Source organism: Mixophyes fleayi, chromosome 1, assembly GCF_038048845.1.
Source record: "Mixophyes fleayi isolate aMixFle1 chromosome 1, aMixFle1.hap1, whole genome shotgun sequence".
NCBI lineage: Eukaryota > Metazoa > Chordata > Amphibia > Anura > Limnodynastidae > Mixophyes > Mixophyes fleayi.
The window spans coordinates 453,270,562-453,342,650 of record NC_134402.1 but is presented as its reverse complement, the minus strand read 5'-3'; the positions used below and the strand labels follow the sequence as shown (position 1 = coordinate 453,342,650).

The 72,089-nt window shown below is 44.5% G+C and overlaps 1 protein-coding gene and 4 non-coding genes across 12 annotated transcripts; all 5 read left to right on the top strand.

Moving 5' to 3' along the window:
- The first annotated feature begins 27,135 nt into the window (after positions 1–27,135).
- Positions 27,136–69,316, top strand: UBAP2 (ubiquitin associated protein 2). Of its 8 annotated transcripts, none has more exons than XM_075186460.1 (28): positions 27,136–27,227; positions 37,475–37,608; positions 37,919–37,996; positions 38,838–38,948; positions 39,079–39,232; positions 39,311–39,388; positions 42,346–42,403; positions 42,495–42,598; positions 42,999–43,051; positions 43,537–43,604; positions 44,025–44,199; positions 44,374–44,581; positions 47,421–47,698; positions 48,690–48,862; positions 49,017–49,224; positions 50,337–50,376; positions 59,406–59,595; positions 59,843–59,909; positions 62,129–62,324; positions 62,560–62,651; positions 63,313–63,363; positions 63,512–63,590; positions 63,799–64,013; positions 64,382–64,481; positions 64,556–64,678; positions 67,515–67,582; positions 67,665–67,856; positions 68,556–69,316. In XM_075186460.1, exons 2-28 carry the CDS (start codon positions 37,516–37,518, stop codon positions 68,649–68,651), a joined length of 3,348 nt encoding a protein of 1,115 aa, XP_075042561.1. In that variant the 5' UTR covers positions 27,136–27,227; positions 37,475–37,515; the 3' UTR covers positions 68,652–69,316. The 8 variants fall into 8 exon arrangements, with proteins under 8 accessions (XP_075042561.1, XP_075042595.1, XP_075042576.1 ...); XM_075186494.1 differs by lacking the exon at positions 27,136–27,227 and adding an exon at positions 27,333–27,416 and having other exon boundaries at positions 63,316–63,363; positions 64,571–64,678; XM_075186475.1 differs by lacking the exon at positions 27,136–27,227 and adding an exon at positions 27,333–27,416 and having other exon boundaries at positions 63,316–63,363.
- On the top strand, positions 45,678–45,759 carry LOC142137251 (small nucleolar RNA SNORD121A). The gene has a single exon (XR_012687894.1). It is a non-coding gene; the product is annotated as a small nucleolar RNA SNORD121A (small nucleolar RNA).
- Positions 47,836–47,916, top strand: LOC142137252 (small nucleolar RNA SNORD121A). The gene has a single exon (XR_012687895.1). It is a non-coding gene; the product is annotated as a small nucleolar RNA SNORD121A (small nucleolar RNA).
- Positions 50,531–50,609, top strand: LOC142137254 (small nucleolar RNA SNORD121A). The gene has a single exon (XR_012687897.1). It is a non-coding gene; the product is annotated as a small nucleolar RNA SNORD121A (small nucleolar RNA).
- On the top strand, positions 59,648–59,725 carry LOC142137255 (small nucleolar RNA SNORD121A). Its single transcript, XR_012687898.1, has one exon. It is a non-coding gene; the product is annotated as a small nucleolar RNA SNORD121A (small nucleolar RNA).
- Positions 69,317–72,089: the final 2,773 nt, after the last annotated feature.

Here is a 72,089-nt window from a genome sequence, read left to right as displayed (position 1 = left end):
TATCCCTGGATCCATCTCTGCTCCGCTTCCTTTATCAGTAGGAGACCACAAGGCTCAGTCCTAGGTCATCTGCTATTCTCTATCTACACCACTTCTCTAGGAAAACTAATAAGCTCCTTTGGATTTCAGTATCATCTCTATATGGATGATACACAAATCTATCTATCCCTCTGGGATCTATCATCATTTGTCTTGGCCTGAATCACTGAAGGTATTTCTGTCATTTTATTTTGGATGTCCTCCCGCCACCTGAAATTTTTCAATAACCAAGCTAATAATAATCCCACCCAACAATAGAAGCTTTCTGCTTAACATTTCTATTTCTGTGGACAACCTGACCATACATCCCACCCCGCAAGCTCGCTGCCTGGGTGTAATCATTGACTCACAACTACCCTTTGTTCTCCACATCAACTATATATTTATATCGTGTTACATACATCTAAAAAACAAGTACACATTTTGCAAATATTTTACAAAAAACACTGCACAAACCTTAATTCATGTACTCATCTCCTGCATTGATTATTGTAATTCCCTCCTTACCTGTCTTCCCAAAATCAGACTTGAACCTCTACAATCTATTTTGCACGCAGTGGCTAGATTGATTTTCCTTGCAAACCGTTCTTCCTCTGCTGAGTCACTCTGTCAGTCTCTACATTGGTTGCCTGTTTTTCAACGAATCCAATATAACATTTTTCTAACCTATTCTACTAACCTACAAGGCTGTCAACAAAATTGCACCGACATACATCTCCTCACATGTCTCAAAATATCTCCAACTTGACACCTCCGTTCTGCACAAGATCTGAGTCTGTCTTCCACTCTCATCACTTCCTCCCATTCCCGCGTACAGGAATTCCCTTATTTGCACAATAAGACTTTCTTCTAGTCTACAAACCTTCAAGTGTTCTCTGAAAACCCATCTTATCAGACAAGCTTATAATATTGCTCTACCACCCGCTTAACCTCCCTAGGTTACTTTATCACCATCCTTTTACACAGCTAACACAAGACAACAACCCTCTGACCAACATTGCTGTGTGACTGATCACACAGACCACTCAATCCTTTTTACCTTTGCGTTCTAGCTGGACCAATGGGCAATATGATGTAGCACATGTCCTTTGTGTATCAAACTCCCATTGTCCCATAGATTGTAAGCTTGTGAGCAGGGCCCTCTTACCTCTCTGTATGTATGTATTACCCAGTATTGTTTTATTACTGTTTCATCATCATCAACATTTATATAGCGCCAGCAAATTCCGTAGCGCTTTACAATTGGGAACAAACATTGATAAAACAATACTGGGTAATACATACAGACAGGGAGGTAAGAGAACCCTGCTCGCAAGCTTTACAATCTATAGAACAATGGGAGTTAGAAACACAAGGGCATGTGCTACATCATATTGCACAATCGACCAGCTAGAACGCAAAGGTAAAAGTATTGAGTGGGGGTGTGTGTTGCAGTGTAGGTCAGAGGGTTGTTGTCTTGCATTAGCTGTGTAGAGGATGGTAATAGGGTAATCTAGGAAAATTAAGATGGTGGTTGAGGAATATCATAACCTTGTCTGAAGAGGTGGGTTTTCAGTGAACGCTTGAAGGTTTGAAGACTAGAGGAAAGTCTTACTGTGCGAGGGAGGGAATTCCACAAAGTAGGTGCAGCCCGGAAAAAATCCTGTAACCGAGAATGGGAGGATGTGATGAGAGTGGAGGAGAGACGTAGATTTTGTGCAGAACGGAGGTGTCGAGTAGGGAGATATTTCGAGACCAGTGAGGAAATGTATGTCGGTGCAATTTTGTTGATGGCCTTGTATGTTAGTAGAAGAATTTTATATTGGAATCGTTGAAATACAGACAGCCAATGTAGAGACTGACAGAGTGGCTCAGCAGAGGAAAAACGGTTAGTAAGGAAAATCAATCTAGCCACTGCGTGCAAAATAGATTGTAGGGGTTCCAGTACTGTTTGTGCCCAAATGCATTTTCTGCATTCATTGAATGAATAGCATTCACTTGGGCTGTGTGTCCATCCTGTACTATTCTCATTGGGCTGTCAGTGGAACTGAAGCAGAATAAACCATTTGGGTGAGTGATAATACTGACCCAGATTTTATCTATGATTGTAATGTTGTCACAGTGATTGCAACTCCCAGGAAAGAACCACTTGGTTGGATAGCTATCAGAGAGTCACCTCTTAGTCTGAAGCTGAAGGATTATAGAAGGTAGAAAAGTGATGGATGAAACCAAGTCAAGGGATTGGAGAAGGTAGAATAGACTTGTAAAGTCTAACCAGACAAATCCTTGCTCTTGCGAAGCTCTGGTAGAACCAAGGGACTTCTAAAGGCTTCAAACAGGGGATCTAAATTGTTCTGCTTGCCTTGACCCTGAAGGGCTGATGGCGGAAATTGAGAGAAGATATTTGTAGCAGTCATCTGGAGCTAGTGTTGTGAATCCTCACAAATATCCATCTGAATGAATAAGATTGTTTCAGAATTCAAACAGGTACTGGAGCTCTTTACCATGTTCATATATGACTGTGTTTGCCCAGACTGAGGGGCCCCTGTGCCTGTTCGGGGGAGGGCCACTCTAAGTAACATCCATTCAGAATTGAAGGATTATTAAATTGGCCTGCCAGCACCCGAGAGAGGTTTCTCGAGTCACTACTGATTCAGGTCGGTTTGTTGTCTCACTTGAGGTAGCTGCACACATTAGCAGAACGCAGCTTTCCACAGAACTTGATTTTACGTGTCTGTCATTCCAACAATATTTTCACTGGAGTAATTGGTTTTAGATCTACTCTAGCAATATTTGAGGTTTTGCTGCCCTCTTCCAGCAGCTTCTGAAATTGCAGAAACACTTTTCTCCTGTTCCTTACCACCTAATATTAAGCTTGAATATGATGTAAAAATGGAGTAACCTATTGCATTCTTTACAAAAAAAAAAAAAAATTCTTAGTCCATGTGGCAAAGAAATCCACCAGGAGAGATCTCGCTCGCTATTTAACCAAAAGAAAACTCCATTTGGGACCAAAGCTGGCTAACCTGAATCATCCCATGAACCAACGTAGTGATGATCTTACGCCTCTCGCCCTCAGGGACTTCCTATCCCTCCTTAAAGAGGTGAAAGTAATGTAGATATTCGCACAGACTGAAGACCAAAGAGTTTTACACACTATGAAAGCGGACGACGCAGCAATAGGAGGAAGAAAATATAGATTGAAACGACAACCAGCAATCATTGGAGTAACTTATTCTATCTCCAGAAGCTCTTCATGCAGTTTTCCCACACTATGCTGTAAGATCGTCTCCTGGACCACGTCCACCATGTTTGGACACATCTCTCAGGACCTGTCTCAGCCCCGAGACGATATTCTGAGTATGCCCCAGTTTACAGCAAAAGAGGCCGTCTATGCGAGAGTCCAACTTCCAACGCTCACCTTCAGAAACGCTAAGCCTCTGTGTTTTGCCCTCCCCCCCCCCCCCCCAACATCATCCCCACTCGTGATGAAGATAAATTGTTCTGCTACAAATGGATTGTTTTCTAGATAATATGGGAGTGGTCACATTTCTTGAACTTAATATGTTGGTTTCAAATCAATATTATATTTCAGTTTTGAATGAGTGGGTGTTCATTTCAAATCCTCAGTGTTCTTAGTTTGTAGATGTAGAGCTAAGCACCATATACCACTATATAATGGCTGTGGAAGGAGGTTGTGAGTGTTAGAAGCCCTGCCACTTATCTATTGCTGGGGTGAGAACTGGGAGGTTGCCCGGCTCTCCCGGGAGCGCTGAAGGTCTCCCAGAAATGCGGCTAAAGAAAAGCAGCTAATGAATCTCTAGAGACTGAAGTGTCTTTTACATTTCTGTCTCCATTACTGAAGTCATGTTGTCTTGCGTGTCAGTCTTTGCTTAAATCTTGGTCTCCAAGAAAATGGCCACCTCCATAGGCATCAATACATGGACATAGGACACAATCTCTGAACTGTGTCATCCTGCCACAGTTAGCAAGTATGTGGTTCAATTGCCGAAGAGAAGAGAATAGGAGATACATACCCTTCAAGGGAACTTTTATGTAATACTGGACAAGTGTCACGAGCTGCGGCGGTACTCACAGCGGCCGCAGTCGGCTCCCAGCGCCCTCTAGCGTCCCAGTCGTCAAGGCGCTAGAGGGCGGGTCATTTCCGGATACAGCCCAGCCGTTGTCAAGGCACTGGTTGGACAATAAACTCCTGTAGCGCCACGTCCCGGAAACGGAGGACAGCCGGGCGCGTGCGCAAGTCTAAATAAACAGCCTGTAAGCTAATTTAGTGTAATTAATTAAGCAGGGGGCTGTGAATGGGTTCAGAGCTAGGCTCTGATTTCCGGGCAGTGGTATTTAAGGCAGTGAGGTCTTGAGCCTCACTGCCGGTTGTAGCTTCTCTGTTCCAGTTTTGCTGACTTGCTCCTGGTTCCTTGTCACTGTCCTGTGGATACTTTGTTGGGGATCCCGTGTATGATCCCCTGCTTGGATTTGGACAAGCCTATTTGCTCATGACCCTTTTGGCCTGTACCTTGGACCTTGCTACCTTGCCTGTGACCCCCGACCTCTGGCGTGTTTATCGATTACCTTGCTTGCCTGTGACCCGTGACCTTGGCTATCGTTTTGACTACCCGCTGCTTTCTACCAGTCTCCTGGCCTGCCGCTGTGGTCCTGCATTACCAACCCACAAGACATCTGGAGCGAAGTCCTGGGGGCATCTGAGTACCGGTGAGCGCATCAAGCTCTAAGGGAAAGGCGGCTGCTAAAGGTCAAAACCTCCGTCATCCAGTTCTGTGGGTTGGTGATTGGGGTCAGCAGCCTAACAACAAGTAGTTTTTTCACCTGTAAGCAGGGAAATGGGAGCTACTACTTCAAGCCTTTTTCCTGATCACTGGTTTATAAAGACATATGATTTTCTTTTCATATACATGTGCGTTTGACTCCACGGTTTCCCCACATCAGTGTAACAGCGCATGGTCGTAACTAGGGTTGTATGAGAGGGGCGACTGCTCAGGGAGCAATGCTGAAAGGGACGCAGTTTATACATTTTTTTAGTTAAGTTTGGTTAAAATTGAAGTCTAGGAAGGGCGGCAGTTTTCCTTCTCACCACTGGTGCTAAAATTTTAAGTTACGGCTCTGTGATGGGATCCTGATATCACTTTTCTGTGCTGGTGGGGTACCCTGTTCGTTTCACGGTATAATTCTCAGTCTGTGGCTTCCTGCTTGCCTACAATCCCCCATGGGCAGGGATGGTGCCTAGTGTGTTTTCTAAGAGTACCAGGTGTCTGCATGTGGAAGTGTCAGGCTCCAAGTTATTTAGGGGCATCACAGTTCACCCCACTGGACTTGTGTTTCCCAAATCCAGTCCTCACGCCCCCCCTAACAGTGTATGCCTGAGGGATATTTGTGCTTCGGTTCCGATGACTTAATGATTGACTCATTCGATTTGATTCCAACACAGGCTCAAACATGGATATTCTTTAAATCTGGTCTGTTAGGGTAGCGGGTTTTGAGGACAGAAGTTGGCAACCACGGTTGTGGTGGTGTTTCCACTGGATAACTGGTTAATTAGTAGCAGTGGGAACACAATAATTGTGTAACAGTCTCTACGTGTCATCTAGGTGACAGCACAAGTGATACAGTGTATCTGAAGGACATTACATGGTTCATTGCTCATCATATATTCATCATATATTTGTTACTTTTTCTTTCCCATGTAATAGCCTTTAAAGGGCACCAGCCGCCTACACTCACTGCAGGCGCGTGTGACTGGCTACGTTTTTATGAAAAACTGTTTCACAACATAAAATTATTTTCTCCGCTGTAACAAATAAACTCAAACACTGATTAATGGACATGAACAAGTTGAGTCTGAAAATGTACTGGTCACCCCCACATAAAGCAACATTGATGTATTTAAAATGAAGGCTTTGGGCTGAGCTACAGTACATGTATGTGACAATATCAAATCACCAGGATACAAATGCAACAATTTATCGGCGCTGTAAAACACACAAACACACATTTATTTGGCAGTAGCTAATTAACCTGTCATTATGTTATTATATTGAAGTCTCATATACACATGGGATATTAGTGTCTTCATTGTGTTATTACTAGATCTGAAAGCAGCATGTTCCATATAAAATGTAATTAAATATAAATACAAATTATATGTAAACATCAATTGTTTCTCCCTTTAAAAACCAAATGGAGAACTTCTTTCCTGCAGTAGTCCAAATGGAATCTTCAATTAAGTTACTCGGATAGATGGCTACGACTTAATGTAATATCCCCACTGTCAACGGGAGGGGTCATAGCGCAATCAGCCAGTCAGAAGCGGCTATACATAGTGCTCCTTGTAGCCAGGCAAAAAAGCCTGAAAGGCGTATCAGTGGAGGCGTACATGGATAATTGTGTTGCAGGTAAGTGAGCACGCCTTTTATGTACTCGAACTTTGCTTGCCCGCCTCTGCCTGCCCTCGTTCCACCTCTTCAAGTGTAGGCAGACACATGTCAATGATGCCAAACATACAGCACACTGGCCCAGTCTCCCGAAATGTCTGGGAGACTCTCGAATTGCAGGGAGGTCTCCCAGATAGAGGGCCATTCTCCAGCATGCTGCCCACTCCGCAGTGAAGTGGGCTGGACCAGGGCTTCGATAACGCGTTTTGTGGTGAACTTCAGCATTTTGGCTCCTTCTCTGTAATGAAATAACATAATCACATCAATTTATAAAACGCGACTTGATGCGATTCATTGGTCTCTGGCCCCTCAGTCCTCGAAATTCACCTCTATCTAGGAGATCCCAGAGGGAAAAATTATCAAGTCAACAACAGGGCCGTCAGAACGTGATGAGCCCTGTAAGTGCGGCAGGACGACAGTCCCCTCTCTTGGAGCAAGTGCAGGGGTAGAGAGAATAGACAGATACACAAAGTCAGGGCAGGGTGGTGTTGGAGGGTCCAGCATCGGTACTGGTCGGCAAGTGTTTCATACAGACGAACGTGTATCGCTTTTGGTGCATAATAAGTCGTTTTTAGCTAAAAAGCAGAGGTACATCCATGCTTATGATGTCAGGTCCTTCAGTGAAATAATTTCAGGTGACTTGCTGGAGTCCGTTATACAAATCCCTCTGCCTAAAAAGCACTTTGTGAACTCTTAATGTAAATTAACATTTATGTGTAAATTTAGACTTAATATAAACATGATATTAGTAGAACTGCCCTTTATGCTGAAATAACAATTGATCATCATCATTTACTTATATAGCGCAACACATTCCGTAGCGCTTTACAATTGGGGACAAACACAGTAAACTAATAAACAAACTAGGTAAAACAGACAAAGAGGTGAGCCACCGTGCTATTTATTATTCATATAAATAATAATATTTATCTTTTTAAATAATCGTTTCTTGATATGTGGATACCTGCCCACCCCCCCAGTAAGTGTCAGGCTCTGAAATACAGAGTTATTAAGGGGCGTCTTGGTTTTTTGCAGTTTATTAGTCTGGACCTCAGTACTTTGTGTTTTTCGCTCAGTTTTTGCTGTTTATTCTGAGCCTGATTCATTACAAACACAAGATGAACGTAATGTGCGTTTGTTTTTTTTTTTACAAACATGTGCATCGGATACACACAAGTCCGTATTAAACAAGGAGCGGATGTGATGATACGTCTGGTGATGAATACGGATCTAGGTCCACTCTGCTCTAACAGACAATACACTGCAGGATACGTCCAGTACATATGTGGAATATGAAGTCACAAAAGATAGTACAGGAAAGAATAAAAACTATTCAATAAATGTCACCTGTTAATAATATAGTAATTGATAACAAAACATTAAAAAAAAAAAAAGTTATTGTTTATCCCTCCCCCCCATAAAGTACAGTTATTAGGATGTAATTAATGTCTACTCTGCATAAAATGCATTTTTACAGTTGCTCCTGATTGCAAACACATGTTATAGCTGTATACACAGCCGTCATCACTAGAAATCGGCAGATAGTCAGACCACTCAACCGCAGGTAAATCACTTTTGGGACTGGGTTGCACACAGGATATTTCAAGCAAAGCAGAGTTTTCAGTGACATTATCTTTGAACAATATTATTTTAACTACAAGGCGCTAACACATTTTGCAAAGCTGTACAAATGTGTCTCACAGAATATATATTTACATTTATCAAGTAGCCCAGAAGATAGGACCCAATCTACAAGGATTTACTATCATAACAGCTATGCAAAACAGAAGACATAAAGGCGAGTATAATATTGCTTGTGAAGGCTTCATATGGTAAATGTCCTTAAGGTCACATCATATGATGGATTCTATATATTAACCCATAATTGCCATAAAACCCCGTTCTCTGCCCACTCTCCAAGGTAACTGATCTGGGCGACACTTGGAGAGCGTATGAAACCTCATTATGATTATAAAGTGAAGCACAGTCCTTTCTATGCTTTGTGTGAGGCCTTACACAGGGTTAGTGTGTTCCCTGAGGACGAGAGAAGCTTTATGGCCATAACAATAACATGTTACCAAGCAATAAGGAACCCATAAGTCTTCATTTAAATCCTGTTGCCTAGCAACCAACCGAGCCCTTTCCATTGTGCCAAATTATTAAATAAGACATCTAGGTTTTGCTTGATAAATATTTTAATGCCGATGTACTGAGCCCTATATCACTGCAGATGAAAGGGAACAGGGACTACACCAGAGCGTCTAATCTTCAGCGGCTTTTAGAAGACATCCAGTGAATAGAGGAGGCCCCAATTTGTGGGCTGACCAGATAATCAACCTGTTACTTTTCTAGTGATATCACTGACCATTACTGGAATGCAGAGACATTCTGATGATCAATATACAATGCAGAGAGAGATCTAAGGATCCCTGTATAAGACAGAAATCTTGCTAGGGACCAGTGTAGGTCATTTTGGAGACCTATATACAATGTAGACCACAATGTGACCATTATACAATGTACAACTGGCTATATTAAGTTGCCAGACCAGATCATGTGTCAAACTAACTTGTGTCCCAAGAGGGAGACCGAGAATTTGGAGAGGAGCAGGATCGAGCAGATTCGAGCAGTTCAACACTTACTCCCGCAATTACTATGAATTAGATAAACTGCCAGATACTTGTTACACTGAACGCTAGATGCATACATTAAAGGGGTTGTTTACACATTGCAGGAAGTGTATACAGTTCAAGCACAATGGGTGACCACCAGTATGGCACGCCAACGTCACAATGGGCCACACCGTCGTAAACGTCATATATTTGGGCAGCACGGTGGCTAAGTGGTTAGCACTTCTGAGTTCAATTCCCGACCATGGCCTTATCTGTGAGGAGTGGGTTTCCTCCGGGTGCTCCGGTTTCCTCCCACACTCCAAAAACATACTAGCAGGTTAATTGGTTGCTATCAAAATTGACCCTAGTCTCTCTCTATGTCTGTGTGTATGTTAGGGAATTTAGACTGTAAGCTCCAATGGGGCAGGGACTGATGTGAATGAGTTCTCTGTACAGCGCTGCGGAATCAGTGGCGCTATATAAATAAATGGTGATATATTGCTAGTTAGGGAGTTACACTGTCGGAGGCTGAGACAAGAGATCATTTTAATAATGAATCATATTAAGAGTAGTACAATTAATTTCATTAGTGACTGTAACACCTATGCTAATTGATTATATTTAAAATAATAATTTTAAACCCCCAATTGTTTTCATTTAATCGTATTGCACAGGATTGTTCATGTTTTACCCTATTACCTTCCAAATCCATTCCTACATCACTCCTTCACTTCGTCCTTTGCCATCATCAAACGATACCACATTGTCCGCAGTTTACATATTTGTGTCTGATGAGTTAAGCCAGGTTTCTGCACCAGGTGGGTGAGGTCTTCATCCGTCACCTGCTGTGAGCCTAGAGATAGATCCGGGTGGAGGCACTCACTTGGTGATTGAAGCTACCATTCATATTTCACACCCTTGTCCAGGGGTTATTATACTAAGCTAGTTGAAAGAAAGTCTCCTTCCTGTTCTTTCAGTTGACTTCTTGTACAATGCTCTGTCTGGCACATCTATCAATCATAGCCTACCATGCTTCCCATATACAGCTGAACTGCACATCAAAGCTTTATGGCCAACAGTGAACCAAATGTGTGTTCCCTACAGAACGGGCTGCACCTCAAAACTTCAATTATAACACTGATCTTCCTACACAGTTGGGCTGCTCCGCGGCCTTCCGGTGCCAACACTGAACTTCCTGCTGGTTAGCACATGAAGCCTTCAATGCCAACGAGTCCCATCCAACCAAACTGCATCTTCTCCCTTCAGGCTAATACTGAACCTCATCAAAGAGCCGTTGTACATTGACTAGTACCTAAATACCAATGTCAATGGGGAAGAGCCCTGTTACTTGGGTACTCGTGGGCTTTCAATAACAGGGGACCAGTGACACAATGTCCTCCCAAATACCCCAGGATGGATTTACCCATCAGTAGCCAGTATCAAGGGAGGAGATTTATTATCTTAAATAGCCAAATACCCAGGGACAACTTCTGGATTTTGATAGGGCAGATTGCTTAAAACAATTACGCCATGTCTTTTGTATGTCCATCTTCTCTTTCTATGACTTGTTGTGAACCTGACAGACGCTGCAGAGATTTCTGGCACATTATAAATAAACAATGAGGACAGTCTATGAATATATATAGTCTATAAATATGATATATAGTAAAAATGGCAGACATTATATATACCCTGTTCTAGAAAAAGTATACAACTCCCACTGGCCTGCAGAAATGAGTGTGTACAAGTGATTGTGCAGCTCTATAAATGGCAGTGCAACAGTAAGAACCTCATATATTGTTAGATATATGTGTGGGGTGTAAAAATATGCATTGTGCCGCATGCGTACAAAAAGGCATCCGGTTTAGATTTAAGTGTATCTTGCTTTTAAGAAAGCAGGACGAGTGTCAAGCTAGGATGTTTCACCTGAGAGTCAGAACAGGAGCCAGTATATACTAAGTGCATGCCCCATGGAGACGTTAACTAATGAATCTTGAATGCATCTCTGGATACACTTCTTAGGAGGTGTATCTTCTATAGGTTGTGAAGGCCATGTGAGGATACACGATGATGAAGATGACACTAGCAGCACTGGTTAGCAACTGATCGCCAGCTGACACTACTATATCATGTCAAATTACATCTGTCTATTGGGATTTCTTATTTGTCATTTTCATTTGGAATACTGCAGGAAAGGTTTCCCATTGGATTTACAAATTGAAAAATATCGGATGAGGGGTGTCATGAGCCACGGCAGTACTTACAGCCGCCGCGGCCCACTTCCTGTTTTGCCCTGTGTCCCTTCTGGGTCAGAAGGCAACGGTCAGATGCTTCTGCCTCAGCGCTGCGTCCTGGCAATGAGAAGAAGCCGGGCGCATGCGCAAAACCCCCTCTAGCTAGCCTGCGGGCTAATTAGCAATTATTTAGAAGTAGCTTATGGGCGGTGATTGTATCAGAGCTGGGCTCTGATTGGCCACATGAAGTACTTAAGGCAGAGAGGGCTTAGCCTCCCTGCCGGTTATAGTGTCTGTGTAGTGCTCTAGTGCTGACCTGCTCACTGTTTCTGCTGGATTGCTGTTTTGACTATTTGCCTGCTTACTGGATTTTGCCTTCTTGCCTGTGTCCCTGATCTTTTGGCCTGTACTTCAGATTCTGCTGACCTGCTCGTGACCCTGACCCTTTGGCGTGTTTTTGACTATTCTTCTCTGCAAGTGACCCCTTACCTTGGCTCGTTTACCGGATTCGCTGTCTGTCATTACTCCTCATTTCTGGATTCTCCGCAGCCAGTACCCATCTCACGACCCTCCGTTTGTCTGCAGCCAAGTCTGTCCCCACCACTAGGGGCAACAGTGAAAACCAGACCTTCGGAGCAGACTCCGGGTTTTGTGGTATTGGCTGCTGGAGTTCCTAACAAGGGGTTTGTATTTTAGATAACTAAAATGATATGCTACATTTGTATTTATTAATAACGATGTCAAAACACTATTCTCCATGTGTATTACAATTCAATATATTATATTACATACTAATAGGCAGTGGTTGAAGTGGGAATGTAGAAGTGGCGGTATGTAAAATGTAACAGTAATGCAAGTGAATGGAATGTGATAATGATAGAAAGAAAGCGGGAGCAGAAGGAGACTCTCTCATGGGGCTGTTTTTCAGGGTTTGAGCTAGGCCCCTTATCTACAGTGAAGGGCAAACTTAATGCTTCAGCATACAGAGTCATTTTGGACAATGTTATGCTTTCAACTTTGTGGCAACAGTGTAGGGAAGGCTCTTTTCTATTCCAACATGACTGTGCCCCAGTGCACAAAGCAAGGACTACAAAGACATGGTTTGATAAGTTCGGTGTGGAAGAACTTGACTGGCCCACACAGAGCCCTGACCTCAACCCCATCGAACACCTTTGGGATGAATTAGAACGGAGATTGTGAGGAAGGCCTTCTCATCCAACATCAGGGTCTGACCTCATAAATGCTCTACAGAATGAATGGGCACAAATTCCCACAGAAACACTTCAACATCTTGTGGAAAGTCTTCCAAGAAGAGTGGAAGCTGTTATCACTGCAAAGTGGCGGTATGACATGCCACTGTATACCCCCCACTTCCACCACTGTGTGTGTGTGTGTGTGTGTGTGTATATATATATATATATATATATATATATATATATATATATATATATATATATATATATGTATGTATATATATTTGCATACACTGTATATATAATGTAAGTCACTGGAGTGTGTTAGTGTTACAATGAAGGCAACAGGAGCAATCAAATTCAGGGTGAATATGTGTCACACTCTAAATCAGGCCCTATGTGTGCCCTACTAAGTGGATTCTGGGCACCTGGTTTTGCCCATGCTTGTAGATGGTTTGTCCCTGGTTAGACTATTGCTGAAAGATAAGCAACCCGATAGGATAGGTTAGTGGGTTTTTCATGCAAGGAGTCTTCATACATGGAAGCATAAGCTGTGAATGTTGTCATGGAGACACAGAACTTGTCAGTTCACGGAGACCTCACATAATGCACTGACTCGGGGTCTATAGTTATTTATATAAATGTTTCAACAGGAACAAATCCATTGAGGTCACTGTTATGTTCAAAATGCCTTGGATAAGCAATACAATATAACAATAACAATGAATTATGCTTTATAAAATATAATATACTAGCCAGAGTGACTTGTAGGGTTGTCTTTTAGAACATGTAAGTAAGGATTAGGTGTGTAGTGGGTGGGTATAGATTGTATCACTAAGTAAAATGGTAGAATACCATCTAAAGTCATTATAACGTATGGAGGTGTAGGAGCCAAAAAGAAGAAACAGAACTGGTATAGTCAAGTGGACAGTAAGGACGTTTACGTGCAGCCACGTCAGACTCGGGCGCACACAGAAGTACGCTGGTTTTCTGCGGTATCGGTTGCACCAGCTCGAGGTCTAGTCCTGAGTCCTAGTTATGTCAGTATCGAGTGCATGCTATAACATGTGTTTGCAATCAGGAGCAACTGTAAAAATGTCTGTTGTGTACAGTAGACTTTAAGTGCACCCTAATTAATGTTTTTTAAAAAAAAACAAAACATTTTTAATTTTCATTCCATGCATACATGTAACATTAATTGAATATATATGCATACATCAAAGTCTACATGAGCGCCATACTGAAAGTTTTAAATCTGTCTTATGATGAGTTTCTACAAATTTCTCAAAATCCATTTATCTTTAGTAAAGATGCCCATCATATTTAGCAGAGTACTGTTTGTAATGTTTGCCACCAGGGTCATAATAAACCTTTAGGTGTTAGGAACCCCTCTAGCCGGTACAGCACAACCTGGAGTCTGCTCTGCCAGTCAGGTGTTCACTGGAGCCCCTAGTGGTGGGGACAGACTTGGCCGTAGACTAGCAGAGGGTCGTGAAGTGCGTACGTAGGGAGAACCCAGGAAAGCGGAGTAAAGTCCAGGCAGGGGTCGAGGGCCGGGATCAAGGGTCACAGGCACGGTAGCTAGGTCCAGTTCAGGCAAGAAGGTCAGGGTCACGAGAAACACGAGCAAGGTCCAAATCCAGGCAAGGGGTCATACACGAGCAATCCAACACGATATCCAAAGGACAGAACAAGGCAGGGAGCAGGTCAGCACACTGGCAACAGAAACTATAACCGGCAGTGAGGCTGCAGACTTGACTGCCTTAAATATACACATGGACCAATCAGAGCCTAGCTCTGCAAGCACACCCAGGGGCTGGCTAATTAACATAACTAGCTTAATAGCCATCAGGCTATTAAAGACCTCCACGCACGCGCCCGGCTGTCCCCTTGTTGCCGGGACGCGGCGCTGCCTTGCAAAGCGTCCGGCCATTGCCTTGGCAACAGCCGAGGGTTAGAAGGAAGTGACGACCGGGGCACACAGGAAGCGAGCCGCGGCGGCCGTGAGTTCCGCCGCGGCTCGTGACAATAGGTGAGATCTTTGCTTATAGCAGCCCCTATTTACCTTAAATCGGTACGTGCTTACCGGTACTCAGTTGTCCCCCAGTACTTGTGTGCAATAGTTTAGGGTTATACAGGGATGGATGCAGACAGAGGATATATGACACACCACAAGAATATACATGATTGTAATCACATAAACCTACAAGGAGTAGGAACAAGCACATAATTGGGGATCAATAAAGAGATAGAATAGAAAATCAGAGCAGGTGGCTAACAGAATCGTGATAGTCACAAGCCAAGGTCTGAGCGAAACAGAAGACAAGGATAAATGGTACCACGCAGAGGTCAGTAAGGGCAGCAGACAAAATAACCGGTAACAAGCTAAGGTTGAGGTAGGTAGCAGACAAGAATGATTAAAAATGTGCAGGTCGATAACAGGCAGACAAATATGCCCTGCAGAGCATGAATAGATAGGCAAGCTAACGCTATTACAGGCAACAAGTGAATGGCAGGGCATCAGTTCAGCCCATACAAACCTGGCACTGTTAAACAGAGGGGCATCATCTGTAGGGTCTCAAGGTGTGGTACTACTTCTTTTCTTTAACTATCTAAAGTCTTTAATGTTCCAGCTCTTCTTCTTCAGTGAACACTTGAACGGAGATGCCATCAAATGATTCTCAAATGATACTGGCTCTTCTGAAAGGGAAGGCAGCACCCCCTTTGGAAACATAAGCAACTTGGGACCCTCTGTTGAGACAAACAATGGATCCTGGAGAGAAAGGCACCTGAGACCATCTAGTCAGACAGAACCTCTGAAGAAACAGACCACTCAGGAACCTTTGGTGAGACAATGGACCCTCTAGAGAGACTGGCAGCGATGGATCAGGGTCAGACACTAAAACAAAGATCAGCAGAACTGGATGGCTGCCCAAACATGAACACAATTGTGACAGTGTGCTCAAGCCTCGAAACCAGGGCAGAAGATTTGTCCTCAGTACCAGAGGCCAGGACAACAGAACTGTCCTTAGGCCCGGAGTCCAGGGCAGATTTGTCTTCAAGCAAGGAGGCCAGGGCATTAGAACTGTCCTCAGCAGGACAGGTGTGAACCCCTTGGGATCAGATGAGGAAGAGGGATCCTCCTCCAGCAGAACAGACGGGACCTCTTTAGGATCACATGAGGACGCCAGAACCTCACCAACATGACAGCTAGCATCCAGACTATGTCTGGTGATCACGATCCATTGTAGGCCAGGATGCTTCAGCAGTATTGTTTATACTGATGGGCATGGGTCATGCATGGCATGAATCAGGCTGGTTGGATGACTCCTCTGCAAATATAGCAATGTCTCCATAAAAGTAGTTTCAGGGTCCATACTAACTCAGTCCTTGTCTAAAGGTTCCCCAAAGACCCTACCAGGTGTCTCATAAGCCATTAAAGCCGCTTTAAATGCACCCAGAGGCCACAGGTTGAAGTCCAATATTTTGACAAAATGGCGAAATCACTTTTCTGCATCAGACGCCGGGTTTCTCATGCCACCTAACACCGTCAATGCTCAGAAGGAATCTGGTGCTGAGGGACTCAAACTTCAAAATCTGGGTTGCTGCAGTGCAGCCTCTATACGATCGGCTTTCTGAGAACCACACATGGCCAGTTTATTGAGTTAGTCTCTGTGAACCAGCTTCTCTGAACCTGTGCTCCTGACTCCATTAGAATGTCACCTGTGTTTGACCTTTGGCTTTGTGCGGCTATCATTTAGGCTCAACCCTTTTGGCTGTGGACGACTACCCTGCTGGCTCTTATTTGCTGGTGATCCTCAGGATGCTTCTATGAACGGAGCTCCACTCTCCTATATGGAGATAACATCTTGCTCACTAAAAGGCTGTGTCCGGTTACTGGAATCCACTAGGTAAACTCTACAAAACCTTAAAAGGTCGGGTGCTGGATTTAGAATCTCTGCAGTGTGGGAGACTGTATAACTGCAAACCTGGAAGGACCTCAAGAGTCTATCATATAAACTTAGATCTCCGTGGGAGGGAGATCTTCTTCCTTCTCTTGGTACGAGAAGGCCTGGGTGTTCTAAAGTAAGAATTAGCAGCAAATCTATGATGCTGGTGTGCTCGTGGACAGGCAAAACTCAATGAGCACCAAAACAGAGGCCAAGAAATTATACCACATTGTGTACCTTGAGAAAAACCCAGTGTTAGCCCACCTGTCAGCTTTGCTACATAGGTGGAAATTTACATTTAGAGACAGAGAGATACTATAGATTACCATCAGTATCGCTGGTAACTTGGAACACCAGGTTAATGGGCCTAATGGACGGAGCCCGCCCTCACTCTCCATCCATAACCCCAGGACACTTTTACGGCTTTTCAACAGGCCTATAGCCCTTCAGCAGCTTACACAAAATAACATTTCCCTTGGTGTTTAAAACAAATAGGCTAGGAACCTAGGTGAAATATACCTGCTATCAAAAACTAATCCAGTGACTGTCACAATATATATATATATATATATATATATATATATATATATATACTACAGGGTGATTCAAAAGTCGCAGTACACCCATTTATTTCAAAAACTACAGGAATTGGGCCGATTGGCCGATTTCAAGATGGCGCCCATGTTTGGTACATACCATAAAAGATAGACCACGTCACCCATACCTTACTGGAGTATTCAGGTTTCCCAATTTCCTGTAGAGTTTTTGAAATAAAAGGGTGTACTGCGACATTTGAATCACCCTGTATATACTATATGGACAAAAGTAATCGGACGCTTGACCATTACATCAACAGGGACTGTAATGACATTGTATTAAAATATATAGTTTAATGTTGCGTAGGTCCCCCTTTTGCAGCGATAACAGCTTCCACTGTTCTTGGAAGACTTCCACAAGATGTTGGAGTGTTTCTGTGGGAATTTGTGCCCATTCATTCTGTAAACCATTTATGAGGTCAGGCACTGATGTTGGACGAGAAGGGCTGGCTTGCAGTCTCCATTCCAGTTCATCCCAAAGGTGTCCAATGGGGTTGAGGTCAGGACTTTGTGCGGGCCAGTCAAGTTCTTCCACACTGAACTCATCAAACCATGTCTTTGTAGTCCTTGCTTTGTGCACTGGGCCACAGTCATGTTTGAATACAAAAGGGCCTTCTGCAAACTGTTGCCACAAAGTTGGAACCATAACATTGTCCAAAATGACTTGGTATGCTGAAGATTGCCCTTCACTGTAAATAAGGGGCCTAGCCCAAACCCTGAACAGCCCCATGAGAGAGTCTCCCTCTCCCGCTTTCATTCTATCACTATCACATTCCATTCACTTGTATTACTGTTACATTTTTCATACCGCCACTTCTACATTTCCACTTCGACCACTGCCTATTAGTACGTAATATAATATATTGAAGTGTAATACACATGGAGAATAGTGTCTTGACATCGTTATCAATAAATACAAACGTAGCATATCATTTGAAATATCTAAAATACTTGCCCTTCACTGGAGTTAAGGGGCCTAGCCCAAACACTGGAAAACAGCCCCATGCCAGTATCCCTCCTCCACCAAACTTCACAGTTGGCATAAAGCAGTCAGGCAGGTAACATTCTCCCGGCATCCACCAAACTCAAGACTCGCCCATCTGACTGCCAAACAGAGAAGTGTGATTCGTCACTCCACAGATAACGTTTCCACTGCTCCACAGTCCAGTGTCGGTGTGCTTTACACCACTCCATTCGACGCTTGGCATTGGTCTTGGTGATATGAGGCTTACATGCAGCTGCTCGGCCATGGAAACCCATTCCATTAAGCTCCCACCGCACAGTTTTTGTGCTTACATTAATGCCAGTGGAAATTCAGAACTCTTCAGCTATTTTTAGGCCCCTTGCATCTTAGCAGTCATTGACCCTGCTCTGTGATTTTACGTGGTAATCCGCTTCGTGGCTGAGTTGCTGTTGTTCCTAAATGCTTCCACTTTATAATAATATCACTTACAGTTGACCGTGGAATATCCAGCAGGGATGAAATTTCACAAACCGTCTTATTACAAAGGTGGCATCCTATCACAGTACCACGCTGGAAGTCACTGAGCTCTTCAGAACGTCCCATTGTGTATCACAAATGTTTGCAAATGGAGACTGCATGGCTAGGTGCTTGATTTTATACACCTCTGGCATTGGGTCTGATTGAAACACCTCAATTTAATAATTAGCAGGTGTGGCCAAATACTTGTCCATATAGTGTATAATACATATTTTACAAGTGCACATGCAACCAGATCCTGCAGGACTCATCTGACAGCAAAAAGGACCTAATATAAAATCTTTAAAATAATAATAAAAGCAGATGTCTTATCTGCACACATTTAGACTGAACCAACATTGGGCCACATACGCACATTTTAAATAAAGAATAAAACTTCAGATAGGTAATTCATCCAATGGGATGCCCAGATCTACCCCAAGCAGCTGCAGATCCCCATGACTGCCTCTCCAAACAGTGATGCAAAAGATAGAAAAAGACAAGATGCTCAATCAATGTATATTTAATAAAAGATTGACCCCAAGGGATGTATTACCTTGTTTCAGGGCTGGGAATTCTCCTGGTAAGTTTTGCTTTCAAAATAAAATTTTCTAAATGCAAATTGTGAACAATAGTAAAAGCCACTAATGTAAAACGTGGGTTTGACCTTTTTACACTATAATGTGCCCTTCTACTTCACATTCTGCATTCTTTAAATTTTTTATGCTATCTGTCAATACAGTGAAGTACTCGTCGATCCATTTACTTGCATTTCATTGCATCCTGAACGAGGAGAAAATGCTTGAAAATAATTTGTCTTAACGTGCCCCTAGTTCTTCATATTATTTACTAAGGCCAAGTGACAAGCGTCACTTAGCGCTATCTCTTCTCTGATTTTGACAGGTGAAGGGGAAGAGATGTAAGCTCACATAGGTCCTGAATCATGTTTGGACGTACATCCATTTGCATATTTTGCGTGAAATATCTGCGCGTACTCAGAAGTGGACAGTGAACGCAACTGCACGCAATTCATGTCTGAACACAAATGACACTTACAACTGCCTACGTCTAGAGAGGAACAGAAGAGGGAAGGGACGGACTAACGTAGGCCTTATACAGGGAGGGCGATCAGACGCAGATGCGGCCGATTCAAGCCCTTTGTTTGTCATAAGTACGCTTGTTTTCACCAGTATTATTTGCACCAGCTACAGGGCAGGTGTAAGTGCCGATTGACACGGCAAAGTCTTTTAATTAACAAGTACACATGGATGGGAAAATTAGAGTGATGCTGGGCTCGAGGGTGACCGCGTGCTTGTGAGGGACTCCTAGAGGCGCTATATTATCATTGTGGAACTCACATTTTGCCACGTGCTTGAGCTCTTGTCAGTTCTTGTTTTCCAGACCTTGGCCTGTTAGCTGGGTTCGCTTCTGGTTTGCGCTTGATTTCTGACATTCACTCCTGATACCGACCTAGCTCTGCCCAACTACGCTTCTGACTTCTATTCCAGCTTTCAGCCGTGGGAATCCTCTCCTGATCACGTTTATTCTAATCCCTGACAAAATCATCAGACCACCAATGGACTCTGCTCAGCTGGAGCTACCACAGCACCACTAGACCCATCGCTTCTGCAGTGTATCTGAGATACCCAGTCCCAGCTGTAGCAATATAGGCTCATATTGACACTTTACAATATACTTGTTCCAGAACTAGTAACTTCTCAACACTCCGTACCATCATGACTCTCCCCCAACCTTCAAACGCTCACTCAAAACTCACCTTTTCAAGTTTGCCTATCCTACCACCTTCTGACCATCTTATCCATCATTTCTTCTTCCTTCACCACCCAACATCTCCATTTTCTCCCAGTTGGTCTCTACGGTCTCTCCACCCATACCTCTAGAATGTAAGCTCTCTACCTATTGTCTCACATGTCTGTCTGACTCCCTTCTATGTCCTGACTCTGTGTGAGTCCCCATAGTATTACTCACACTCATCTGTACCACTTATGTGTATTACCTCATCTGTTACTGGCTTCTGTATCCGGCACTACAGAGTTTTTGGCACCATATAAATAATAATGGGTATTCATTTGCAATCGGAGCCCAAGATTCAAGTTTCAGTACCAAAAAAGCCGAGTCTAACCCTGCCAAAAGGAAATGGTTTAGCCTGAGCACCCCAATACTAGAGATGGACAATAACATCCTAATTTCATTGTACCAATATTTCTACGCCTATCTGCCACCTTCGATGACCTTCACAGATGAACTACAGCTTAAGCCGCCGTCTAACCTGCGTCAGGGTCAGCGATTAATTTATTGAACTTCACTGATGGGGTGACGCCATCAGTTTAGAAAAGGATAACACTAAAGATGAGTTGGCCCAAATTGATCCCACCTGAAGATTTAAAGCAGTGGTCAGGGAACAGGGGTAAATTACCCCAAATGGGGTAAAAATGAAATTCTTGGGGGTAATGCTACCGATTCACATGCTGTCAGTTGGATTGTAGACCCCTTTAAATGTGGAATTGCTGTTGTACCAGAAGAGCCTCAAGGGTTGGCAGAGGCATTTCTTGAGCTTCGATGCAATAATGAAGCACATATTACATTTGAAAACAAAGCAGATCTGTCATATTTATGTCAACAGCTGTAAAGGCATCAAAATTGCACACTAGAAGGCAGTCAAAAAGTTGCTGCCTTTTGCAACAACCTACCTTTGCGAACAAGAATTTTCCACTCTAACGAACATAAAAACAAAGCAGAGAAAACGATTGGACGCTAAAGACTGTATCCAAATTGCTCTGACATCAAATTGCCCGAATATAGATGCTCTCGTATCAACTATGAAGCAACATCATTTCTCCAAAACCTGAAGTTTTGAAGTTGAAGCTTTCAAAGAACTTTTCAATAGATTCAATAAAATTTTGAATTCCAATACTTAAAAATATATGATTTCCTTCCTTTCAAATCAAGGGGGTAACGACGGCGTATCTAAATATATTTTGGGGTAAAAGGTAAAAAAGTTCACTGACCCCTGATCTAAAGCATTTATAGCTATTATCATCTAATGGAACGGTGACAGGATAAGCAAAGGGATCAGAGGCTTAGGGGTATATTTACTAAACTTCGGGTTTGATAAAGTGGAGATGTTGCCTATAGCCACCAATCAGATTCTAGTTATCATTTATTTAGTACAGTTTACAAAATGATAGATAGAATCTGATTGGTTGCAATGGGCAACATCTCCACTTTTTCAAACCAGTTTAGTAAATATACCCCTTAGTCCTTAAACATCTGTCAACTCCTTTAATGCCAGAATTCCTTAAAAAGAGACAATATCCGAGGAGGACTCCGAACCCATGCAGATAGGAAGTGTCCGGGGTCTATTAACTGCTCAGGAATGCAACCAGAGAAAAGACTAACAACCTATGTCCCTTAAGGAGAACAAGAATTAAATTAAATGCTATAACACAGAGACTTTAAAGGGGATGTGTCTGCTCTTTCTTAATGCAATCTGCATGTGTATCATTCTGCTGGTGTGGGGAAGTTATGCTTGCAAAGGTGCATCAGACATACTGTCACGGACACTAGGAGCTCTGCCCAGGATTTCACCAGATGACTTTGCTTACCAGAGGGGCGGAGTTTGCACAGCGGTCCTCTGGCAGGAGGGTGAATAGTGGAACGTATATAACAGCAGATGGAGTGAGGATGCCAATGAAGCAGATGAATAGTCAGTGACTTGCAGCGATATAGATGAGTCAGCGACTTGCAGCTATATAGGTAGAAGAGTCAGCGACTTGCAGCTATAGTGGAAAGGCAGGTTTAACCACGGAGACCAGAGGGGACGTGCACAGGTGAAGGAAGGTAGCGGGTAGTCAGTGGTCTGCGTATAGCAAGTTGTACCACTGCTGTGATGAGAAGACTTGTCCAGGTGCAGGTAGGTAGCGGGAAGTCAGTGGTCTGCATATAGCAAGTTGTACCACTGCTGAGGTGAGAAGACTTGTCCAGGTGCAGGTAGGTAGCGGGTAGTCAGTGGTCTGCGTATAGCAAGTTGTACCACTGCTGAGGTGAGACTTGTCCAGGTGCAGGTAGGTAGCGGGAGAGTCAGTGGTCTGCGTACAGCAAGTTGTACCACTGCTGAGGTGAGAAGACTTGTCCAGGTGCAGGTAGGTAGCGGGTAGTCAGTGGTCTGCGTATAGCAAGTTGTACCACTGCTGAGGTGGGACTTGTCCAGGTGCAGGTAGGTAGCGGGAGAGTCAGTGGTCTGCGTACAGCAAGTTGTACCACTGCTGTGATGAGAAGACTTGTCCAGGTGCAGGTAGGTAGCGGGAGAGTCGGTGGTCTGCGTATAGCAAGTTGTACCACTGCTGAGGTGAGAAGACTTGTCCAGGTGCAGGTAGGTAGCGGGTAGTCAGTGGTCTGCGTACAGCAAGTTGTACCACTGCTAGTAAGTGAGGACTTGTACTGGTGCTGATAAGTGAATACAGGGAAAGAGTCAAATAACTGAATGAGGACAATGAGAGCACAGAGGAACTTCTCCAAATGGGTAGGCAGCGTTATCGCTAATAGTCTATGGTGATATGTATACCACTGCTCAGTAGAGAGGCTTGTATCAAGCGGATAGGCAGAGTATCAGCCAAAAGTCTATAGCGGGTATGGATACCGCTGTTGAGAAGAGGAGCTTGTCCTAAGCGGATATGCAAAGTAACAGTGGATAGTCAATAACGAGTGAGCATACCGCTGATGAGTAGAGAAGCTTGTCCACGAGACTATGAAGACACAGCAGGAGCGTTGAACGGCTGTAGCGGGTATGGGAGCTGCAGGCGAGCAGAGCAGGTGATCCAGCAGACAACTGAGGACACGAGCAGGATACAGGAGTAGGTAGCGGGTATGGGAGCTGCAGGCGAGCAGAGCAGGTGATCCAGCAGACAACTGAGGACACGAGCAGGATACAGGAGTAGGTAGCGGGTAAGGGATCCACCGATGAGTAGAGCAGGTAATCAGCAGGAAGCTGGAGACACGAGCAGGACACAGGAGTAATAGCAAGTATGGAAACCACCGATGAGTAGAGCAGGTAATCAGCAGGAAACTGAAGACACTAGCAGAACACAGGAGACACCTTCAGAGACTCACAGGGAATGAGACTCAAGATCAGGCAACGATGTAATGAGCACAGGTGCCTTAAATAGGGAGAGGTGCCTGATCCACCAATTAGATTAAAAGCAAAAGGTCATAAGTTCTTGGATGCTGCGCATGCGCAGTCCATCAAGATGGCGGACGGCCGCGGCTCAGGACAGGCGCCGGCAGGAAGGCTAGAGAACCACGCACCAGCACAGAGGCACTCATGGTCCGGTGAGTGACACATACATTGAAGATGATCTGAGTACCCCAATTGTCTGTACTTCACACAGAGGTGCATGCATCCTGGCACACCGCCCTCCCCCCCCCCCCCAAATACAGTATATGTGCACCACTATATGCGGATAGGTGGAAAAGTCTAAACTTTACATGGAAGTCCAACCTTCTGGTTGCACCCCTAGCAATGCAATACAGAGTGTCACATATAATAAAGAAAGTCCTGACGTCCCTTCACTCTTATTCATCCGTAAATGAGGCCAAACCGAATTATTATAGGAGAAAAAAATGATTACGTGATATTTACACTTTTTCTCAGTTCACCTCCTTAAATTTTTTGCCTCTGCAGATCAAGGTGTACTTTTAGTTTGCGGAGGCTGCTCCCAAGTGCAGAGTTGAAGCATCCAACTGTCCACTAAACACATCTCTCCGCTGCCACCCTCATCAGTTAAAGAAGCTGTCAAGGTCACCGTGAGGGCCTCACAAGAGCTGGTGACACGGGCGGAAGACTTGGCACAGCAGCGCCAAGTGCTGGGTATACGGATCGCGTGGGGACCTGAGTCTTTAAAGACTCGTGTTTTCCACGTCCTCTGGGAAATACTCATCTTGTTGGGACCCTGGACAGGAGAGTAGGAGGTCCAGGGTGTTTTCGGGAGCGGGTTTGCAGCAGAGCCGCGTGGGCTATAATAATAGTGTGGGACAGAGAGTCCAAATCAGGAGAGTCCATATTAAGAAGCCCAGGCGAGGGGATGGGGGTCAGATGCTGCAGGACCACAATATGTGAAGTTCCTGAATAGGTCAGAGACAGAGGGGGATCCCCACTATCAGGGGTACCCCAAAAGAGGGACACCAGGAGCACAACTATTGTCGAGAGGGAAGTGTCCCTAAGGAGATGCCACCTAAAAGAGGTCAGTACATGGCAGCTGCCAAGGGAGTAAACCGAGAAGTAAAGGGGTGAAGAGAGTCCTAATAAGAGGAGCATGTGGTGGGAGAGCCACGGGAAGTGAAGTAAATATCTCCAGGAAAAGAGTCCCCACAAGTGAACACTCAGCTTATCTGGAATGTTTTAAGCCAAGAGCAATCTGGAAGTGTTCTCTGAGGAATAGTTGTCATCACCAGAAGGATTATGATGGAAGGTCCCTGGCTCTTTGGGATTACTGTACAGCAGCAGTAGGAGAGTCCCCTTGGAAAGTACCAGCACCATGAGGGGGATGGGAGGTTGTTGCATAAAGAGATCGTGACTCGTTGTAAAGGAGGGTCCCTGGTGTAGAGAATGGTGTGTATGAGAGGATAGTGGCTGGATAGTTGGCTTCTGGACCTTGCATTCTGTCTGCTTGTATTCATGAGTAACTTTGACTGTTTGCTGTGTAACAACCGCAGCTACAACACTGGTATGTGAACTGGCAGCATTGCCCTATTTCTACTAAGTCTATGCAGAAGGAGTCTAAGTAGCAGATAACATCTGCTAAAGGACTGTGCTGGAAGAGTTTGGTGTTTAAGAGTGACTACATCATTGACACCATTATGATTATTGTGTTAGACTCTAATAGAGGAAGAGGAGTTAAATAAAGTTTTATTCTTGGACTGTAGTGGCCTAGCGTAAAAAATTCCTTTTAACTACACTGCACCGTGACTAGAGTGCACTCCACAATACACCAGCGATTTAACTTCTGAGTATTCAGGGAACCCTCTGGTCCGATATACCACATCTATCGCATAGCCAGAGCAAAAGAGTAGGGAGACAGCAAATGGGCTATCACGTGACAACAGGACACACCAAGTAAGTGACTGCATAAAGCAAGACCAACAAGGGGTTCACACACGCAAAACTGGGACTGTCCTACCTTAATTGGGGTGGAGGCGCACTGATGTGAAATCAGGGTATTTTGCAGTGCATCTCCATATATGCCATTGTTACTGCCACACTGCACCCAGCCAGGCTCTCAGCCCCCCCTGTCACTTACTGGGGTCCTGCTATGTATCACACTGCACCCAGCCAGGCTCTCAGCCCCCTGTCACTTACTGGGGTCCTGCTATGTATCACACTGCACCCAGCCAGGCTCTCAGCCCCCTGTCACTTACTGGGGTCCTGCTATGTATCACACTGCACCCAGCCAGGCTCTCTGCCCCCCCTGTCACTTACTGGGGTCCTGCTATGTATCACACTGCACCCAGCCAGGCTCTCAGCCCCCTGTCACTTACTGGGGTCCTGCTATGTATCACACTGCACCCAGCCAGGCTCTCAGTCCCCTGTCACTTACTGGGGTCCTGCTATGTATCACACTGCACCCAGCCAGGCTCTCAGCCCCCTGTCACTTACTGGGGTCCTGCTATGTGTCACACTGCACCCAGCCAGGCTCTCAGCCCCCCCTGTCACTTACTGGGGTCCTGCTATGTATCACACTGCACCCAGCCAGGCTCTCTGCCCCCCCTGTCACTTACTGGGGTCCAGCTATGTATCACACTGCACCCAGCCAGGCTCTCAGCCCCCCTGTCACTTACTGGGGTCCTGCTATGTGTCACACTGCACCCAGCCAGGCTCTCAGCCCCCCTGTCACTTACTGGGGTCCTGCTATGTATCACACTGCACCCAGCCAGGCTCTCAGCCCCTCCCCCCATCACTTACTGGGGTCCAGCTATGTGTCACACTGCACCCAGCCAGGCTCTCAGCCCCCCCTGTCACTTACTGGGGTCCTGCTATGTATCACACTGCACCTAGCCAGGCTCTCAGCCCCCCCCCTGTCACTTACTGGGGTCCTGCTATGTATCACCCTGCACCCAGCCAGGCTCTCAGCCCCCCCCCCCCCCCGTCACTTACTGGGGTCCTGCTATGTATCACACTGCACCCAGCCAGGCTCTCAGCCCCCTGTCACTTACTGGGGTCCTGCTATGTATCACACTGCACCCAGCCAGGCTCTCTGCCCCCCCTGTCACTTACTGGGGTCCTGCTATGTGTCACACTGCACCCAGCCAGGCTCTCAGCCCCCCCCTGTCACTTACTGGGGTCCTGCTATGTATCACACTGCACCCAGCCAGGCTCTCTGCCCCCTGTCACTTACTGGGGTCCTGCTATGTACCACACTGCACCCAGCCAGGCTCTCAGCCCCCTGTCACTTACTGGGGTCCAGCTATGTATCACACTGCACCCAGCCACCCTCTCCCTGGTGGAGTACTACAAGTCTCAGCATGGCCTGCCCCTCTGGCAGGTGGGCTGTCAGTGTCACCCATAGCAACCAGCACAGCCGGTGACGTCAGTAGGACGCGCCGCCCCCTCACAGGCACAGAGGCAGCCGGAGAGGAGGACGCGGGACACGGTCAGTCCCAGGTTACTGATGATGATGAAGAGGAGGAGGAGGTGGGGGCCGGGGATGCGGGGGTTGGGGGTGGGGGGGGGGCTGCGAGCGCGGGCCTGTGACGTCACCCGGGTGATGTCCGCGCAGCCGGGTGACGGGTGAGGGCGGAGTCACGTGACGGCGCCCGCTGCTGCTGCTTTGTGAGGCGCATTGTGCTGCAGGTAAGAGGAGGAGGCGGCGGCCGGGGCCCAGCACGGAGAGCGGACCGGGGGCGTCGTGTGTGTGTGTGAGTGCGGGGGGGCTGTGACTCCGCCCACCCTCACCCGGCGGAGGGGTCACACCGGGCGGCGGGGAGGGGGGTGGTCTGCGGCCTAGTGATGCCTGCCCCCGGGCAGTGGACAAAGGAGAGCCCGGCTGGAGGAGGGCATGGGGGGGGCCGCATTGTGCCGCAGTCCTACCCCGCTGGGCCCCTCATCGCCTGTGTACACAGGGGCCGTCATCTGCTGTGTACACAGGGGCCCCTCATCGCCTGTGTACACAGGGGCCGTCATCTGCTGCCCTATTACATAGGTTTCTACATATATGTGGCCCCTAGGCTGCTCTATACGAGGGCCACCTTTTCATATAGTTACTGTATACTTGTGGCCCCTAGGCTGCTCTATAGGAGGGCCTTCTGTCCATAGAGTTGCTGTATACAAGTGGCCCCTCGTTTGCTCTATGTGAGGGCCCTCTTTCCGTAGATAGTTACTGTATACAAATTGCCCCTAATCTGCTCTATGCATGGCTCCCCTGTTCTTCGGGATTTACTGTTTACTTGTGGTTCCTAATCTACTTTATACAAGGGCCCCCTTATTACTAGGGAGCTACTGTATACATGTGGCTCCTAATCTGCTCTATGCAAGGGGCCCCCTCATCCACAGTGTAGACAGGTACCCCTTTCCCCTCATCTGCTTTATATATGGAGCTTCCTATCCATGGGAATAATTGTATACTTGGGGGGGGGCCTCCCTTGTCTGTCCTGTATATATGTTGTGTTCCCCCCCCCCCCCCCCCATTACAGCAAATTACTGCACACAAGGGCTTCCCTATCTACAAAAGTGATTTAACAAATGGGGTCCACTTATGTACTCAGGACCCCCTGTCTACAGGAGATTACTGTACTCAGGACTATCTTCACTATGAAAATAGTGTGAGCCCCATCTGCAGAATATCACTGTATACATTCACCTCCCCCCCCATCTGCAGGACATCACTGTATACATTCACCCCCCCCCCCCCCTGCAGGACATCACTGTATACATTCACCTCCCCCCCCCCCATCTGCAGGACATCACTGTATTCATTCAACCCCCCCCCCCCCCCCCCACCTGCAGGACATCACTGTATACATTCACCTCCCCCCCCCCCATCTGCAGGACATCACTGTATTCATTCAACCCCCCCCCCCCCCCCACCTGCAGGACATCACTGTATACATTCACCACCCCCCCCCCCCTTGCAGGACATCACTGTATTCATTCAACCCCCCCCCCCTTGCAGGACATCACTGTATACATTCACCCCCCCCCCCCCCTTGCAGGACATCACTGTATACATTCAACCCCCCCCCCCTTGCAGGACATCACTGTATACATTCACCCCCCCCCCCCTTTGCAGGACATCACTGTATACATTTACCCCCCCCATCTGCAGAACATCACTGTATACATTCACCCCCTCATCTGCAGAACATCACTGTATACATTCACCCCCCCCCATCTGCAGAACATCACTGTATACATTCACCCGCCCCCCCCCCCCCCTTGCAGGACATCACTGTATACATTCACCCGCCCCCCCCCTTGCAGGACATCACTGTATACATTTACCCCCCCATCTGCAGAACATCACTGTATACATTCACCCCCTCATCTGCAGAACATCACTGTATACATTCACCCCCCCCATCTGCTTTGCCTACAGAATGCCCATAGCTACAGGGTATAGACGTACCCATTTTAAAGGTTCCCCTCCTGTACCAGTTGCCTTTCTGATCTGCCCTATACATATGAAGCTCCTCATCATATTTACAGGGGGAATGTTCTACACCTGGCATCCTCCATTTATACCAGCATGGTATTGTACACACTTGGGCACCACTTATCTATGGGGTGGATAATTATACATGTGGGATAATATTGCACACATAGGATGCCTCTGTGCATGGTGATTGTTCTACACAGTACACACAGGTCTGTCCCTTCTCTACAGGAAGATTACTGTATGTATTGGACAGTCTTTAACCTGGGTTGCACTCTTGTCCTTACTTTGTCTTGTAGTATTTATTTCTCCCTTTAGTCTAGAGTGGTGTATACAGACTCCCCCCTCATTATGTACCATTTTATATTAATACACCTCCCCTTTCTGTCTGTTTAGGGGTTTAAATAGCTACGTAATTCCCTATTGCACATTTTCCCTTAACCAGCAAAGTGTTGTTTTCTCGAAGTGCAGACAGTATCTTTTTTTTCTTTCATCTAATGTTCATCCCTTGATATTTTAAAAGGCAGCGAAACCTAAATATAAGTTGATATCCTATTTAAAGGCATCTCTTAGAATTTGCAAATGTCCCTATAGTTTTGTTGAGAGATGCCATTAAATTTAACTTTTATCTACTTCAGTTCAAGCATTTCTCCACTGTCTGCAGTTTTAGGTTGGGAGAGGTTTCTTATCAGTGGGACTGCTGATTGTTTTCCAAAATAGTGTTCGATCCTAAACATTTTTCAGCTTTCAACACACACTGTCATATCGGGCAGTTGGTCAGATATCAGTGTCGACCCCAAAACAACCGCTCTATTCTAATCTGATAAACATCGATTGGTTCCTTATTGGAAATGTTGATATACTAAATATGACCGATATCAGGCCTGTGTGTACAGTCATCATCTATTCATGGTGAAACCAGAACAAATCTGTCTGCTTGGCTTGTGCCAAAGATATTTTGTCCAGTTTGGCCACCTACACTTGTGCTTAATTGGAATTCTTTTCACTCGTCGTCCAGGCCAAGCATCTGAATTGTCCTTTGGGTGCCCACACACTATCTTATGTGTATGCATGGTATATAAAACAACTTGCCTTTCTTTAGGTTTAGTGATTTAACACTGACTCATCCTCATTTCCTCTTCACGACTGCCCCTGTGAGATAAGCACCAGTATATTGTACAAGAAAGTAGCAGTCGGCCACAACATTGTTCTAAAAATTAGATTACTCAGTATAAAAGATGTTAATGTTCATGATGTTTGAGTCTTGCGTTGTTCTCTGGTTTTGACATGTTTTAAAGTTTGTTTTGTTACTCAGCTGTTAATGTTGTAAAGTGGCTTTTAATGGGATCATATACAATGTGCACACAAGCACATGGGTCTGTGCCTGAATTCTTAACATTTGTTTTTAAAGTCTTTGACACTACTGCAGTCTATATATTGGATCCATGTATCTGTAAATCTTGGTGTTTCTAGGTGAGTGTATATAGAGCCATGGGTTATGCCTATAGTTGTGTGACCGGCCTTTGTGTAAAGACTGAGCTGGTCCTATGAAGATGTTGGATTTACACAGTTTTCACTCAAATTCCTCATATTGTTTGTCACTTTGAGAATGCGGTTATTGTGGGTCTTACCTCTGACAATAATTTGATAAAGACCAGCGGAATATGCAATTGGTCGATGACCACACAATAAACATGAGTGCAGTCATTAGCCAACTGCATTAATTGAGTCCTCTGTCATCACATTGTTCAAGTTGACTAAAAAGAATCTGCCAAATTGGTCACCCACCTGCATGACCAGGTTGTACAAAGATCGGTCTGCGTGTGTAAGGGTGACTTTAATGATTGGCAATTCAAGCTGCTATTTAATGCATAAAAAGGTACATATTCTGTGCTATGTATTTGGGGTTTTTTTTTTGCTCTGGTGATAAAAATGAGCTTTTGTGAGATAATACATTTGGATAATTCTGAACCCATTTAATTCTTCTCTGTAACCAGATAATTGGTGTTTATGAGCTGTTTCTAGATGTTTATGTGCAAAAGGCCAGCTGTATGATTCTAAGGGGGGTATTCAATTGACAGCGGGATCGAAAAATATTACCGTTAATACGGTAATTTACTCGCTAAAATCCAGCAAGATATTACCGTATTAACGGTAATATTTTTGGAGCGCGGGATTTTCGGCGATCCCGCCGTCAATTGAATATGCACCTCGGGGGCATAATCAATTGTTGGCGTTATAGTCAAATCTTGTGGCGTGCGCACTATTACCATCATTACGGTAATAGTGTGTGTAAATATCTGTATTACGGTACTTATCTCGCTGGATTTCGCCTAAAAGCTGAAATCCAGCTTATTATTACCGTAATACCTGTAATAGTTTTAACGCCGCCGGGAAACTAAACAATTGAATATGCCCCTAAAACTATTATTTACACACTTAATACCTCCTATATGATGTTTGGAAGACTTGTATGTACCCATTATTTATATAGGCTGCAGAAAAACAGTTGACATTGGTGAGTATTTACGTTACGTGCTAACACAGACATCGTGGGTAAAGCTATAGATATTATAAATTCTACATACATAGAGCGATTCCTGGAACTAGGGGTCTCCAGACCCCTTCAATCTGTTTCTCGCCCTTGTTACTTGTAATGAAATAATCTGCAGTTTGTGATTTATCTTGTGTGCTAGTTATACAAGGTTCTGCCAAGGCAGTGGCGGGTGGGGGGTAGTTGTTTGGGATTGAGGTCAGGCTGGGTGGGGAGGCAGCTGCTCCTTTTTAGAGGAGAAATTCGAGCTGAGCGGAGTGAGAAGGACTTTTTCCGTTTAAACATATGTGACCAGTCGCTTACGAAACGTGCTCATATTTCGGGCATACGAGGAGGGATGGCTTCTTGACTATTTGAGGAGCTGCACAATTCCCTAGTGAAATGTATTCTTACCCCAGCAACACCAAGCACCGCTGATGTACTGTGTATATTTTCCTTGCAGAGGAAATTAGTGAGTGCGGTCCTCTTTGCAGGGCAGAGGTTAAAGGGAGGCGCATGAATGATCTTCTAATAATTTGTTGTTTTTTTTAGGAGATAAGGCCGGTCCTTTTTTGATTGTGAAAGAAACTTTGCATTCTAAAGTAACCGAGCTGCTGAAAAATATACTACTTGAAGATTTAAACTGATTGTTTTCAGTCCTGTAGAACTCGATTGAGTTTCTTTAGCTTTGTGTTTTTTTGCACCCTTTTTTTTTTTTTGCTTTGAATTATTTTTACTCTGCTCTGTGTAATGACAGCTATGCTCAGCCAACACACATTGTCCTGTCTGATCCAGTGGTTTGATCTCTGCACTATACAGCCGGATCCATTAGACTTGGCTGCGCCCATGTATCTACGGGACAGATCTAGCTGTCTGTTGGAAAGGACAGATCAGTCAGTTGATGGCCAGTTAGGTCGGTGAGAGAACGCAGCGCACATGGTCACAAGGTGGATTGAACAAAATTGTGTTCCTTCCTCAGAATGCCGCAGCGTTGTACAGAGAACTCACTCACATCAGTCCCTGCCACATTGAAGCTTACAGTCTAAATTCCCTAGCATACACACAGACTAGGGCCAATTTGTTAGCAGCCAATTAACCTACCAGTATGTTTCTGTAGTGTGGAAGGAAACCGGAGCACCCGGAGGAAACCCACGCAAACACGGGGAGACCATACAAACTCCTCACAGACAAGGCCACGGTCGGGAATTGAACTCATGACCCCAGTACTGTAAGGCAGACGTGCTAACCACTACACGATAAATATAAATAATATTTATTTATTTTATTTTTTCCCAAAAAATAAACTTACATTTTAGGTTTAATTGGCGTAATATATATCCAGCACTTGTTTGTTTTTATTGCAACCAGCAGTCCCAGTATGCAGGCAGGATCCATTATATATTAGGATGTGTGTTGCTTGACAGTTGACTATAACACTGTTTTCTGTAAGCCTTGTGTTTACATTGTGTCTCTGTGCTAAGTGCAATGTTACTGCCTAGGTAACAATACACAAATGAGTGCTTGTGGTTTTGTAAATCATTAGTGTGAAATGTAACAATTTCACATATTAAGTAGACTTTGTTAGCAACATTTTACTTATTTTCTTACATGTTACTTTCTCTTGACAAACGACATGTTTTATATATTCTGATGGCAGCCATGCGAGGATTGGACAGTGACCTGTATTTGTGAAATAAAACTTTAAGTTAGAAATGGTTTGTTGGATAAAATGAGGAATCTAGGTGTCTTAAAGAGGCTACAGTGTGATTTTCTTCTTTGGCCAGTTTTTATACCTTCCTGTAATGTCACGTCACACTTTCCTTATATTTCAGGCCCAGGAAATGACACACATGCAAGTGTACCCAGATACATATCTTTAACTTCTCAGAATATTTACTAAACAATATTTAAGTGTATTGCATCTTTTAACTGCTGAATGAATTCGGAGTTTACTCTTCTTTGTTTTTATGTTATGTTTTATCATTGTTTTTATAGTTTCTCTTATGTGCCAGAAACTGAATTCAATATTATTTTCTTTATAAATCCTTTTAACGAGGTCGGCTGGAATTCTGTCAACCTGTTTTGGGTGGGTGTCCCATTGTTTTTGGACTTAAATGGTTTGCACTGGTAGAGTAAAATAAAACTTATTGTGCTTTAGAGTCTGGAGGACTGTAAGACTATCCTTATTTTAAGTCCTTGATTGCTAATGGGTGCAGTTTCACATTACATATGGTCTTCATTTAACATGTGTCACTCTAATTAGGTGCATTGTGCCATTGTTACTGAGGGCTAGATAAGATCTACAGACCAATAAAAGATTTTGTTTCTGCAACTTGGAAGGAACTCTAGATGTTCCTTCTACGCTGCAGATGAGTGTCAGGTACTATTATACAAAGCATTACAGACAAAGGACATTCGTGATGTCCGTGTTTTGTCTGTTTAGTTGTTGAAATTTTAGAACCTACTTTGGTCATTTCAGGATGCATTTTTCGTTGCACTCAGCCTGAAATAAACTCCAGGTCCAAACAAGATCTGATTTAGATTGGACGTGATTTTGATTGGTCGTACAATAAATAATTTTGCCGATTTGGCCAGATTCTGTTTAGCTGGAGTACTTGAAAGCAAATGTGTTTTTGGTATGGGTTACAGCACCTACTTGTTGTGTATCAGATGTCATCGTTCCCTCTCAGTCCATTCGACTGAATCCGTATCTATAAGAGTGTTAAACTGCTGTGTAACTGACCTGTATCTGTAATGCATGCACACACAGTTTTAATCCATTGAGATATGGTTTACATCAACCACCCTGTGGCACTACAAGTTCCATAATGCCATCCTGGCCTTTAGCCGCCAGTTACTTAATGTTTAGTCTGTGTCCTGCTGCAGTACATGGCTTTATAATGAAGGTGGGCTTCCTGGCAACGCCGAGTGTTTAACTGTGTAGTGAAAGTGTCTGTTGTGGGAATCCATTGGACTGGTTATTTTTAGGATGTGCGTCACTTATGTAACACTGTTCCAGGATATTCATTTCCTGCTGCTTCCATGCTTGGCACAGTCAGACCCTCCCCCCCCCCCCTCCCCCCCCCTGCAGTGGACAAACTTATTGGTTTGGTTTGGAATGTTCCTTCGCCTTTGAGGCGAAAAAATGAATGTATGTATATATAATAGATATATTATTTTTGTTATTGTTTAGCCTTGTGCATATCCTGCAGATCTACTTGTAGGCGTGACAGAATCTGCTATCCCATCTTTATTTTGTGGCAGAATAATTTGCTGAATTCTTGATGTTTCAGTGGGCATTCCCAATGACTTCTTGTCCATCCCACTTAGCCGCTTCGCTTGTGTATCTTCCTGTGCAATGTATGGAATTTTTCACCTTCTCTTCCGATCTGTCAGTTGCGACCTGTTACTGACCCCTGTCGCTATAACTGATTACATTATGCCTGAGCAGTAAACATGAGCCATGATCCAAGTAATCATTGTGCACGCAGGGTTCTTGCCTAATAGACCCGTCGTCTGTATTTCTATTAAAAAAAAAAAGCAGATACACTTTGCATAACCGTAGTTTACATAGTGTGATGCTATAAGAGCCGTAGTGACTGGCATCTGGAGAGACTATCCCATACAGGTCTTAAAATACTTGCAGAGGGGTGGTTAGGGGGGATGTGTGTGAGGATCTAGCTTCCCTGACATGTGAATCAGGCCAGGCTACCGGTTGTTACTTGAAAAGATCTTTGCTTGTTATAATAATGTGGGGAGGGCCGTCCACTCATTACCTGCAGGCAGAGATTGCTGTTAGTGGTGCTGGTATTACCAGCAGCATAGATAAGTACTTTTATTTTGTTTTATAATGCCCCCATATTGACCAGTGAATTTTCAGGATTTCTAATTGTGGCTGTACTCTGTTCCTTCATTAACTTTATTTCGTAAATATCATTTATTGTCTCTTCAACAACCCCCGGTTGGAGAAAGTGCCTGATCATCTCATAAGTTTTTAAAATAAGAAAATATAGTTGATCAGTTATTGATAACTGCATATTTTATTAGGGGAGACCTCCGTACAGCTAAGGTGATCTGTAACCTAATCCATAGACATCACTCCAACAATGTCCTCGGTGCTCAGTATAGTCTAAAAAATGTGCTCTGCCCTGAAAGCGGGCACATTATTGTCTGTTTAACAAACACATATTTAACTATTCCGTGAAGCTTTGTGTTGGCGTACCTGTAACCTCATGACTATTTCCTAGTGCAGTGTTGGCTAACCTGTGACACTCCAGGTATTGTGAAACTGCAAGTCCCAGCATACCCTTCCAGCAATAAACTCCTATATATTGGCAAAGCATGCTGGGACTTGTAGTTTCACAAACCCCTGGAGTGTCGCAGGTTAGCCAACACTCTCCTAGGGAATTGATTGACTGCATTGTAATGAGCGGTGAGGTGGACTCTATTGTGTACGTGACACGTTAAGACTCATTCATTTTCAGACAACTCACATCCTCACCAGGGGATCATGGCTCTGGAACTTAGTTTTAGTGTGTCTGTTGCTGCTTCCCGATTTGTGGGGGTTATAAACACCTGCTGGGCTGGTGGTGGAGCCGGCTGCCACAAGTCATTGCTGTTGCAGGAGATCTACAAAGATGCACAACTTACATCAACCAGATGTCCAATATAATATCAAGTTTTAAGAAGCCTTTATTAATCCAGCCTAATACACTTTATTTGGTAGATGCTCCGGCTGCTGTTCGACACAGTGAAACGCGATCAGTGTGTTTAACGTCGCTCACCTGGTGCCTTGTCCCTGTCCGATGCTGAGTGCAGCTTATATTTTTGAGGTCACTGGGATTTTAGGCTCAAATACTTTGTGCAGGAGAGTCTGGTCGTTTTATAACAGGAGTTTATAGTAAATGGACAAAGCATGGAAACAAATTCACCCTGAAATACAATAAGTGTGGAAGTATAGGATGTTGTGCGTTTCTTAATTCATGTATTTTTAGACATCACACCTAATTCTGCTTAAAAGTGGGGATGGTGACTTGTTGTAGGTAGCGTATAGTTGTATTGGCTCAATTGCCAAAGGTTGCTTACTCCAAGTAGTCATATTGCTGGGAAAGTTTGTCCCACATCTTTAGTCACAGACTAATAAACTGACACATTTTAAAAATGTCCATGAAAACATGGCAGTTTCCAGCCAGTATGAATATCAGTTTCAGATGTCATTGAACACCCAATGGGAAAGGCATCTGTAGAAGTGTTTTTAGTTTTGGGGGTTTAGTTTGACTTAAATATGAACTCTGGACAAGGCAATCTTTACCAAGTAGGACACAGAGTGGAGGGAATGGACCCAGGAGAGAAGCTTTAGGTTGATTGACTTTCAAAAATCTACATACTTAGACCAGTGGCCCACAGGCAGTAAAAGCCTTACATTACACTAGTGAAAGCATGTAACCGGAAATGTGGTTGGAGCCTATGGGTTCTAATGGCCCCCTATGTGCTTCTACTTGCGGTCAATAGCAGAATTTTTTGTTCTAACTACTTTATTCACCCAAGTTGAAGCAAGAGGGTAAATCGTGTCTCCTCCATTAACGTCCGACACACGTATTACCTACCTCGTGGTAGTGATTGCGTGTGGTTTCTTCACCTTGGAGACTTGTCAGGTTACTGTGTCGATGTGGGGACAGGCTTATAAGCACCAGTCGTTAACCTATTAATGTTTCCTCTCTCTTGCAGATTTTCTATTTTGTACATACATTGTTTTGTATATACTGTATATGATGACTTCGGTGGGAAATGAACGTACCCGGGGCACTCGGGAAAAAACACAGATCTCAACTCCACAGACTCAACCACAGAAACAGGTACAGGTAGGTATCTCAACTGCTGTACATATCTGGAATAGGAACAATATTCTGGGACATAATAGAAGGAATGGGGCAGCTATGATATAGTATAATCCTAATTTTGTCATATGGATTCATGTTGCATTTTGAATACCAAGTTATAAATTGGGTTGGATTACTTTAAAAAGAAACATTCCCCAATGTCCGCAGACTTTCTACCTTTCTTGAAAATCATAAACCGATTTAATCGCCATTTTTATACAGTGCTGTGGCCACTTGGCCATTGTTATACCTATTGGCTTAATTGTCATTCGTAACTTTCTTTACATTCTAGGCAACAGCTGAGCAGATCCGCCTCGCACAGATGATCTATGATAAAAATGATGCAGACTTTGAGGACAAAGTGAAACAAGTGAGTTGTGTTTCATAAATTTTATCCCAGTATCTTGGGGGGGGTTAGGGGGACTTGTGTTTTGGTTCTTCTGCTCCCCGGATCAGTGGGACATACAGACATTACGACAGATGGTCAGATGGCACTGAGCATGTGTGTGGGGCGGACAGCTGCAATGACTCCCGCAGTGACAGTGTGCAGTGCATGCCCTGTGAAACGGGAATTAATGTCCGCTCTTGGATACATGGGTGACAGTAGCAGTTTCTCAGCTGTCTTTAAAGACAGACATGGAAAATGACACTTCTGTTTGTGTGAAATGCAGATTTGAACATGCACACGGTGGATGTTTGAACAGAGCTGCTGCTCATCATAAGACTTAGTATAAAAGCCAACAGAACATTCTATCTGATGTCTCATCTTAATGCTCGTAGGGAGAGCGCAGTTCTATCCATTGTGTATTTAGCTGAAACGGATATCGTAGTGGTTTTTGTACACTTTATTTTTTATTATCTTTTCCAATTTTTTTTTTTCTATAGATAACAATAAATGATAGAAAAAAAATTAAATCGCGGATTGAGACCTCGTAGGGGCGTATTCAACTATCTTGGCGGTCCACGATTACGTGCCGCTGCGCAAATCCTGTTACCACCGCAAAATCACGGATTTCCGTGCCCACCCCACAGGGTTGCAAAGGAAAATCCGGAATGTTGCTGTAACGTATTCTCACTTTACACGCACAGGCGCGCGTAGTCGCTGACCGCAAAGCATAATTGAATATGCCCCATATATTCAATGTTAAATTGCAGCAAAAGAGCGCAGTTGATGTGTCGTCGTTAATCTTCTGTGATTCCATTGTTTGCAGCTAATGGAGGTGACGGGGAAGAACCAGGACGAGTGCATAGTGGCGCTTCATGACTGCAATGGAGATGTGAACAGGGCCATTAATATACTACTGGAAGGCAACTCTGACACGGTGAGCCTGGCGGTTGTATTTACTTGGTGCAGACACCCTGTTTGGTGCATCGGGTCTCTATATTAGGCTTGATGGTGATCTTGTAGAGGATCTAACCACTGGCTTTATGTTGCTGCTTCTCTACGTGTAGACTTCCTGGGAGACTGTTGGCGGCAAAAAGAAAAGCATCGGCAAAGAGAGCTCTGAAAACAAAGAAAACCGGGAGAAGAGAGGAGACCGGGAAATGAGCCGTGGCCGCGGGACTTCCAGCAGGCGTGGACGTGGCGGGAGCCGTGGCAGAGAGTGTATGCTGCCTGTTTTACCCATTTAAAAAAAAAAAACCTATAACTGTGTAGTTGTCTAATAGTGTTTATTTCATGCAGTTAGACCAGAAGAAAATGGAGTGGACAGTGGCCCCGGTGAGAGACCTGCTGACCGCGGGAGGCGAGGCCGTGGACGAGGTACAATGTTAAAACCAACATTGACGTTACCATTAAATGCAATGGTCTCTCTTTCTTCCTTCTGCAGTGGGTGGTAACAGATAACTGGTTATGTGCCCTGTATAGGAGGTAGACATAGAGCCTCAGGAACCTGTTTATTCTGGGGTGAGGAGAACCGTTTTTTACTGTGGCCCCCTGCTCCTTCATGGTTGTCACGGATAGCTAAATGCTGCACCTACCCCCATCTCCATGTGTTGCTGTTTCGGGAACAGCACGGATCCAACCAAGGAAGGGGAGTGATCTAATGCCGGGTTAAAAGGGGATGGACACCACGGAGTGTCCTGTCTTTATTTTGCAGGATCAGTCCACTTCTGCACATATGACTTGCACTAAGCAATCTGCAACAGGGATCCATGGAAGGCCCTTTGGCTTGTGAAACTTGTCCTATCAAGGGATTGGTTTAAACGACCTGCAGCCAGTCTTCAGCAGTCCATCCTGTCCGAAAGACACGATTGTACCGGCCAGCAGATTCTGACTTCTCTCTTGAACCGTAGGACCACCTCTATTTCAGGGGAGTGCCCCATATTTTATTTTTTTTCATGACTGCTTGCACTTTCTCAGTAGCCTAGGGCATTGAGGAGGTTATCAAGCTTTATTTCTTAATATAGGGCTGCAGAGAAGTTCTCAGATCCTGCTACTTTTTTCAGAGAACCCTCTCCACCACTTGATACTGCATGTGCTGGGCACCGTGATCTCTAATCTGCAGGATGTCCCTTATGGGCAGTTGCACATACGCCCTATCCAAACAGTGCTCAGTTACATGAGCTTTTTGTGCATCTTGCTATTCCCATCCAATGTCTAAGAGGTTTATTCTGGCCAACCTAGCAACCTACATCCCAGTGATGAACAGTTGGGTGGCAGACTTCCCACGTTTTTGTGACCCCCTCCCCCATCCCAGAAATAGGCTTGCAAGCATCACAACTAAATCCTAAGCTTCCCTTTATGGCCCCAGGACTTGGGGGCATACCTCATGACCATTCTATTTAGAGGATTCAGGGCAAATCAGACGACTAACTCCTCAGTTCATGTGAAACTAGCTTTGTTACTCTTGTGTCTACCTCTGCAAGCAGACCTCTTGTCTCAGGACCCAGTTTTTGGTGGAGCTGTCTTTAATGTTATGGCTCTTTAAACCCTAAGCTTGAAATTTGCAGATATGATTGTTCAGGTATCTCGCTGAGTATTGATTGAGACTATGCTGTGGATGCAGAAGTTTTCTTCCCCCTGCGTCTGTCTCCGTGTATGAAGATTGTCATCCGTCTGGTGCAACGAGATGTAGTTTTCCGCTAAATGTTTTTTCTTTTGTGTGTAAATAAAGCTTGGCCTTGATTTATTTTAAGGTGCAGGTTTCTGGTTTCTTCAAGCACCACCCTGCTTCCAGACTTTAACATTTTACTGCAGGGAGTGGTCAACATTCGTTTGCCTTTTGGGTCAATGCTTCATCTTCACCTTTTAGCTGCTTCTGAATTCCTTATAGGGTATCTCTGAGCCTCTTAGTTCGGTTTCCCTCTGCTTCATCATTTATAAGATAACCTTTCTCCTGTCATCGCCTATGTCAGTAGTGTCTCTGATCTGGCAGCCTCTTATCACTAGTCGCCTGTACTTTTTCCTAAACGCAAGTCAGTCCTTCACACGGTAGTCTTTACAGCCAACAGTAATCTCCGATTTTCCAGTTAACTAAGGATTGGTCGTGCAATCTTTTGGAACCCAAAAGAGGCGGACGTTCACTCAATGGCACAAGTATGAGCCCAATATAGCTTGATGCCTATAGATGTTCTTGTAATTGGATGAGCTGTTTCTTTCGTTGGGAATAAGAAGGGATACAGTGCCTCCTGGTTCCATCTTCTTTTGGATTTGGAGAGAAATTCAGTGGGCCTATTCTGTGATGGGAAGCCTGTTGCTTCTTGGATAACTGTGCCGTTTACCAGCGTTTTTGGTCCCTCTTGGAAATGCATCTTGGGGTTTTAGCAGATCTGGGGGTAAATGTATCAAGCTGAGAGTTTTCCGGCAGGTTTGAAAAGCGGAGATGTTGCCTATAGCAACCAATCAGATTCTAGCTATCAGTTTGTAGAATGTTCTAAATAAATGATAGCTAGAATCTGGGGTTTTTTTCAATCCCGCCGGAAAACTCTCCGCTTGATACATTTACCCCCTGGTCACCTATTCCTACAAGCTGTGAACGTTGCTGCCGCTGCTGGAAGATGACTTTCTTCTGACCATTACGTTGCTTAGACTGGTCTCTGAGCTCGCAGGTCTGTGCCAGTAGCCCCTGTACTTTGTATTTCTCAAGGATAAAGGTGGTCCTTCATACAGTCCATCCTTCTGAAAGTAGTCCTGGGTATTAATATCAAGACTGGTTTGGATGTGCCGCCCTTCTGTCCCTGTTTCCAAGTCCCTTCACTTCTGGACCTTGGTGCTACTCTTCTCATTGGTCTTGTATCCATACTGAGCTTGTGGTAAACTGAGGATGAGCAGAGAGGGACGTCCTCACCCCTCCATCCCACTACCATGTCTCCTAGGTGGAACATAACTTTGTCTCTGTTTTACAGCATCGAAAAAAGATCTACAAAAATAAATCTCCTTTTGCCTTGTATTTCTTGTGATGTGGAACTCTCTTGATTCCCCCCTTGTTCGTTTGAAGTCCCTGGCGGGCCGTATAGTAGTATGAGCATAGCTGGGTGTATTGGCGCCGCTAACTTGGATACCAGCAGTGACAAGGCTGAGGGTGATGAAGATGGTACAACTGTGGTGCAGAACCTTTCAGTGATTGTTACCTGCCTGCAAAAATGTGTGGGGCTTCCAGGAAGGCTTGTTACCAAATATGTCAGCATTTGTGCAGCTTGGCGGGCATTTAAAAAGAAAAATAACATGCAAAAACTACCATGTGCCAAGAATCACTGATACACTTTATTCTCTTCAAGGATTTGGAGGACGTGGACGAGGCAGGGGAGCTGGGAGATTTTCTGCGCAAGGCATGGGGTATGTCATTAATCCACTTCTTTCTCAGGTTTCCTTTTTAAATGTAAAAAACATTATGTGCTAAAAATGTTCTGTCTTTATTTTGTTCCAGGACATTCAATCCTGCAGACTACACAGAACCCAGCGCCAACGATGGCTTTGGAGGAAAAGCAGAGGCTTGGGAGACGGGTCAGAGTGATGGAGATGATGGCACTGGTAAGATGTGTTCTGATACCTTGGAACGTGCCCCATTTCCTGTTCCGCCGTTTGTCTCTCACTCGTATAGATGTTTGGTCTGTAGTGTGGTGAAAGGACGTCTAAAATACTTTGTGTTCATACTGTACTAAATCTGCCCAGTGCAATGTCTGCTGATTCCTGTACTCGTTGCTGCTGATTAATGTTCTGTATGGTTGTAACTGCACTATAGACGAGGAGTAGCAGTGCACAGGGGATTAAACTGATGTATATGCGTCATTAGCTTTGCAGTCTTCTAGGTAACGACAACCCTTTTAACATAGGGACTTGGGCAGTGATACAGAAAGATTTCCTCTTTTACTGTTTTTGAGCATAAATATGTGAGGTGAAATGTATAATTTAATTTTGTTTCTTATTAAAGGTGCGTGGAGAAATTCTATTGAAGAATGGACTGCAGAGGACTGGAATGAAGATGTGAGTTGTTAGGCAGATGCTGGCTATAGAAATGGTCATAGTCTCCTCATAGAAACATTAAAATATTGGTCCATCTATTCTACCTCCTGGTTCAGTCCCCAGATTTGTTGGTCATGTGTGATGACCCATGCCGGGTATAGTTCATGAAATAAACTCTACAAGACTCTGCTACTTTCTGCTACCCACATTCGTGTGCTTATTTCTTTTACTATCAATTTCTTGCATTTAATGCCTTCTGGATTTCATTTTAAATGCCCACATTTGTTGGCCTAGCATAGCTAATTTTACCAGTTTGCCTCGAGTTCAAGTCATTTCTAGTTGGGAATTGTGGCAAAGTTCAAATTCTTGAATCAGATGTCAGCAATTCTCTGTGCTTTAAGTCAGCGAGTGTTGTAAATCTATCATCGCAGAGCTATTAAGACATCCAAGGATCTCTATCTGTAACCTACAGTTCAGTCACGTGTATTTATTTTGCTCTCCTACAGCTTTCTGAAACAAAGGTTTTCACCGCGTCTTCTGTTCCCTCAGAAAACCACATTACTCCAGGACAAAGGTAAGTTGGGGGCTCGTTTCTTATCTTGGCTACCGTCCCTTTTAATTAACCCCCTCCCTAATGTCACTAGCGTTCTTTGTCGCACACGTGAGCCAGATTCGGCAGACGTTAAAGTCTACCAACAAAGGTCATTGTAGCCTTGGGAATTAAGATGATTACAAACATTTTCTCTGGCACACAGACAGCTTAGAAAGTATTTAATGTTACAGTGACTTCACTGTTGTGTAATGGGGTCCACTATGATATGCAATAGAGATTGTTTCGTTTATCAAAGCACCTTGGGCTTTGCAGAACAGAATAATAAAATACAAACCCTCTAACGGGCCTCCTCTATAATCCCAGAACATTTCTTGTACCGTCGATCACTTGACGGTTGGAGAGCCGTTGTTTTAATATCATGTGATTTTGGGTTTTTTTCAGCATTGATCTGGTAGCTTTACTCCAGAAACCCCAGTCAGGCAACGAAACGGATTCGGTCAGTTACGAGTCCTCTCAGCAGCAGAATTTTGGACAGGCCCTGGTGTTCACAAACTCTCAGATCACACCCGCAGCCAGCAGCTCCACTGCGGTCAGCAGCTACACTCCTCAGAGCTTGGTAAATACACAGATGTCTTCGCCTCACATTATTGGTAACGCAGATTGTGCATTTTTAGCTGAGGCCCCTTTGTGGTTTTTGTGACAGTAGAACTTGCAGGAGCTTCAGGAATATTGCTGTTCACACTTCGGGCTTGTATATGAAGTAGTTGTCCTTTGTTTTCCTGTTGTATAGTCGTCTGTCCTTGGGTCTGGCTTCGGCGAACTTGGGTCTTCAAAACTGACAAATTCTGCTGGGTCCCAGATACTGGAGCAGCTGAAGAGTCCGGGATTAGGTCAATTCACGTCCCAAAATTCTCAGCAGACTGGCAGTAACGCCACCCCCTCCTCTTCCTGGGATATAAAACCTTCTGTGCCACAGTCGTCGGTCCTCGCTCAGTTTGGTAAGGACATTAATTGTTTCTCAACAGCTCTGCGTTTTATGCAAGACTGCTTCATATAGTTCAAGAAAAGTGTTGTAACGTTAGCAGATCAACATGGCAGTAATTGTATATCTTGACTTTTAAATTCCTTGACCTTTTTAAAGGTGCAAACTCCACTGAAGGATTGTTTCTAATTAACATAATTGTGCTTGATACTACATCTTACTGCTGCCTGAAATCACCTATTGATTGTTCAGCACTCACTGTTGTCCCTTAACAAGTTGTGAACAATTGACCACCTATTAGCAAGAACTGTAACCATGGAACCAGAGCAGTTCATGTCCATGGTTACTGTTCTGCCTAATTGAGGTCCGTTATTTACAACCTATCTGTCCAACGGCAGCTACAGTGTTGTTTTGAGTTACCAGCAGGCAATTTCAGGCAGAAGTCATATATTGAGCATTCAAGTAAGTTTTACCCAGCAAATATGGTTTTCATTACCCTCGTGTTTTCTTTTTCAACCCTAGAATTTGTGATGTAGATGTGGAGGGTGATAATGGCATCCACCACTAGAGGGCAGAATTGTGACAAAGCCGTCACCTGCTTCCCCAGTCTTCTAATAGAACGTGTTAGATGTGTTTACAGCTTCTAGATTTTGAGAGAGGCGGTTGTTTTATGGTTGTCACTCACAAAAGATAGGACAGGACTGAGCGCATTTCATGTGTGGAGTTATCCTAACCGTCTGTTCAGAGTTCTCTCCACCTTCTCCAAGTTGTTTACTGTCTCCTTACCTGTCTGTATTGTGACAGCACTTTGTGTGGCCAAGTCTTTTATCCTAAGGATCTCTGCGTTTACACCCTTTGTCTGCACATAATAGGTAGTCTAAACACTGGCGCTCGAGCACCAAGCTTTACAAACTGCTTCTCGAAGGTCAGCGATCCCTTCTTATTGTCAATGTCCAGATCATTGAATCAGTCTTTTTCTTTTTTCTTTTTAATTTTAAATCTAAATTATTCTCATCGCTGTATCTGACAGTGGGTGCAGTTTGTGTACTTGTCTGTGATCTGTGGCATCTAGATCAGAGTCCCTGCAGCAGGATGCTAAGATATCATGGGCTGTTCAGACCACAGTGATGTTTAACTTTCCAAGCACATATCTGAATCTGTGTGTGGAGAACAACCAGTCTGAGTGATCTGGACATGTCTTGTTATCTCAGCAGAGACAGAGACTCTGTGCCACAGTGTTGTCTTATTCCTCCGCTAAAATGTAAAAATAAGTGTGTTTTTTTTTTTAAATGGAGTTGGCTTTTAAGTGTTATTTTACATAGGACAAAAGACATCCAGTTATTTTCAAGGTTTTGTGACAACAGGATAAACGCTACGTGTTAAGCTGGGTACACACTACAGAAATTTTCTCCTGATGTATAGAACGATTTTACCAACTACTGAGTCCAAAAAAAAACTCCTGATCAGCAGCTGATTCATGTGTACACGTTTTATACGATTTACCGTCAGATCTGTGCTCTTCATCTGTCATAACCATCAGCTGAAAATATCCTGACTCTGCACACTCCATAGAGATCTATGGACACGGCCGGTCCTGAGTACATACACACTGCAGAATAGGAATGACATCGTTCCAGCGATGGATGTGATTTTTAGTCTGGTTTAAAAATCTCGTTCAATGACACTATGTTCTTGGGAATGATAATTGTTCATTGTTGCTGCGTACACACTAATGTGATATCTGGCTAACCGGTGTAATGTGTACCCAGCCTTAGGCAGTTTAAGCACTAAGGTCCTGGCCCTCGTCTAGCGGATCAGGAGGCCCGGCTAGTTTACACTACTATGTGCAGGTAATGAATGCAGATTTCCTGAATGATGCTCGACTAACTCTGCAGCGCCTCATTTGTGTGCGGAGATCTGCATTCCATAAAGCAGATGAAGTGGTTTTCTGCAAAGTTTATTCATCCCATACATTGCAGACTGTAATGCAAAGAACATACGACCCTAGAACTCTAAAGATCCTTTTCCTTATAAAATATGTATAATCCATGTTCTCCCAGCACCTATTTCCCGGGTACTCCTCCTGGCTGTCTTTACTTGTCACCCGGCTCTTGGAGCCCAACAGAGTCTGATTATAATACAATAAACCATTGTTTCTCCTATTACAACAGGCACTATGTGAGCACTACAGCCAGCAGTGTGTGTTACACCACTGACCACCGTCTGACCAGTCCTGGAAGCTGTGGGCAGTAACCTCCAAAATGTTTCAATATTATTGCATAGTATTACACTGCCCCCACCCGGTTGCTTCTTAATGCCGCCCGGCTGGCAAAATTTTCTGGGCAGAACACTGGTATATGGTAATAAGCCCCAGCTTACGCACCATAGTTGCTACTATTACACATAATCAGTTCTTCAGAGTAGCCCTGTCATGCACCAAGTAGTTAAACTTAAACCTCATTTATTTTAAAGCGGATGTTTTGTACATTTCCTCTTACTGCATAACACAACTGCTTGTGCTTATCCTAAATCAGATTATCTATTCCTAAAGTGGTTTGTATTAGGGGCGCTGTTCCTTGCGGTCTGTATTTATTCTCAGTGCATCTAAGGAAGAGGTCACAGCTCTCCCTCCTGGACATAGGCAGATAGATCTGAGCAGAGTGATTTGTGTTTTGTATGTTTCCAAGAATAAGAAACTGATCCCCCGATGACCAGGAATCCGATCCCGCCTCCCCCTTGGCTGTGTGTGCGATGCCTGCAGCACCTGAGTTGGTGGTCACAGGGTCATTTTTGTTTGTAGTTTTTATTTTTAATTTTTTTTCTATTTTGTCATATTTTTTTCTTTCCCATTTCAGATTTCAAATCCCAACCGGAGCCCTCGCCCGTCCTGAGTCAGCTCGCTCAGCGGCAGCAGCATCCAATGCAGTCTGTCCCGGTGCCACCTCCCGGCCTGGAGTCCTTCTCCCCCCAGGCCAAGCTGCGGGAAACGTCTCCGGTGGACGGCTCCACCCACTCTGGTAAAATGCTGCCGCTCCCCAGCCTGTCTCTGGACTCCCAGACGATGTCTGCCCAGCAAACCCAGCAGCAGAAACACCTCAAACCCCAGAAACGGAGGATACCGCCCACTTCAAAGGTCAGCAATCCTTTTTATTCTCCGAGATGCAGATCAGTGTATATTCTGTCTGTTTTGTCTCGCTTAACATGAACGATAAAAGTTATTTCACATTGTACGTGAGCGCTATAAAGTTCTGGGGTGTTATATTATGGACTATTCAGGACACAGTGATGTGTAACTTTCCAAGCACATATCTGAGTTCTGTGTGGAGAGCAGCAGTTCTGAGTGCCCTGGATATGTCTTGTTATCTGAACATGAATTTGTACTTATTGCCCCAGTTGGTGGTTTTGTTGTGTTAGACAGGATGCCTGGTCTTTGGCAACACACCAGGGGGTAAATGTATCAAGCTGAGAGTTTTCCAGCGTCTTTGAAAAACCAATCAGATTCCAGCTATCATTTATTTAGTACATTCTACAAAATGATAGCTAGAGTCTGATTGGTTGCTATAGGCAACATCTCCACTTTTCAAAACCGCCAGAAAACTCTCAGCTTGATACATTTACCCCCAGGTGTTTATTCTGTTCCTTAGATTTGACTGATAAGTGTGTACACAGTCTGTAGAATCTCAGCACGTTGGCCATAGCTGTCCAGTCGTTCTGCGTAGTCGGCTGGACTGAGCTTGTCCGTTCAGCTGGACCAGTTATTTGTGCACACTAATGTTATTTCTGTGTACAGTTTCTCCTCTTGGATTTATAATTCCCCTGCCATTCTTGATCAATGGAATATTAATACTGTTTTATTGGACAACCACTGCCGGCTCTGAATCCTTCCACAATCTTTCACACAATCCCAGTGTTCAGACGTCCACGACCTGTCGTTTAGCTCCTATATGGCTAGTTTGTGGTGATTAATATATAATACAAAGGGAGTTAGTAGGGAACATCAGATGGCCATTTTAAGTAATCCAACCTACAGGAGAATTGAACATATTTTTCGGCCACAATAAACAGTTTTTAACACCTTGTTCTATACTCTCGTTCAGTATAATGTATGTAATATATCTTTTCAGATTCCCGCGTCGGCAGTAGAAATGCCGGGGTCGGCTGATGTCACAGGGTTAAATGTGCAGTTTGGCGCTCTAGAGTTCGGTTCAGAACCCTCCCTGCCAGAGTTTGGCACGAACACAAGTCCCGATAATGGGAATCAGGCTGTGCCCAATAACTTGTATTCAAAAACCATAAGGTGAGTGAGTAGAATATTTTTGCCAGTGTACTGGGGAACACTGGGGTCATGAAAGGTGGGATGAAGACAACATTCTGAGAACCTGAGCAGACAGTCACATACACACATGGAATATATAGGGGATTCTTTATAAACGTTTCCTGTCTCTTTACAGCGACGCCCTGAATACCTCTCTGCCAATATCCAGTACGGTGCAGGAGCCAAGCTACACCTCATCCGTAATCGCCACTTCCAGCCTCAGCAGCTCCTCGCAGAGCACCAGTCCAGTGACCATCTCCTCCTCCTCCTACGACCAGACGTCTGTGCACAGCAGAATAGGATACCAAAGCTCCATGCCAGCCGCAGAGGTGGTGCCCGTCACTGTAAGAAGAACCCGCTTTTCACATTTGTTTTACAAATAACTATATTCTAAATAGACTAGTTTAGCACCACTAAACTTTATCCAGTCGTGTGCCACACACTGTACCTGTTACCTTTCTTCTACTTGGTGCTCCTCCGTCCTCTGCCCTGACTGCTAGATCAGTGGTAGTTTGTTAATGGGATACGATGTGTTCTCCAACCAGGATACAGTTATAGAACGATCTGTGCTGGTATATGGTAATCTGAGGCAGGAACAGAGAACAGGTGCCAGAAGATGCCCCCGTGTGAACATTATCAGGGGCTCCCACAGGCTTGGGAACAATGTTCTGTGTTTATGGTAACCAGGTTTATCAAACTGCTGACCATATATAGAAAGCGTAGTAGAAATGGGTGGTATATTTTACGTATTTTGGAGCTTTTTAGGCAACAGAAGCATTTTATGCTTAAGATGCTATTTAGACTCTGGTTCCCGGTGATGTCCCACCGGGAAGTGTGAACTTAACTTACACGACGATCATCATCAGTTATCTATACAGCGCCACGGATTCCACAGCACTGTACAGAGAACTCACGCAACCCTAATGTACACATACATACAGACACAGACTAGGGTCAATGTGATAGCAGCCAGTTAATCTACCAGTATGTTTTTGGAGTGTGGGAGGAAACCGGAGCATCCGGAGGAAACCCACGCAAACATGGGGAGAACATACAAACTCCACACAGATAAGGCCATGGTCTGGAATTGAACTCATGACCCCAGTGCTGTGAGACAGAAGTGCTAACCACTGAGCCAATGTCTTCTCTTCTGAATATTTTACCTATTTATCTGAGATTGTAAGGCAATGAAAGGCAGCCGACATTTGGGGTTTTACCAGCATTCTAATGCATCCATCTACTATGGACAGCAGCCGAGACCTATACATTACAGATTGCTGTATACAGCACTTCTACCATAGTATTAAACAGGTTGTACAGCAACACCTTGATGACCCCTGCACTGTTTAATAGCCAGTGGTTATACTGGGATATAATTACTTCCGTGTCCCAGCCATGCACATAGCTTGGTACATACGGACTTGTCGTGATACCAGTGTTTTTTGTATTGTTACAGAATGGACACAATGGAATTCGGGCCCAAGTGTCTCTGAACAGTAAGTACATAAACTGTGACCATTACACGTCTTCCTGTATGTGCTAGTAATGTATGTCCGTCTGCTTCACTTGTGTGTACACGTTATACCCGTGACCGTGCCCTGTCTCCTTTGTGTGCCTCACGTGTGTGAGCCTGCTGAGGAGGATCCTGTACACAACAAGACAATGATGCATTAATCCAAGCACATATCCTAATTATTGTGCGGAAAACCACTTACTGAGTCTTGTTGTCCTACGTCAGTGGCTTCTAATCCTTTGTAACCCGCCTATAACTTTTAATATATGGTGCAGAACAAAGCTATCTAGTTTCTATTGTCTGTACCATTCTTAGTCTAGTTTGTGTAATCCTGATCCAAATGTATAAACTCTTTACTGAAACAAAACTGTAATCAAACATTGTTACCTGAAATGTGGCAGTGAAGCTGTGTTCTATACAATGTTATATTGTTACATACATAACATGTTATGTATACTCACAGACTTGTTAGCTCACCAGTGCTGTGCGACTAACACTGTACGATTCTCTAAAGCAGAATTATTTTCACTTGTATTTTATAATCTGATTTCTGGCATCACAGACTACTGCTTCTGTTACTCTTTTCTGGTTTTGTTCCCTATAAGCATACATTTTTATTTTGTGTCTTCTGCATACAGTGGTCTTTGTATCATTGTTTTATAGAAAACAATTTATAAAACCAACAAGTAATAATGGAATATCTGACTGCTCTAATTATTGTGACGGATGTGATCGTCCAACGTTGCCCTTGGAGTATTTGTTTTAGATGTCCTGTATCTGCCTTCCTTATGTCTCTGTTCCCTCTTATCCATGTCTGTCATGCGGTTACATGTACACAGGCCGTTACCGTAGCACATATTCCCTCTATTTGTGTCCCACAAGAGCACAGGGAAAGGCAGGTTAGATTTGGGCCGCTTTAGAGGGTTATTTTTTAATTTCCAAACGGGATGTTTTTTAGGGGATTTGTTTCAGGAAAAAGGTTCGCTAACCCTATGTTTTTATTATCCCTTTGTTTGTCTAATGTAAATATTACAGTTGACTGTCTAAAAATATTATTGGTCAATTACAAGTACAATAAATTCTCTTTTGGCGACCTCGTCCCCTCCTTCAGCCTCTACGCAGACCTCACCCTATGTCCTATTCCACATGTCCAACTGACTCCGCCATCTCCACCAGGATGACCCAAAGCTTCCAAATTGGAGCTTATTATCTTTCCCCCTGTTAATGTCGCCATCCCTCCCCATATCTCCCGTGGCAACATCACACTCTGGTGTTCCCAACGCTCACTGCCTCAGGGTAATCGTCCTCACACCCAGTCCCTGCTGTTTCCACCTCCGCAACATTGCGAGAATACGCCTCTTCCTCACTCAGGAAATGATTAAAACTAGGGATGAGCGCACTCGGATTTCTGAAATCCGAGCCCACCCGAACGTTGCGGATCCGAGTCGGATCCGAGACAGATCCGGGTATTGGCGCCAAATTCAAAAGTGAAACTGAGGCTCTGACTCATAATCCCGTTGTCGGATCTCGCGATACTCGGATCCTATAAATTCCCCGCTAGTCGCCGCCATCTTCACTCGGGCATTGATCAGGGTAGAGGGAGGGTGTGTTAGGTGGTCCTCTGTGCTGTTTAGTTCTGTGCTGTTTAGTTCTGTGCTGTTTAGTTCTGTGCTGTTTAGTTCTGTGCTGTTTAGTTCTGTGCTGTTTAGTTCTGTGCTGTTTAGTTCTGTGCTGTTTAGTTCTGTGCTGTTTAGTTCTGTGCTGTTTAGTTCTGTGCTGTTTAGTTCTGTGCTGTTTAGTTCTGTGCTGTTTAGTTCTGTGCTGTTTAGTTCTGTGCTGTTTAGTTCTGTGCTGTTTAGTTCTGTGCTGTTTAGTTCTGTGCTGTTTAGTTCTGTGCTGTTTAGTTCTGTGCTGTTTAGTTCTGTGCTGTGCTGTTCAGTGCTGTGCTGTTCAGTGCTGTGCTGTTCAGTGCTGTGCTGTTCAGTGCTGTGCTGTTCAGTGCTGTGCTGTTTAGTGCTGTGCTGTTTAGTGCTGTGCTGTTTAGTGCTGTGCTGTTTAGTGCTGTGCTGTTTAGTGCTGTGCTGTTTAGTGCTGTGCTGTTTAGTGCTGTGCTGTTTAGTGCTGTGCTGTTTAGTGCTGTGCTGTTTAGTGCTGTGCTGTTTAGTGCTGTGCTGTGTTCTGCAGTATCAGTCCAGTGGTGCTGTGTGCTGTGCTCTGTCCTTCTGAGGTCAGTGGTGCTGCTGGGTCCTGTGCTCTGTCCTTCTGAGGTCAGTGGTGCTGCTGGGTCCTGTGCTCTGTCCTGTTCAGTCCAGTGGTGCTGTGTCCTGTGCTCTGTGCTTCTAAGGGCATAGTTATTTCCCCAATATTCCCCTGTGTTTAAAAAAATAAAAAAAAGTTTTTTTAAAAAATACCAAAAACTACTTTAATATTTTTTAATTACCACAAAATTTTCACAACCAATCCTGCAGTATAAGCCCATTGGTACTGCAATATTACCAAGTTCACACATTCAGCAGTAAAAGTCCAGTGGTACTGCAATATTACAAAGTTTACACATTCTGCAGTATCAGTCCAGTGGTGCTGTGTCCTGTGCTCTGTCCTGCTGAGTTCCGTAGTGCTGCTGGGTCCTGTGCCGTGTCCTGTTCAGTCCAGTGGTGCTGTGTCCTGTGCTCTGTGCTTCTAAGGGCATAGTTATTTCCCCATTATTCCCAAGTTTTTAAAAAATAAAAAAAAAGTAAAAAAAAATAAAAAATTTTAAAAAAAAAAATATATATAATAATTATAACCAAATTTGCAAAACCAATCCAGCATTATAAGTCCATTGGTACTGCAATATTACCAAGTTCACACATTCTGCAGTATCAGTCCAGTGGTGCTGTGTCCTGTGCTCTGTCCTGCTGAGTTCCGTAGTGCTGCTGGGTCCTGTGCCGTGTCCTGTTCAGTCCAGTGGTGCTGTGTCCTGTGCTTCTAAGGGCATAGTTATTTCCCCACTATTCCCAAGTTTTTTAAAAATAAGAAAAAAGTAAAAAAAAATAAAAAATTTAAAAAAAAAATAAAAAATAATAATTATAACCAAATTTGCAAAACCAATCCAGCAGTATAAGTCCATTGGTACTGCAATATTACCAAGTTCACACATTCTGCAGTATCTTGTGCTACATATAATGGAGACCAAAAATTTGGAGGATAAAGTAGGGAAAGATCAAGACCCACTTCCTCCTAATGCTGAAGCTGCTGCCACTAGTCATGACATAGACGATGAAATGCCATCAACGTCGTCTTCCAAGCCCGATGCCCAATCTCGTAGTACCGGGCATGTAAAATCCAAAAAGCCCAAGTTAAGAAAAAGTAGCAAAAAGAGAAACTTAAAATCATCTGAGGAGAAACGTAAAGTTGCCAATATGCCATTTACGACACGGAGTGGCAAGGAACGGCTTAGGCCCTGGCCCGTGTTCATGACTAGTGGTTCAGCTTCACCCACGGATCTTAGCCCTCCTCCTCCTCCCCCCCCCTACAAAAAATTGAAGAGAGTTATGCTGTCAGCAACAAAACAGCAAACAACTCTGCCTTCTAAAGAGAAATTATCACAAATCCCCAAGGCGAGTCCAAGGGTGTTGGTGGTTGTCAAGCCTGACCTTCCCATCACTGTACGGGAAGAGGTGGCTCGGGAGGAGGCTATTGATGATGTAGCTGGCGCTGTGGAGGAACTTGATGATGAGGATGGTGATGTGGTTATTGTAAATGAGGCACCAGGGGGGGAAACAGCTGATGTCCATGGGATGAAAAAGCCCATCGTCATGCCTGGTCAGAAGACCAAAAAATGCACCTCTTCGGTCTGGAGTTATTTTTATCCAAATCCAGACAACCAATGTATGGCAATATGTAGCTTATGTAAAGCTCAAATAAGCAGGGGTAAGGATCTTGCCCACCTAGGAACATCCTCCCTTATACGTCACCTGAATAACCTTCATAGTTCAGTGGTTAGTTCAGGAACTGGGGCTAGGACCCTCATCGGTACAGGGACACCTAAATCCCGTGGTCCAGTTGGATACACACCAGCAACACCCTCCTCGTCAACTTCCTCCACAATCTCCATCAGATTCAGTCCTGCAGCCCAAGTCAGCAGCCAGACTGAGTCCTCCTCAATACGGGATTCATCCGAGGAATCCTGCAGCGGTACGCCTACTACTGCCACTGCTGCTGTTGCTGCTGTTAGTCGGTCATCTTCCCAGAGGGGAAGTCGTAAGACCGCTAAGTCTTTCACCAAACAATTGACCGTCCAACAGTCGTTTGCCATGACCACAAAATACGATAGTAGTCACCCTATTGCAAAGCGTATAACTGCGGCTGTAACTGCAATGTTGGTGTTAGACGTGCGCCCGGTGTCCGCCATCAGTGGAGTGGGATTTAGAGGGTTGATGGAGGTATTGTGTCCCCGGTACCAAATCCCCTCGAGATTCCACTTCACTAGGCAGGCGATACCAAAAATGTACAGAGAAGTACGATCAAGTGTCCTCAGTGCTCTTAAAAATGCGGTTGTACCCACTGTCCACTTAACCACGGACATGTGGACAAGTGGTTCTGGGCAAACGAAGGACTATATGACTGTGACAGCCCACTGGGTAGATGCATCCCCTTCCGCAGCAACAGCAACAGCTGCATCAGTAGCAGCATCTACAAAATGGCTGCTCATGCAAAGGCAGGCAACATTGTGCATTACAGGCTTTAATAAGAGGCACAACGCTGACAACATATTAGAGAAAATGAGGGAAATTATCTCCCAGTGGCTTACCCCACTTAGACTCTCATGGGGATTTGTGGTGTCAGACAATGCCAGTAACATTGTGCGGGCATTAAATATGGGCAATTTCCAGCACGTCCCATGTTTTGCCCACACCATTAATTTGGTGGTGCAGCATTACCTCAAGAGTGACAGGGGTGTGCAGGAGATGCTTGCGGTGGCCCGCAAAATTGCTGGACACTTTCGGCATTCAGCCAGTGCCTACCGCAGACTAGAGGCACATCAAAAAAGCTTGAACCTGCCCTGCCATCACCTCAAACAAGAGGTTGTGACGCGCTGGAACTCCACCCTCTATATGCTGCAGAGGATGGAGGAGCAGCAAAAGGCCATTCAGGCCTACACAGCCACCTACGACATAGGCAAAGGAGTGGGGATGCGCCTGAGTCAAGCGCAGTGGAGACTGATTTCCGTGTTGTGCAAGGTTCTGCAGCCATTTGAACTTGCCACACGAGAAGTCAGTTCCGACACTGCCAGCTTGAGTCAGGTCATTCCCCTGATCAGGCTGTTGCAGAAGCAGCTGGAGAAAGTGAGGGAGGAGCTGGTAAGCCATTGCGATTACAGCAAGCATGTAGCTCTTGTGGATGTAGCCCTTCGTACGCTTTGCCAGGATCCGAGGGTGGTCACTCTTTTAAAGTCAGAGGAATACATTCTGGCCACCGTGCTCGATCCTCGGTTTAAAGCGTATGTTGTGTCTCTGTTTCCGGCGGACACAAGTCTACAGCGGTGCAAAGACCTGCTGGTCAGGAGATTGTCCTCTGAAGAGGACCGTGACATGCCAACAGCTCCACCCTCATTTTCTTCCACATCTATGGCTGCGAGGAAAAAGCTCAGTTTTCCCAAAAGAGGCACTGGCGGGGATGCTGATAACATCTGGTCCGGACTGAAGGACCTGCCAACCATTGCAGACATGTCTACTCTCGCTGCATTGGATGCTGTGACAATAGAAAAAATTGTGGATGATTACTTTGCTGACACCATCCAAGTAGACATGTCAGACAGTCCATATTGTTACTGGCAGGAAAAAAAGGCAGTTTGGAAGCCCCTGTACAAACTGGCTCTATTTTACCTGAGTTGTCCCCCCTCCAGTGTGTACTCGGAAAGAGTTTTTAGTGCAGCGGGGAACCTGGTCAGTGAGCGGCGAAGGAGGTTGCTTCCTCACAACGTTGAAAAAATGATGTTTATAGAAATGAATAATCAATTCCTCAATGAAGTACAGCACTGCCCTCCAGATACTACAGAGGGACCTGTGGTTGTGGAGTCCAGCGGGGACGAATTGATAATGTGTGATGAGGAGGAAGTAGACACTGTAGGGGGAGAGGAATCAGAGGTTGAGGATGAGGACGACATCTTGCCTCAGTAGAGCCTGTTTAGTCTGTACAGGGAGAGATGAATAGCTTTTTTGGTGTGGGGGCCCAAACAAACCAATCATTTCAGTCAAAGTTTGGTAGGCCCTGTCGCTGAAATGATTGGTTTGTTAAAGTGTGCATGTCCTATTTCAACAACATACCTCTCAACTGCAGCTCATCCCTCCTCTGCGGGGATAATGTCTCCTGTGCTCTGACACGTCACTCTGTGTACTCTCAGCCTCAGGATCTGACACTACAGCTACCATGCCTCTTGTAGCAGCCCTCACTCCAGGGCCTCTTCCATGTGCAGTGTCCCCCTCTCTCTTGGGTTCACTATAGTGGCATGGAGTTCTCCCCCTCATCCAGGGCACACATTCCTTGCCCTGGCTCAGTCACCACGCTCAGACTTCCAGGCAATGCTGGGGGAGCCTGGGAGCTTCCACCCCAGGTCCCCAGCTACAACTCTCCTCTCCTGTGTCTTCTCTCTCTTTCTGACACTTTAAAGATCGTGCCTTTAAATGAAAAAATCAGTCTTCATTGCACGACTATGTGCAAGTGCAACAGGGACATTTTTTTGGGTTTACAAAGTCAAACAATAACACTTCGACCCTGTCTGTCTGGGGTCTCTCAATGACGAATTGTCTGTAGCATGTTTGGAGGAGGTATTGTGGCCCCGGTATCAAATTGGGTACCGGGGCCACCCCACTATGCAGTCCAGATACTTGTTTGGTGGAATTCCGACACGTGGAGGGTTTTTTAATTATATTGTGGCCTCGGTACCAAATTGTGTACCGGGGCCACCACACTACGCAGTCAAGATAGATAGATGCGTATTGCGTATCATAGATAAAGTACATTCAGTGGTGTGGGGCAAATTGAAAAATATTCCAAATGCACTGACATTATCAAAAACAAGAGGTTGTCACACGCTAAAACTCCAACATGTATATGATGGAGAGGATGGAGGAGCAGCCGTATGTGTAGTGTAATGCAGATCTGTTGAAGGTTTTTTATATATTTTATTGTGGTGCCCAGTGCCCACTCCTCTACGCAGTCCAGATACATTTATTGGTGCGAATCTTAAAAGTTCAGGGTTTTTAATATATATTGTGGTGACCCACTCCTCTACGCAGTCCAGGTACATTTATTGGTGCGATTCATAAAAGTTCAGGGTTTTTAAGATATCTTGTGGTGACCCACTCCTATACGCAGTCCAGGTACATTTATTGGTGCGAATCATAAAAGTTCAGGGTTTTTAATATATCTTGTGGTGACCCACTCCTCTACGCAGTCCAGGTACATTTATTGGTGCGAATCATAAAAGTTCAGGGTTTTTAAGATATTGTGGTGACCCACTCCTCTACGCAGTCCAGGTACAATTATTGGTGCGAATCATAAAAGTTCAGGGTTTTTAAGATATTGTGGTGACCCACTCCTCTACGCAGTCCAGGTACAATTATTGGTGCGAATCATAAAAGTTCAGGGTTTTTAAGATATTGTGGTGACCCACTCCTCTACGCAGTCCAGGTACAATTATTGGTGCGAATCATAAAAGTTCAGGGTTTTTAAGATATTGTGGTGACCCACTCCTCTTCGCAGTCCAGGTACAATTATTGGTGCGAATCATAAAAGTTCAGGGTTTTTAAGATATTGTGGTGACCCACTCCTCTACGCAGTCCAGGTACATTTATTGGTGCGAATCATAAAAGTTCAGGGTTTTTAAGATATTGTGGTGACCCACTCCTCTACGCAGTCCAGGTACATTTATTGGTGCGATTCATAAAAGTTCAGGGTTTTTAATATATATTGTGGTGACCCACTCCTCTACGCAGTCCAGAAAGATACCTTGTTGCAACGTTTTGGACTAATAACTATATTGTGAGGTGTTCACAATACACTGTAAATTAGTGGAAATGCTTGTTATTGAATGTTATTGAGGTTAATAATAGCCTAGGAGTGAAAATAAGCCCAAAAACTTGATTTTTAAACTTTTTATGTTTTTTTCAAAAAAAATCCGAATCCAATACCTTAAATCCGAACCGAGACCTTTCGTCAAGTGTTTTGCGAGACAAATCCGAACCTCAAAAATAACGAAAATCCGGATCCAAAACACAAAACACGAGACCTCAAAAGTCGCCGGTGCACATCCCTAATTAAAACCCCAGTCCAGTTGCTCATTGGTTCCTACTGTAACTGCCTACTCGCTGCCCCACTGTCCTTTACACACTTCAGTCCATTCAGAATGCTGCAGCTGAATTTGTCTTCGTTTCCCGTCGGTCCTTTTCAGAATTCAATTCAAACTGCTCAATCTCACCTACAAGGAACTCACCAATTCTTCCCCTCGATATATGTCTGACCTCATTACAAGCTAAACCCCAGCACGTCCAGTCCACTTCTGACAATCCACAGTCTCCCCCCCCAATCATTACCTTCTCCCTCTCCCATCTCCAAGACTTCTCCTTGCCCCATCCTACCAGGCTTTCCCCCAAGCTTCTGTCCTTTAATGCTCCCTCAAACCTGCGCACATCTTCATGCATCATCTGCCCTACCCTCTAACCCATTGCATCCATTCCCTCTGTCCCTACTACCTAATTGCCCCCTCCCTCTAGAATGTAAATTTCCATGGGCAGTGTCCTCTCCTTGTTGTTCTCATGTCTCCCTCGCTGATTCCTTCATTACTTCATGCTTTTGCTGCTACCTCTTGTCTATCCATGGATGTGGTGTTATGCTTCATTGTATTCATGTCTCTGCTACTATCTGTCATTCTATTTATTGTTCTTATGTTTCATATCTGTAAGATGATGGAACGATGATGAACTTTGGAAAGAGAAACCTGGAATGTGACGTTTCTCCCTCTTCTTGCAGCTCCTCCCTCCGTCCCATCTGTGAAGTCTGAGAATTCCCAGAGCCTGTCTTCTGTGGGATCTCTGTCCAGTCCGGTTTCCACCGCGTCCTCTCTCCTCCCAGCCGTGTCTCAGCACACGTCAGCTGTCACGCTGTCCAGCTTACCACAGCCCAGTGACCTTTCCAGCAGCTCTCTGTCACAGCTCAACAGGTATGACACAGTAGTGATCGCTTAATGTGTGTCCATGAATCCTCCGCAGTGTCCTGAAAGACAATGATGTTTCTTATCCAAGCACATATCTGATCCGTGTGATGAGATTTTGTCCCTGAGTCTTTTCTTGCACTAATCATTAACTCATTTAAGGAGACATTCGCTGTATCGACTGTTACAAATATGATGTGTGTGTGTGTGTGTTTCTAATGTAGTGTTTACAATCTGTTTTTGATTCTCATTTTAGCACTTTGTCCGGGCACCAAAACAGCCTACCCGCAGCGTCTGTATTGTCCTCAACTGTCTCTCATGCAGTAAGTACTCCCATCACTTTGTGAGACATTTCTAGGTTTCACAATGAGAGAAAAAATTGCAAATTGATGCTGTTTTTGATGTGTTCTTGGTGACCTCTTTAACGTTGTTCTGTTTCTCCAGCCTGGTGATTTGTTTTGTGTTTTTAACACAGTTGCATGAACGTAAAATATCCCCATCTCCTCTTGCTGCCATACATAATTATTTTTTATTTATGTATCGCACTTGAACCCACAAATGTCAATATGATACGTTCCCAGGAGCCGTCAACCCCACGGTGTCCTCTACTATTTATAGCTTAACACAATTTGGGAACTGATATATGTTTAAATGGTTAGTAAATTTGCCCTCCCCTTCTCATGTTATAAAGAATGCCAGCGCTTAACTACCGTTACAGCACACAATTCCTTCATGTTATTATGGTAAAAATCTTTCTTCTGTTTGTAATTGACGAACCAAAGTTATAGACTGCAGAGCAGTTTCAGGGGGTCGATAGATACCAGCAGTAATTGTATTGGTGAAGGGAGGGCAAATTGTCCCAGTTAACTACTAAAATGTAGATCGATCACAGACATTACTTATTCCAAAATATAGGACATTCTCTACGTAGAGTAAGACTCTCCTCACTCCCCTTCTCATCCTTCTCGGTCTTTCATCCCCAGTCCTGGGGCTCAGCTTTGTGTCAGTAAAAACTACAACTTTAGGCTTCTTCATAAAGCTCCAAACCCTTCATTTACCCAGCTGGGGTATTGGGCTACAAGTATTTCCATGGGTGACAGAGGCCTATTAGGGAGCTTGAATGGAACTCTCAGCTATATTGACATTGGGGACAGGATTTGCTTCACCACCTTTGTACCTTGTGACAGAAGCATTATGATCCCATCAGTTGGACCTACAGATGGATGGTTCATTTGTTTTTTGCACTCTGCATCAAGATTTCTAACTGCAAAGTAAACTCCAGAAAGTGTAGACCTGGGGGGATGGGGTTGTCGTACAGAGTTTATACAGTGCTTAGGAACTGGGATTGGAATAATCACAGATGGTAATGTATGTTCATAAATGCAGATCTAAGGCACCTTCTTTACCTAAAGGTAACCAGTATAGTTTTTCTAACATCTCTTTATAATTAAAATCTTCCTTTCCCTTTTATATACGAGGTTTCCATCTCTGAACTTCTTACAGTCTAAAGCTGGGTACACACTACACAGTTTTCATCCAATAATCGGCTAAATCATACGACCGCTCGTTAAAAAGTCGGGTCAGTGTGTGTAGTGACACGATGGTCGAAAGTCTTCCCAAATGGACGATTGTCGCCTCATTTGGTTGGTCGTACCGTTTAATATTTTCGTTTCAATCTCGTTCCCGCTGTGTAGTGTGTATAAACTTCCGACCGATCCACGACAGTGAGTACGAAATTAGTCATTGCTCATGACAACATGGCTGTAAAAAGTCGCTAAAGGGATGTCCGCTCTTCCCTTTATCGTCCCAAACAAGGCTAGTGTGTATGCAGTCCATGGACCGAGCGATCGGAACATCAATCGCATGTAAAATCGCTCGGCATAAAAAGTTGGTCGAAATTTCTGTAGTGTGTACCCAGCTTTACAGTAATTTATACAATGGGTTTCTCTCTAAACCGCTTCCCGTCACTGCAGCTTTTTCTACCTGTGTAACGTTCATAAATGTTCCAGAATGTGATGTTTCTTGTGGATATTTCCTTCTATATGAGATTTTGTTGAAAGGTTTTCTCGGTAGTTTCACCATTAGGAGCCTGTAGCTGAGCTGCCATAGTTACAACCTCCAACAATTAAATGCAGCAAGAGAGAAATACACAATTTCACACAAGACAACTACCCCCGGACCAACATTATTGTGTGACAGGATCATTTAGCTTATGAGTCACCCTACCTTTGCAGTCTGGCTGGGCCAAGATGCAAAATGTATACTTAACCTCATGTGTCAATCTCCCATTGTCCCATAGATTGTAAGCTTGCGAGCAGGGCCTTCTCACCTCTCTGTCTGTTTTACCCCGTTTGTTTATTAGTTTATTACATTTGTCCCCAATTGTAAAGCGCTACGGAATATGTTGGCGCTATATAAATAACTGATGATGATGATGATGATGGGTGGGTTATACATATGTGTGAAACATTTTCCTGGTGTGTTTAGAAAAGCTGTGTCTTACACGGACGTTTCATTAGCGTCTGATACTTGTCTGTCGTAGCACACGAATGTGGAAAACACGGTATCCCTCCAGCCCAGTGCAACCTTCTCCACAGCGCCTACGTCTGTGACCAGCAGCTCTTCCATCGTCAGCATGGCCAACAATATCAACACTACTAACAGCCTGGGCCTGAGCGTCCCCAGTGTCAGTGTGCCAGCTGCTGCCAGCGCCCGGGCTGCTCCGCTGGTGTCATCAGGTGAGGTTCACCTGTCATATTAATGTGATTAATGAAGTGTTCAGGATGTTCCATAAAACATCCGCTGTGTATACACCTGAGGAGCCTAATCTTATGTTGTAAATTACCTTTGTGCATAAATTTTTCTGGATAAATGAATTTCATGCACTATAAAATCTGTTTCTTTTGTTGAACGCTCAGGTTTTATTTCGGGGCTTTCAGGATAGGTTGTCATAGGCATCTGTCTATTTTTCAGGAAAAGCGCCTCCGAACCTCCCCCAGGGTGTGCCCCCTCTGTTACACAACCAGTACATTGTAGGACCTGGAGGCCTCCTGCCTGCGTACCCAGTAAGCCCAGTCGTTGTGTGTCGTAAAAATGAGCAATGTGTCTTGTGTGTCCTGATTACGGGAGATTGGCGCGGTGTGCGATATCAGTGTTGTCAATGGGCGTGGTGTCCTGGCTGCAGGAGGTGGGCACTTTGTGTGGTGGATGCGGGTGGTAGGTGCTGTGTACTGGATGTGAATGGTTGGCGATGGGTGGTCGTTTCCTGAAGGCAGGAGGTAGGTGCTGTATGCGGATGGTTGGCGATGGGTGTGGTTTCCTGGAGGTAGGTGCTGGATGCGGGTGGTTGGCGGCGGGCCCGGGGTCCTGGGTGGTTGGCGGCGGGCCCGGGGTCCTGGGTGGTTGGCGGCGGGCCTGGTTGCCTGCCGCCACCCTCTCAATAGTTTGTTCTCAGGGAGTCCCTCACAGATTTCCAAGTGTGACTGAGCCACAAACAGGTGTACGTCAGCCATGCAGATAGCGTTTTAATTTATGGGTTGTTTTCTTGTTTGCAGATGTAAATGAGCTCATTGGATGATCCACAGGTGTTATGTAAAACAGGATGGATGTGTAGCTGCCGTGTCTTACATGTGTGCATGTTGTGCATTGTCGGCGTTATCACCTTGTTTGACGGATCTTAGTCTTTGTATTTTTTCCCTGATTGTTTTCCCTCTTGTTCTCTTTAAGCAGATTTACGGGTATGATGATCTCCAAATGCTTCAGTCCAGATTACCAATGGTGAGTACAGTGCGACAGCGCCACCTACAGGGTTTCCAGATACTGTTTGATTTGTTGTTTTGCACCCTCTATGTAGATTGCTCTGTGGCACTCACACATTCACGGCTTTGTGTTAATCTGCAAAACATAATCTGCTTTATTTCCATAGGATTACTACGGAATCACATTTCCCGCACCGGCGACACTGACGGGTAGAGATGGAGGTCTTGCGAGCAACCCATACTCAGGTTGGTTGATGACACAATTGATGTTTTGTGCACATATGTTATATATCTATAGGTTCTATGTCCCATTATTTCACGGTTTTATGTTCTTTATTATGCCTTTTCGCTGTGTAGTTTTATACATGGAACTTGCTTGTTTGCACACATCTAATGGGCAGTGGATGGCTGTGGTGGTGGGTTTGTTATTACCAATGTGTCCTTTTAATTGCAGGTGATGTAGCAAAGTTTAGCCGCGGTGAATCTGCCTCTCCAGCTCCTGCCACGACGCTAGCTCAGCCTCAGCAGAACCAGACGCAGACGCACCATACGGCTCAGCAGCCGTTCCTAAACCCAACCCTACCGCCGGGCTACAGTTACACAGGGTTACCTTACTACGCTGGAGTACCGGGGGTACCGAGTGCTTTCCAGTATGGCCCCACCATGTTTGTAAGTACAGAGCGCCAGCTGTCGCACCTAGTTCAACATTCCGGCAGACACTTATATAGAACACACAGATCCTAAGAGTCTGTTCCAGACCATTCAATGGGGATCACTGAGAGTTCCAGAGCAGAGAGGTTCTAGATAACGTTGCTGAATGATTCTAGGTCATTGAGAGTTCTATTAATTAGGCTATTCGGCTTCTAGATCTGCAATAGATTTATGGATATGAGACACGGTTTGGTCTTTAGACCTATGAAACACTTTCGTAGCTTCACTCATCCTAGCCGTGTATTAATTTTTGCAAAATGTTAATTTCATTTTGCTTTTTCTCTTGTACGCAGGACAACATTTTATATTTGTTTTGAAATTTCCAGGTACCTCCTGCATCAGCCAAGCAACATGGGGTTAATCTGAACACAGCGTCCACTCCTTTCCAGCAGGCCGGGGGATACGGGCAGCACAGCTACGGTGCAGGTAACGATCTATCGGTCAGCTGGCTTATACTGCTGCTCCTATTGGATAGGTCTTCATCATGTGTATGTGATTAGTCCATTTTCCCATAGGATACGATGACCTGACCCAGGGAACAACGGCTGGTGACTACAGCAAGGGCGGCTACAGTGGGTCCGCGCAAGCACAAAACAAGTCTGCCGGCACTGGACCAGGAAAAGGTAGGTGATCTGAGGAACCTATAGGTGGCACTGCTGTTCTGTCCTGTACGTCACCTCCACCAGTGTAAGGAGTGACGGGCCCAAGGTTTATCACATCCAGGCTTTGTTCATTAATCTACAACTGATCGTTCTGACAAAATAATACTCAAAATTACAATATTCTAAACAATTTAAAACCATTTTATAGGACTTAGATTGTATTGGATCCATAATTGTAATACGTTCTGTCCCCATGATTAAACTTTACCGGTTAGCGTCTTATACCGCATAGCATCTTAACCAGATTGAGTTATTTTTCAGTAAATATTATATGATTATTATTCAGTTATATTGAAATGTTACGTACCTGCGCTAAATGGTCCCGAGCAGCAGGATCCTTTCCTGTTCGGTCTTGTCATGGCCTCTTCCCCATTTCATGCATATCAGCAGTGGACAAGATCTCCTGCTCGTGGCTGATAGAGGACCCAACAGAGGGTAGAAGTGACCTAATACAGTAGTGGGGTATACAGCTGATATTTGTTATATTGCACCAACTAGCAGACTGACACTGGAAGAAAATGGCCCTCTCCTCTCCGTTGGTGAACTTGATTCATTTTTGTTTTACATTTGGTTTTTTTTTGTTTTGATTTGTTTTCTTAAAACCACTTTCATTGAATTGCCTGGTAGAACCTGTAACGAAGTTCAGATTTTTTATTTTTTATTTTTGGGCACCACCTTGAAGCCATCCCCTCAACAGGGTGAGTGTACAACACTCCCTATGTCTGCCTGCCCTTTAATTTGCTTTATTCTGGTAGCCTGGACAAGTGAGTGGCACTTGGATTCTTGTCCTTTAGAGCGAGGCAGAGTAGATCCGGTAATATGTTCTCTTGGTTCCCTCTTCCTCTGTATGATATGTTAGACTCTCAGGAGTCCATGCTTAAGATGAGGGATCAGGCCCCTAGCTTAGTGGTACCGGAGAGCCAGCTGGGTCTTTCTCTGCTGTAGCATAGCCCCAATGGGCCCAGCCTGTTGCTTAATATATGAACCAGATTTCCTGCCTCTCCTGACACAAGATGCTCCAAGGGTCTTCCACTTCCATGTTAGAAGTGGTTTTGGCAAGGGCCCTTATTTAGAACTTCCATGTCTCTCACTCGACAAAGTGCGGTCACCCTCTCCCCTCTCTTATTAGGCTTCTAGGGAGCAGTTCCGAGTTCATATTTAGAAAAGGAGGTAGGTGAAGTCTGGGACAAAAATGAGGAAGCAATCCAGAAAAACCATGACACCTAGTCTGTCTTTCTCGTCAACTGTCTAGTGGCGTTTCCACTTTACAAGCTCCCGTGTTGTATTTTCACAAAACAAATTCCCCCGGATCAGACCTTTTAAGGAGTTTGTCGGAATACAGAGCGTCTAACATGGTGGTACCCTCTCTAGGGTAGTAAATCAGTGAATCCCATCTATTAGTAGAGATCCCCTTTCGGTCCACGTCTGGCAGGGGTAGCTTTCTGTTCCCATTGTGCCTGGGCAGCATGGGGTGTCTCAGAAGTCCATTCTTCTGATCAACATCATTCCTTCAGGACCAGGGTATACATGGACAGTGCTACTGCAGTGACTTGCTAGAAGGACAATTCTCTCGTTCTGCGATAGGCATATTTGTTTCCGGCCATCTCAGAGATATCCGCCCCTAGAATGTAAAACTGGGTATTGGACTTTCTGATTCGTCAAAACCTAGACCCTAGCAAGTGGTCACTTTCCGATGGCTTTCAGTATTATGGAGAGGTCTGAGGGTTGCAAGAGAGTGACCTGCTGGCATTGCGTCTATAAACAAGCTCCCCCTTTACAGTGAAGGGACCTTGACGAGCTGGTGGGGTCATTGCAATTTCAGTTTGTGAGAAACGTGTGTTGACCCCTAGTTTAAGGTCCAGATGTCTGCTGGTCTTGGTGCTCTTAGTGTTGAGTGGCATTACTTCCGCACGTTAGTGTTCCTGAAGTGTGGGCCATGTTCATGCACCCTTTTGTTCTTTTGTTTCTCCTTGAGATCTAAGTCTTGTGATAAAGGTCCTGCAGGAGTCTATGGTCTTGCACCTCTGTCTCATTAGCCCTTTTCCTATTTTCACAAGGAGAGGATGGTTCTTCGTACAGTCCCGTACTCCAGTATTTATATCATTAAGAAGTGTGTGGTGCCAACCTTGAGCCCCCATCCTTGGTAGCCCAAGGAGCTGATGCTTTACTCTCGGAATGTAGTAAGTTATCTACGGATCTACCTGTATAGATCTCAAGAGTTTTGCTTCGGAGTCCCTGTTTTATTGTTTCTTTTTCTATGACAACCCATTGGATTAGGATAGCTTATTCCCTCCAAGATAATGGACCGTCTTGGGCGATGGATCACAGGGCATCAGCAGTCTGTAGAGTGACCATCTGGTTCTCCCTGTTCCACCAGACAGCTGTTCATTCATTGCCATTTCTCTCATCCAGGCTGGTTATTAGGTTCTTTGTAATCTTGCCATTCAATCCTTGTCTGAAGCTTTAGGGGGGACATGGACCAGTCCACCTGGGGAAACTTGTTTTTCTTTTCTACTTTGCTCCTCTTATTCTTCTCTCCTTGTTTGGCTAATTGGAAAACTGAGGAGACGCATGAGAAAGCGAGTCAGTTTTCTTCCAATGCCCTAATCTCCCAGTGGTGGAATATAACCCACCACAGGTGTCCTCCTAAAGTGTCTTTGTAAAGAATTTAACATGTACAATACAAATTGGTTTTAGCTGGAATTAGGCGAGAAAAGGTTATTTTCGCCCTTAATGAAACATTAAAAACTACTCCCAGTGTCGGTGCAGAAACTAGATTTCTCTTTCCTCTGTGCAGGGGTGTCTGTGAGCTCCAGTAACAGCGGAGTGCCCGACATCAGCGGCTCGGTGTACAACAAGACTCAGGTAAGTATTTGTGTGTCGATCACGCCGTAACTTTCTCGGGTCTGGGGATAAACTGATCTCCGTGTTCTGTTCTGTCTTCCAGGCGTTTGACAAGCAGGGATTCCATGCAGCTACACCACCTCCCTTCAGCCTCCCGTCTGCTCTCGGATCCACCGGGCCCTTAAACCCCGGTGCAGCCGCCGGATACGCGCCAGCTCCTTTCCTGCATATTTTGCCTGCTCATCAACAACCTCACTCCCAGCTGCTTCATCACCATCTTCAGCAGGATGGACAGGTCAGTCACTCTGCCCTCTGAACCCCGCCCTTCACTCCACCAATCCAAATCAGTCTGACACTTATGAATCCTAGTCTTGGTTCTTTACGGCCTACGATAAATCACATGATCTTCCAGTGTCGTAGGAAACACCAAGTGTATCGTAAGCTCACTAGAACTTGGACACTACCTGATATATTTTTTTTCTGTGTACAGTGCTAGATGGGGAGGTGTAAGTGCTGCGTAAAGTTAGCTTGCGCGCATATGCTGTATTGTGGCGGTACCTAAAACTAATGAGGTGCTTGTTCCTAGTGAATATAGACTCCACCACCATGTGTAGCGGATGTACTTTGTAGTAGTACATATCCCTGAAACCAATATGCATGTTATAAAGTTGTTGTAATCCTATCTACTTGTGAGCTGGAGTTTTCAGCTGAACTATCAATTCAGTTTGAAGTCTGAGCCCTTTCCTGTTCCCTATAGTACAACTTGGTAGACAGTGAGGTTTCCTGTTTAGCGGTTTACATTGACCTGAAGACCAGGTTTGTGGTCCTAGCTTAGTATGTTGGAGCAGCTGTGGTAAATGTCTTGTAGGTATCATCAGGGGCTTTGGAGTCCTCCCTTGTCTCCCTCTTAGGTCTCTAATCCTCTTTCACCTCCAGTTTTGTGTTTTGACCATTGTTTGTATTTTAATTTCTGAAGTTTCCATTTCCGTTCCAGGGTGGATCTGGTCAACGCAGCCAACCGAACGCCATGCAGCAGAAGACTCAGGCAAACAAGACCGCCTACACCAGTTCCCCATACTGGACAAACTGACGCGTTTCACAGCAACACCGAGGGAAAAGTATGCCAGTGCGCATTTCTGGACCCCACCATCAATTTGAATACTTTACAGAAGAAACAACTGTGATCAGCCAAAATGTCTGTGCGGGAGCAGTCTGCGAACACATCCTTAGTGTGACACCTACCCGCTTTCTTTTGGTTTGCTGGTGTATGTAATATATTTATGTATGTATTTGTAAATGTAATAGAGCCTAAATGTGGTTTTCTGCATTTTGCAGTCTTTTTTTTTTTTTTCTTTTTTCTTTTTTTAAGGGGGCATATGAATTAACACCTGCATCTGTGCAAAATATATAATATATTTAGTTTTTTTGTTTTAAGCTCATTGGTTTGTAAGAAAAGTGCCATTTTTAAAAAAAAGAAAATCAGAGAAGCCTCTTATTTAAGTCCGATAAATGTTACTGACAGAAAGATTAGTTACTGAGTTTCTGTCTCCTATTTTCCCTTTTTATTTTCGTTTTGGTTATTAATTTTTTTTTATTTTTTTTTTTTTCATCGCTCATCAAGGAAAATGAATTTGGAACCAGAATGTTTATATTAAAGAATTGTTGTCCCCGTACAGTTCAGTCCTTTGTCACCTTCATAACATCACATTTTTATTTTTTTATTTTAAATAAAACCTAAGGATCATGTGCAGTTAATCTGTATTTTCTTTTGTTTTTGGAGCGCTCTGCATGAACTTTGCACTTTGTCTAGTTATAACAGGAGATGTCTGCTATTCACCTGCGTATTCAGTTAGAACACGAGCCACTTCCTCCTCCTCCGGGTAATCCAGTATTCGTCTCTGACATGACCCCATTGTGTACAGTGAAGTAATATCCAGAATACATAGGGGGTGCAAAGGTCAGTTCCCAAATAATGATGGAATAATAAACATTTGTACAAGTTTTACAACCTTCTGTCACAACAAAGCCGGAGTTTACTGTCTAGCAGGAGACTTGTTGTTAGGATTTTCAACTGTATAGCAGTTTCTTAAATAAATTATATGCTGTGTCTTACAACTATACTTTCCCGATACAGTTTTTATACCTGAGACAAAGAGTCGTTAGTCCGTATTCTATTTTTACACACTCTACTTTTTATTTTGGGAGACCTTAATACATTTAAGCTGAAGTTCCTGAAGACGTGTTACGTGGGCACAAGGTGCCCTAACAACACTACACTTCTATAGTAGAAAGAACGTCAAGAGAACCTGGCTTTATATTTTCCAGATTACATTAGAGACATATAGCGGAGATTCCCTTTCCTCCCATCGATATTGGGGAAGTGACCCCCTCCTGCAGAGCCGTTAGACCAGAATCCCGTCACAATGGAAACGGCAGTTTCAGAAATACGTTCTTTCATATGAGTAGTAAATTCTCTTAAAGCTGCTGTACACTCTGACGAAGCAGAACTCATGATGGGGATGATTCTGTGTATGTGCATAATATAATACATAAATATGGCATGCAGTGAAGAATCTCAAACATGCACAAGACCGTACACCACGTCCTAACAGATATTTTTATAGAGCAGTGTTCTTAAATGCCTAATTTTCCAGACGTTCACTACGTGCCTGAAAAATTCTCCCCCCACATACAGAAAAGATAGCCTGCAATCTCCTATGTATCGTGCTAGCTGTGTTCCTGAAATTCCTGTTCATGTGGCAGTGGCCACAAATGGGTTAATTCCGCACTGCCCTGGAAAGAGACGTATCCAGATTACTCCCCGTCCTCACCGCATCCTTTTCCAGTCCTTCAAGTGGAAGAATCTTTACGCTTCCCGGAGTTTTATTTGAAGATCTGACTTCCTCTTAACTGAAAGCTCGTTGGTGAACCGTGGACAGCAGTGAGTCCTATGGACTCCATTTCCCGGTCACGTCACTATGTGCGACTGCCACATGGAACTGATTCTACCTTCGCTGACGGCATCGGGCTGCCAGTGAAGGTGTTTTTACTTAGTTTGGAAGGAAGTATTTGCCAGGGTTTGCCAAAGAGCCCTGGCGTGGAAAATACAAGGAGCGCGGCGATACAAAATGTTACTTATTGCTGCACATTATCCACCGGTGATAAATAGACTCCTTAGTGTCTGGTTTGCCACAGTAATAAAGATTGGGCGAGTGGTGCTTATTGAAGAACCAGCAGATCGCCATTGCTGGCATTACTATATAACTGAGGTGCAGAGGTGTATAGAGGATTCTGATTCCACACCAGTAACAGACTCCGGAATACCCCAGATATCGGGATTGACGACCTGGTGGTAGCAGTCCGACAGGCATTAGAAGAGACTAGAACTACAGATCAAAGTCTCTTTAAAAAGGTCAGGAGACGGGCAATCTGCTTTTCTCCATCAGTGGAGCTGAAATAAATTGCAGATGCATCCTGGAAACAACCTGATCGCAGGTTCGTTATTCCACAAAGGTACCTTGCTCTATACCCTTTAAAGGAATATTATATAAACCGTTGGGAACAGGTCCCAAGGGTTGATATGCCAGTGGGACGCTTAGCTCGTTACACCACACACTGTCCCAGTGACAGCCACCCTGCAAAATCCCACTAACCGTAAGATAGAGGCATTTTTAAAGTCCATCTACAGTGCAACAGGCACTTCATTTATACCCATATTTTCATTAGCCTGGGTTGCCAGGGCTATGGAAACATGAGCTGACCAGTTGGTAACGAGTCTGCAAGATTCAGACTTGCTCCCCCTTGCCTTGCACCTCAAGGAGGCTGCAGGATACTTAAATGAGACTTCCCAAAATGCAGCCTCCATCTCCTCCTCGGTTTCTGCAATGGCAATCGTGGCCAGGAGGACCCTATGGCTGAGGTCCTGGGACGCAGACACCGGAGCAAAGAAATCTCTGGAATCCCTTACTCAGGTGAAGTGTTAATCGGGCCTGAATTGGACAGCATAATGCCTGGCAAAAGGTGCTACAGGAGGCAAAAGTACCTTCCTCCCAGTCAATATCTTAAAGCCTAGGGCACCAAGGTTTGGCTCATTTAGATAACCCTTTCAGGGGGTGCTCATCTGGTCGGGCCATCTGGCACCAGAGGACACTCTGGTGTCGGGAGGACACGAATTGTCCTCCCAAACTCCCAGGTAAGCCGGCAGTTTGACTGTCCTTCCCCCTTCTCACGGCGGCGGGAGTGGGGGGACGTCTGCTTCTATTCAGAGATCAGTGGGCAGAGTCCTTGGAGGACTGTTGGATTTACATAATAGACCTGTCGTGTCCATCCCCTCGGTTTTTCGCAACCAGCCTACTCCGTGTCCCACAGAGAAGACAGGGCCGAAAAACCAAACAAGACAAGGTTTCTATGCGAACCTCTTTTTGGTCTGAAAGCCAGATGGCTCTTTCAGCCCTATTCTGAACCTAAAACTGTTGAATCTACACCTGCAGGTGGACAGATTTCTAATGGAATCCCTCAGGTCGGTTAT

Excerpts from the sequence above, each read along its gene's own strand:
- UBAP2 (XM_075186460.1), top strand. The coding sequence starts at position 37,516 with ATGATGACTTCGGTGGGAAATGAACGTACCCGGGGCACTCGGGAAAAA. Across the intron at positions 44,582-47,420 it reads GTCGGTCCTCGCTCAGTTTG|ATTTCAAATCCCAACCGGAG; the intron begins GTAAGGACATTA and ends TTCCCATTTCAG. Across the intron at positions 47,699-48,689 it reads GGATACCGCCCACTTCAAAG|ATTCCCGCGTCGGCAGTAGA; the intron begins GTCAGCAATCCT and ends ATATCTTTTCAG.